We start from the raw sequence: 69,291 nt of genomic DNA on the forward strand, positions 1-69,291 counted from the left end.
AGGAATGAGCATTTAATAAGCGCCTGTGGCATACTTTGTGCAGGGCACTTTCCACGTGACCTCGCAATGCTTTGTGCGGGGCACTTTTGATGCGACCTCGCAGTATTGCAAACAATTCTAGTGGCATCCAAAGGCGCTGAGCGAATGAAGCTTTGGTGGGTCACACACAGTACAGGCTCAGCTCTGTCCCAGGGGACCCTTAGCTTAGTTAACCTAGGTCTCTCTCTCTCTCTCTCTCTCTCATGCACACACACACACACACACACACACACACACACACGCATACGCACACAGATAACCACACCAATGCTCTGTCCTCCACTTGGCTCCCCTGGAGACTGGGGATGCTTGGAAGAAGATCCAGAGCCCAGAGATGTCCAAGTCAAACCTGAGAGGAAGCTGTGCTGTGCTGTCTGGAGTCTTTGGAGGTTGAAGTGGATGAGAAGTCCCCTAATGGAGAACACTCTCTGGGGACCCTTCTGTTGTGGGAAAGAGAGCAGAATCCTGGCGCTGAAGGACCAGTGGGGCAGGGTGAGCCACTCTACCAAGCCCTTTGCCCATAGACAGCAGCTTAGAGGATGCCTGGGATTCCAGCGGCTTAGTCATCAGCATCTTATCGCCTCTGAGTACAAACTAGAACTCTCTCTGGGAAAAGGAGTCCTGAGCCCAAGAGTGTGAAGGAGCATAGGTCCTGATGCAGGACAACATGGAGGAAGATCAGGCCTAAAGTGCCCCATCATGGGGACTGAGGCCTTGGTTTGGCAACACCTGCTTTTCTCTCCTCTCTTCCCAATTCTGAATTCTTGCCCCACTTCTACAGGAATGGGCAGAGCCCGGGAATACTCTCAAGTGAACACCCTGCTCATGGAATCCATTGGAAAATCAGCTCACTGTAATAATGGAGGCATTGATGATAGTGGTGGTAATGGTGATGATTAAGGTGAGATTGTGTTGATAGCGGTAGAAGGCTAAGGTGGTGATGGTGAGGGTGGTGATGGTGAGGGTGGTGGTGGTGGTGGTGATGGTGAAGGTGGTGGTGGTGAGGGTGGTGATGGTGATGGTGAAGGTGATGATGGTGGTGATGGTGAAGGTGGTGGTGGTGGTGGTGATGGTGAAGGTGGTGGTGGTGAGGGTGGTGATGGTGATGGTGAAGGTGATGATGGTGGTGATGGTGAAGGTGGTGGTGGTGGTGGTGGTGGTGGTGGTGATGGTGAGGGTGGTGATGGTGAAGGTGGTGGTGGTGGTGGTGGTGGTGGTGGTGGTGATGGTGAGGGTGGTGATGGTGAAGGTGGTGGTGGTGGTGGTGATGATGGTGGTGATGGTGAAGGTGGTGGTGGTGATGGTGATGGTGATGGTGGTGGTGAGGGTGGTGATGGTGAGGGTGGTGATGGTGAAGGTGGTGGTGGTGGTGGTGATGGTGATGGTGATGGTGGTGATGATGGTGGTGGTGGTGGTGATGGTGAGGGTGGTGGTGGTGATGGTGGTGGTGAAGGTGATGATGGTGATGGTGATGGTGGTGGTGGTGGTGGTGATGGTGAGGGTGGTGGTGGTGATAGTGGCAATGATGGTGATGGTGGTTGTCATGGTTAGCTTTTGTTTGTTTTGCCAATTTTACACAAGCTGGAGTTATCTGAGAAGAGGGAACCACAGTAGTGAAAATGTCTCTAGAAGATTGGCCTGTGGGGTATGATGGCCCACACCTTAACCTCAGCACTCAGGAGGCAGAGGCAGAGAGGCAGAGGGATCTCTGTGAATTTGAGGCCAGCCTGATCTATAGAGCAAGTTTCAGGATAGCCAGGGCTACAGGTGCTACCCTTTCTCAAAAATCCAAAACCAAAACAAACCTAAACAAAACAACAACAAAAACCTGGTCTGTAGGCAAGCCTGTGGGGCACTTTCTTAATTGGTGATTAATATGGGAAGGTCCAGCCCGTGGTGGGTGGTTCCAGCTCTGGGCTGGTGGTCCTGGCTGAAAGCAGATTGATAGCCAGGTGTGGTAGCATACACCTTTAATCCCAGCATGGGGGAGGCAGAGTCAGGTGGATCTCTGTGAGTTCAAGGCCAGCCTGGTCTACAGAGTGAATTCCAGGACTTGCTCCAAAGCTACAGACAAACACTGTCTTGAAAAGCAAAACCAAAACCAACAAAAACAAACAAACAAACAAAAAACTCATTTCATTAGGAACAAGCCTAAGCTAAGGCCAAGATTTTATAATGACTGATAAGTCTTTGTGTTGTTAGTTTCAGACTGGTGGTCTCCATGACTATGAGATATGCATGACTATGCATACTGAGTTCCAGGAGAGAGAGAAATCAGGCTGAGCAAGTCATAGTGCACAAGCCAGTACACAGCACTCATCCATGGTCTCTGCTTCAGTTCCTGCCTCAGGTTCCTGCCTTGAGTTTCTGCCTTGACTCCCCTCAGTGATGGATGTGACCTGGAAGTATAAGCTGAAATAAACTCTTTCCTTCTCAAGTTGCTTTTGGTCGTGGTGTGTTTATCACAGCAATAGAAACCCCAGCTAAGACAGTTGATGGTGCTGGTGGTGATGATGATGATGGTGTGGTAGTATTTGGTCTGCCATAACAAAGTATCACAAATGATGTGGCTTTCACAACTGAACCTTATTTTCTCATAGCCCTAGAGGTAGGAAAGCCCACAAGCGAGGATCCCGCAGGTTCAGTTCTGATGTGGCTCTTTCCTGGAATGTAGACAGCCACGCTGTCCTCACCCAGCCTATCCTTTGAGCACGGGAGAGACCCCTTTTGAAAGGCTGCTGTTGTTCCTCTTGGACTAGGCTCACATTAGCACAGCTATCTAACCTTGAGCGCCACGCCATGCTCTCTCCAGGGACAGTTGCTTTGGAGGTTTTCAGGGAACACAATCCACTGTCCAGCATGAGGATACCAGGTGTTGGGGTGCTGATGGCTGTGCCGGCGGTGGTGGTGCCTGGCACTGGCGCTTGCTAGATGCCAAGTGTTGTGGAATTTTCTGCTTAAGTGGGAATTAACCCTCACAACAGTCTTGTAGCTTGGGAGCCAGTATTGTCCCAGTCTCCCAGTGAGGGACAAGACGCTCAGCAAGGTTAAGTATATGGCTACACTTTTGTTGTAGACAGATCATGGCATAGTTAGGATCAGAACCCAGGCCTTTGATTTCCTTTCAAAGTTGTCCCTAAAGTCCCATGGTTCCGCTTTCAGGCTGCAGGTGGCGGACTGGAGAGCATGATGCGCTGGGCAGAGTGTGGTCCAGCCCTTTTCCCCACTTGAGCTTCCTGTGACCCATTAGCCTGAGGCCCTGGGGCAGCACGGGAGGGTCCAAAAATCGCTCTGCACCATCAACTCCAGAGTATTGAGGGTTCTCCTCCCCTCAGGGACTCTTGGGAGTTAGGTGTCTGTGAAGTGAGGCCAGGGGTAGAGGTGTCGAAGATGACCTTCCAAAGATATCTGGGAGGTGGTGAGGGGCAGTGTTCAGCCCCATGGCAGGAAAACTGTGGTGAAGCAAATTTGGCTGTCAAATCACATGACAGGAGTTACTGGTTTACTGCTGCATGGCTATCACCAGGAGGATCTGTAAAGTAGTGTGTAGTAAGGAGTACCGTGCAGTGCCGTGGAGTGCCCTGGAGCACTGTGGAGTGCCGTGGAGTGCCCTGGAGCACTGTAGAGCACTGTGTAGTGCCCTGGAGCATTGTAGAGTACTGTGTAGTGCCCTGGAGCACTGTAGAGTACTGTGTAGTGCCCTGGAGCACTGTAGAGCACTGTGTGGTGCCCTGGAGCACTGTAGAGTATTGTGTAGTTCCCTGGAGCACTATGTAGTTCCAGGTAACAACACTGAAGCTGGAAACCTTGATATTATCTTATTATAAAAGAGTAATGGTTCTCATGGTAATAACACTCCTGTGAATAGCAGCAAGAATGATGATGCCAGTGTTCATGGAAACTACAATAACAGATAAGGTCTTTCTGTAAGGGTCTTTCCTGCTGTCCCTTTAAGAGACAAGCCACAAACACACTGAAACACACCCACACCCACCTGTCCGCAGAGGCAAGCTGATCTTCAGCTTCTAGTCTGAGTCCCTTCCTTTCCATCTCTCTCTCTCTCTTCCCCCCTCTGTCTCTGCCTCTCTCTCTGCTCTTCTTCCTTTTCCCCTTGCCTTCCATACATAACCCACTAAATAAATATCCAACTTCACTCTGCATGGCATGTCTATCTGTCTCGGTCTCTCACCTGCCACGTGGCTTTTTGCCTGCTCCCCCCCACCCTCCGCCTTCGTGGCCTGCCGTGATCTCGGGACCTTCTGCCCGCTGCCTGCTGCCACTCAGGGACCTGCAGCCTGAGTTCATGGCCGGCTGTCCACTGCCGTCCCTCAGGGACCTGCAGCATTTTACTTAAACCATTACACTTTCTCAGCTGACTCTTGACTGGAGGGATCTTGACCTCAGACCCCTAACTTCACTGTTTCCTTTCTTTGTCTTTTCAGTTCCTAGCACTTCAGATTTTTCTATCCTGAGCTCTTAGCTCCAGTGCCTGGTGTACAAAGGGGCTGAAGTGTCATCAGCCATTCACTGGTAATCCCCTGGATGACAGAGTCACAGTAAGTGAAGGCTAGTGCTTCGTGTGGGTGTTCCAGGTGAAGCCTCTGATGTCCCCAGAGCCACAGCTACCTGTCAGGACAGACAGGGCAAGAACTCAGCCAGGGCCAGCTAAGGATGGGTGTTTCATAGTGCAGCTCCCTGCAGCTTGCCAGGAAGAGGGGAAAAATGAAGAGGTCTCACCTTGACTTTCAAAACCAATTATGTGATCCACCCATGTGGTTCATACCTGTAAATAATCACACACTTGAGAGGCTGAGGCAGGAGGATTTTGAGGCAAACAAACAAAAAACAAAAACAAAAAAACCCCCAAACCCTCCAAAGAGCAGACATTGCACGAGAGAGTTACTCAGGGTTCAGAGATCCACATGGAGACTGTGACAAACCCCTCACTTAGGCTCAGTGAGGGGTACATGGCACCCAAAGTTGATCTGCCTGTAGAGGGGTGGACTTAGAGCAAGTTCTAGAAATTAGACATGTTGGGGTTGCACCCGCTCATATTCTCAGGGTTATGCTGTGCTGGAGGCAACTTTTGATGTGTGAATTCAGATGTCAGCTGGGACAGAAGTGCCTCATTTTAAAGTCACAAATAGAGGTGGGGCACTGTGCCACTGCCACAAGCAGGGGACTAAATGGCACAGCATGACACTCCCCGCAGGACAATTTGACACGGCCCCACCCAGGGTCTAATTTGAGATTCTGATGGACTCTGGCCTGTGGTCTCCTCCCGACTGTGGAGGGAGTGAGTGGCCTTTGAAGTTCTGGGCCCTTCCCCAGAACCCAGAGTATTTTAAAATAAAGATGATTTAAGAGTCTGCCTGCATACGCCTGCACAGAAGCCACCATCAGAAAAAGTTTGCTTTTGAAGTTCACTGTGGTAGTGTTCCAGCATCTTCACTAGAATCAGGACCTCTCAATGAGCTGTACTGAGCTCAGGGCAGGAGCGGCTGCTATCCCTGCCTGAGCAGATTGTGTGTTTGGAGACGTGGTCTTTGTAGCCCAGGCTGACCTCAAACTTTTAATCTCCCTTAACCCATGTTAAGTGCTGGGTTTACAGGCAGGTGCCACGCCTGTCTTGAGCAAACTGAGTGCCAGTGCAGTACATGTACCCTTCTGGGAAACAGGAGACGGGCACGCTCACTGGCAGAACTCACGAGTTTCTTCACTCTACCAGAGTGGTTCACTGGTCACGACACAAAGCCTGTGAGGCCACTAGCAGAACCGTCTGCCAGAATGAAGCCAGAGCCTGGGCAATAGTTGAAGCTCACCCTGAGGCTGTTCTGCTTGGCCCACAGGGTTAGGCAACACCTCAGCCAGCTTCTTGGGTTAATTTGACTTTCACAGACCAGGTTCGGAATTACTGCAGGGACCCTCAAAGCTGTTGTGAGTTGACCACACATCCCAAAGTGCAGTGAAAAGCGCAGACATCCTCTATGCCCCTTCAAAAGCACCAAGTGGCCACTGCTGTCCGGTGTGCTGTCCTCCATCTCAGCCTGGCCTTGGAGAACCCCAAGGGGCTTGGGACAGAACTGGGGGGCGAGCGACAAGAGACAGGCTCACTGGAGAAAACCATCATCTTATATTCTTTTATTATAATATATATATGCAGATCTGTTAAACATACAGTAATAAACTCTATCAAATAACTAGAACAAGGCATTCTGCTGGCATCTCCCCACACAGGGTTAGGGAAAATTTGCTGTCACTCTCCGGAGGCTGCCAAAGCTTACGACTTCAGTGCTGATTTCAGTTCCCCGGCCATAACATAAATCAGAACAGACACGTTAACTGCACTAAGGACGCAAGTGAGCTGAAAGGAGCGCAGGATTAGGCGTAATCAACAGTGTATTTGCCTGCATTAGAACCACAATGCAGATGATGCAGAGTGCCTGTTTCTCGTAGCTTCTCTGGCGTGGTGCAAGGGTGGTGGGAAGTAGCCGGTGGGAAGCAGCTGCTGTGACCAGCTGGGGCTTCTCCAGGGCTCACTGCTTCTCTGGCTCTTCCTTCTTAGATTCTTGTTTCATTTTGTAATCAGCTAGGGCGGCCTTGATGGCATCTTGCGCCAGCACTGGAAGGCATGGAAAGGTAGATAGCTTCAATTTCTAGACACTGGAGTGGTGGTCTTTATTATTTTATACACTTCTATACATACATCTTTATATATTTACATATTTTTATAAATATGCATTTAGAGTATCTATGCATTTTTTTTTTTTACACGGAAGTGAGCAGGTGCATGTGTTATGCACACATGGAGGTCAGAGGACAACTCAGGGAAGGGGGTTTTCTCCTCCACTATGTAGGTTTAGGGCTCTAACTCAGGCTTGGTGACAAGTCTTTAGCGTGGGCCATCTCCCTGGCCTGGGAGGTTTTTTTTTTTTTTTTTTTTGAATTTTCGAGACAGGGTTTCTCCATAGCTTTTTGGTTCCTGTCCTGGAACTAGCTCTTGTAGACCAGGCTGGCCTCAAACTCACAGAGATCCGCCTGCCTCTGCCTCCCTAGTGCTGGGATTAAAGGCATGTGCCACCACCGCCCGGCTGGGAGGTGGTCTTAAGAAAATAATCTTTTTAACTGAAGGGTGCTACAGCTGGGAAGGCCCAAGAGTGTCCTAGCTGGGCACACACAGACTGGGATGGTCACACCTTCCTGGCTGGGATAGTGAGGGGATCTCCAGAAAGCGCCTGTCACCTGGCAAGGACACAACAAAGATCAGGTCCCAGAGTATAGACTAGAGGTCACAGGAGCTGGCAGAGCTGTCTTAAGCCAAGGACTCTGAAGGCGTGGCCTGCACACCTCCTCCCACACTGGAAGGCTTGTACTGAGAGTCAGGCTATGGGGGAAGTAGAAGCTGGGAGTTGGAAGGGGCAGAAAGATAACAACCCACAGAGATAAGCACTTGGAAGGCTGAAGGCTGAGGCTTTCCCAGAACTGCCAAACTGTGTATAAGCTCAAGTGGAGGGTGTGATCTCAGGTGGTGTCCCACTAATGGTGGGCACCATTAAGGTGGTGTTGGAGTGCTCAGCCTAACCTCTGATGCACGTGAGCTATAACTCAGTCAGTAAATCCCGACAGCTTTCTGGGACACCTATAAGGATGGAGGGCATCAGATCTGACTGCAGGTTCTGAGGCGCACGGCCTCTCGTAGGGCAGTGAGTGCAGTAGGCGGTGTACAATGCCTCACCTGAGGAGATGAGGTGAACAGGGTGGTGGAAAGCTATCTCTTGCTCAGCCTATCCGCTATGGTGTGCTAGGAACAGCAGATTCTGAACAAAGGTCCAGGCTCACCTCTGGCCCTCCTACTGCCTCTCCCCAAGCCTCATTTCCTCATCTCTGAGGGGAGCAATGCTGTCCGGTTGGGTGTTTCTGGGTGTTCGGTGTGGCTCCAGGTCACAGCGTCTCTTAGCCTGACTTCTTAGAGGTCTGGGCTGTGAGAGCGAACTTCAACCTAATAAAGGTTACCATGGCAGCCATTTTCTGGGGCCACAGGTGGGGTCCTAATAGGGAGTTTATGACTCCCAAGAGTCTTAGATGCCTGGCAATGGAGGCAGACTCACTGGAGCAGTGCAGTTTCACGGGGGGAAGGCAGAGCTCCTTGGCGATGTCTGTGTTTTTGATGGTCGAGGCTTCCTCCACCTGAGGTATAGGGAAAGTACAGAGTTTTAGTGAATCTTGCCGAGGGTCGGCAGTGAAAAGGGAAGGCTGTCAGGGGTAACGCCTGCTTAGGATTTCAAAAACAAGTACAGGACTGCCACTGTGTACCAAGGGGTCTCCAGCAGGCCCCACCCTCCACGCACTGCCTGGTTGGGTAAGCAAGAATGAGATGCCCTGCCTAATGAAGGCAGGCATTGCCTAGGCTGCTTGTGTGACCTTTGTCTGAGGATGCCTGGAGTCTGAGAGCTCTGAGGGGTGACAGGAGGCTGTGAGGTGTGGCCTGTACATTAAGGAAAGCCAGTCTCTCCCAGGCAGACCTCAAGGTTAGAGAAAGAGACCACTGTCAAAGCTCAGAGCCCTCTAAAGGCCAGGCCCTGGGGGCACGTGCGCAGTCTCACCCCCCCCCCCCAATTCTTAACCGCCAACTTCCTTGGTGCCATTTTCTTCCAGAACAAGCTGGCTGGAGAGCTGGCTGACAACTGGATGGGGCCTGGGAGGGTGCAGAGGATGAGCATGCGATTTAAAATGAGATCTCAAGCAGGGCAGCTATCACATAGCAAGTCTCAGGAAACCTTAAGGACCTTAGGGAAAACCCTGGGTGGTTTCTTTCAGCTCTGCTCAGGTGGAAAGACTGGTGTGGTGATGACCCTCTTTTATTTAGCTGATAACCAAACAGCAGTAATTAACACAAAGCCTTGCAACAAAATGGTCCACAACTCCCAATGTGAGGAATGTAACCAGTATTAAACTTTAGAAAAATGGCTTCAAGAAATCAAGCACACTTTTTTTTAGCAAGGTCTTCTTGTTGCAAGGCCCAGGCTGACTTTGAACTCGCCGTCTTCATCTTCCTGCTTTTTGCTTTGTGATTTATAACTGGATTCTTCTAGAGCCAAGGTCACAGAGAATTCTGATTTAATTCTATAGTTATTTTGAGACAGACCTCATTATGTAGACTAGGCTGGCCTAAAACACTTGGAAATCCTTCTGAGTGATGAGGTTCAACAATTTCACACAATCTGTGAGCACTCTTACCGTCTTCCCCTTTACCCACTCCGTGGCTAGGGAGCTGGAGGCGATGGCGGAGCCGCAACCAAATGTTTTAAATCTGGCGTCCACAATCTTCCCCTTTTCATCCACCTGAATCTAGAAAAGAAACAGGAGCTAAGAGGTGACCCTGGAACCTCTGGCCCATAGTGAGTGTTCTGCACGAGCCCTGGGTTGCTGTGCACACCAGATGCTATGGCATCAATTACTATGTTTTGTTTCAAAGAGCTCAGTCACCGACCACACAGGCCCAGCTGACAGAGAGGAGCAGGGAAGTGATACCTCTCACCCCACCCTAGCCTGCTGCATATGAATCCCTGTTTGCACAAGTCTGTTCACAGCTGCTGCCATTATCAGCCGTAGGCACCAGTAGAGTTTGCAAACAAGGTCTCCATTAATACCTTTCTCTTGGACACTGATCAGTGCTCCATCCTACTGGCCATCGGGGAGACTGCAATTGAAGCTATGGCTTCCTGCTCAACACATTCCCTTTCTCACTGGGGAGTGCTAGCTCCTGTAGCTCATTTGGTCAGTGACCTTCACCAAGCCTCCCACTCCCTGAAAGCAGGGCCTACACTGATGCAGACGAGGAAAACGAAGTGATCTCTTTCAGAACAAGACAAGTCTCTACCCTCACCACCCATCTCATAGAACAGAGAAGACGAAAGGTTCTGTGAGCAAATGGTGTTCCTTTTCATCCAGCCAGTACCTGCAATTTCATGACGTCACCACATGCAGGAGCACCCACCAATCCTGTTCCGACATTTTTAGACGTTTTGTCAAGGGACCCCACATTCCTAGGATTCTCGTAATGGTCCACAACCTGAAACAACAGATTAGCAGAATTCACCTCGGCGTTACTGTCTCCCTCGGGTCAGCAATCTGAACGCGACAGAGGTGGGACAAAGTGCGACCCAAACTCTTTTCATCTCCTTCCCAACGACCTTCATCTTGGAGATACTGTCTGAGATAGTGGCAAAACGCTGAGTTAGGGTCTTAGCTTCATAGGGAATTCAACCACAACTGATCATGTGACTCACACACTGATACTAGATTTGGGCTCAACCACCACTTGCGTTTTTACCAAACAAAACACACCGTCTTAAGAGGATTATGTATTTTAAAACTCCAGGAATAAAAAACGCCCCCAATAGAAAATTTCTTCATTAAGTTTCAAGGAGACTGTTATGGAAGAGCCAAGGCCCGGGATTGGTCATTTGTGGCTGTAAACATAAACAGCGCCACTCTGGGACAGGAGCGCCCCCTGCTGCCACAAAGCTGTCAGCCCGCCCAAATAATGTCAACAAACCACCTTTCCCATGGGGGTTGAAGGCCTTGGCAAGGCACCCAAGCAAGAACAAACAGCGATTAAAGTCAGGGACTTTAATCGTATTAGGATTTAATAACCTCGAGCTTTTTTTTTTGGCTAGTTAGCAGGAGGCAACCTAATCTGCCGATTTTGAGTCTAAACTCTAAGGCCCCAGGACGCATCATCTAATCGGTACTTTGGATGTCTCGATCAGCTGTGGTAGTCTTTTGTTTTTCCGAGTGAGTCTCAAGTCAAGGAGCCTTTACGTCCTTAGTAGGTCGGGGCCCGCAAACTACCTACCCTTCTATACTTTGTGCTCCCTGAAAATACACACACAAGTCACCGAGAACCAAAGTTTTATGTTGGTTCGGTGCTTGGCTCGCCTGGAGGCCATCAGCCCCTTAGAAGAGCGACGCAGTATGTTTGCATTTGTGGGCCCGAGCGCTCCACACACACAGGAACGGCCGAAGAGCGCTTTCAGATCAGTGGGGACAGGCGAGGCGAGGGCCAGTGACTTGTCAAGGCCAACTGGCAAGGGCAGAGGCCTGGTGGGGACGCTGGGGAGAGCCAGTGAGTCCAGGCCCGCGTGTGTGCTGTCCCCTGGCTGACACACCAGGACCCTCCCTTCTGGGCTGCCAGAGTTGGGACACTCCGAGCGGCGGCCGCGGCATCCTCGGTGGCTGTTTCTGGGCACAGCTGCGGGTCGGGTCACTGTTCAGCGGGGGTAAGCGAGTCGGGAGAGGCTGGGGAGCCGACCGTTTCTCCCAAGGGTACTCGGCTGGCGCCGGCCGCCCGTCCCCTCGACGGTTCGCGCACCCCCTCGCCCGCCCATACCTTCTTGTGATAGAGCCGAGCTGGGGCTGACAGCTCCCGGGCGGGCAGGCGCGGGCTCCGGAGCAGCAGCGCGGAAACCGCCCTCCTCAGACGGCCGGCTCCAACCGCCGCCATGTTGCCGGTTTGCACCAGCGTCGACCTCGGCGACGTCAAAGAAGGGCGCACGCCGACGTCACCGAGGCTCCGCCCTCGCAGATCTTCTGGCCACGCCCCTAAGGCGTGGCGGTCCGCAGAGCGGGAAGGTCTGAAGCCGTGGGCGAGTTTGTCTGGCTGCTGCATGGGTGTTGGAGTTGCTCAGGCGTCGCGGGGGCGCTCAAGGGCGCTCGGACTCAGGCATACTAGGGATTCGAACTTGCCTAAGTTCCAGTTCTCCATGTTCTGGCTGTGTGGCTCAGGAAACGGGTTCTCTTTACTAATTCAAATACAACCCTTTCATCTGTGGAGCAAATACATATTGAGTGTACACTAGGTGTCACTACAGAATCTTGGGGGTCCCGAGGGAAGCAAAGCGGACACGATTCTTGCCTCGTTAACCTTGCTAGTGAAGGACAAAGGCAATCGGCCAAATAACAATGATTTTCTACTCAAGAGCGAGAATTATAAGAAGGAAACAAACACCATGCTTCGAGGCATGTATATGTCGAGATACACACACACATACACCCACATCCCGAGGCATGGTGTTTTATACATGTATATATACATGGACTTATATACCCATGTATAAAATATTCAATTTTATGACAGTGTATGGCATTCCTAAACAATACTTACTGTAGCTTATTAATAATATTGACTACTATGAACCCCAAAAGTCACAAAATGCCCGGGATTAACACCTCTTAGGTACTAGACTTTACAAAAAGGGGAGTGTGCATGCGACAGGAGAGGAAGCTTTATTTTTCGGGAATTTTCTCAGTGATGCATTCGATCGCACCTGCGGCTCGGCTCCTGGGAAACAAGCACGAACTAGAACGGGTTGAACATTGCAGGCGCTTAGTCCCAAGAATGACTTTGACCTTCTTAAGATGGCGTCTCGACCTTACTACAGACACTAGCTCTCACGACTTCCGCTATGGCCGCCACTTCCGGTTCAAAGACCCAACAACTGTCTAAGGTTGTAACGGAACATACGTTAAGATAATGAGCCTTTTCCCTTGACAGTAACTTCTAGAGAAATATAAAAAGATTCTCCGCGGTAGATATTTTACGGGTTTCCCGTGTCATGAGGCCCTCCGTGCCGCTTCTGGTGGGGATGAAGCGGAGTTTTGATCAGGCGGACAGCACGGACAGCCCGATGATCGCCGGGCTTCGGTGAGCGAGGGAAGACCCGAGAGTCGCGGGCTGCGCAAGATGGCGACTGCGGCCGCATCGTCTGCGTCCGAGCCGGAGGTTGAGCCCCAGGCCGGGCCTGAGGCCGAGGAAGAGGAGGAGGAGGCGAAGGCAGCCAGTGTGGAGAGGAAAGAGCTGTCCCGCGCTGTGGCCGCCGAGGCGGCCAAGACCAAGGAGCCAGGGTGGGACCTGCAGCAGGAAGGCGTGAGCGAGAGTGACGGCGATGAGGAGGACGCCATGGCTTCCTCCGCCGAGAGCTCCCCCGGGGAGGACGAGTGGGAGTACGACGAGGAGGAGGAGAAAAACCAGCTGGAGATCGAGCGGCTGGAGGAGCAGGTGGGCTGGGGTGGGCAGCGGGCTCCTCTTGGGTCCGCAGACCTGGCCCGCCCCCTGGTTCTCCGCGGCATTGAGACCTCTGAGGTCGCCAGCGCGCCGTCACCCATCGTGTCTCCTGCGTCCGCCCGGCTTTGCGTGCCCAGTGTTTTGCTTATGTCGTCCATTGAATTCTTACTCAAAAGTAGCGTTAGTCAGGTTTTCACTGCGGGAAACTGAGGCTCGGGGAAGGGGCTCTTACACAAGGTTGAAAGTGTTTCTTGTTTTAAACAGATCTCAGGATGTCTGCTTTCCTTAAAATTTCAGTTTGTGTTTGTATGCATGCACGCACAAGGTTGTCTCCTACTATGTGCGTTCCGGAGATTGAACTCTGGTCGTCAGGTTTGGCCGCAAGTGGCTTTACCTTGGCTGCCCTGGAACTGGCGTTGTAAACCAGGCTGGCTTCGAACTCACAGAGATCCGCCTGCTTTTGCCTCCCAAGTGCTGGAATTAAAGGCGTGCACCACCATGCTAGGCTGATTTTTTTTTTTTAACATCCCCTCCCCCTCTTTGCGTTAGGGTCTCTCTGAAATAGCGTTGACTGTCCTGGAACTCAAAGATCCTCTGCCTCTGTCTCCTGAGTGCTGGTGTTAAATGTGTGCGCCACCACAGTTCTGGAATCTAGGGACATGGCATATAAGCCTTATTGAGATGGCTTTAATAGCTCAGGAATGTTGCAGACATCTGTCCTGCGGTCGGTCTCGCAGTCTCTTAGGAGATGGTTGCCTTGGCACTCTACAGTTTGGGCTGTGCTGTGCCAACATACGGAGATGCTATTATTTACAGACTTTTTGGTTTGTCAGCGTGGCATCCGTCATCTGTGCAGTCTTTAGAAGGGTTTGTTTGTTTCTGGAGCCTAGTCCCCGTGCAGTAGCCCCTTCTCTCTCTCCCAGCCTGGGGCACCTTTCAGCTTCCTTTCTGTGGGTTTAACTACTTCAGAAACTTCATGTATAAAAGGCAAAGTTGATTTGTGTGAGTTACACTCTTGCTAGTCTTGTTTCTAAGGATTTGTAGATTAATCTATGCAGTCTTGGCCTGTGTATGGTTGTCACCTTTTCTTTCCCTTATATCGTTAATTTCTTTTCTTTGGCTATTTGATCTTTATACTCAACTATCTGGGCAACTGGTGTGGTTTTAAAAGGTTCTGGGTGTGTGCCCACTAGGAATCACTAGGAGCAGGCTCACAGGCTAGGCTATGTCTTCCTTCTCTTGTTTTGGTAATTAAAAATTTTAAATCATGATTCGGTGGTTATATCAGACACTTTCTACATTACTGTTTTCCCCTTTATCTGCTAAGTGGAAAATTACACTGATTAGTTTTCTGCCTCAAAACTCCCTTTCCACTTCAGATTGTGCTTGGCACAGTATGCATTGGTCCCTTCCCTTTACTGGGCAGTGCTAGGCTGGATATGGGTGTTTTGCCGTGACTTAGCCTTGTGCTGTAAGGATGGGCTAGGACGAAAGCTGCATGAGCACTCATGCTGTCTCCTGTGGGAAAAGGACAAAGGGCTGGCAGCACAGAGGTGGAGGCTGAGTGCTGGGTGTTGCCTGTGTGCAGCTAGCTATAGAAAAGCTTGCTTTCTTCCCCCCTCCGCCCCCTCTTTCCTTCCTAGATTTGTTATATATACAGGTGTATCCCTGCAGGGCAGAACAGGGCACCAGATCTCATTACAGATGGTTGTGAGCCACCATGTGGTTGTTGGGAATTGAACTCAGGACCTCTGGAAGGGCAGCCAGTGCTCTTAACCACTGAGCCATCTCTCCAGGCCCCCCACACCTTTTCTAACAAACATTTGATGGTGTGTCTCTGTCTGCCTTGCTGTGGAATGCCGCAGGTTTCAACATGCATGTCCGTGGTGGCTGATGTGTTGAACACTCTTCTTGGTTGCTGTCTGTATGTCCTGAGGAAAGTGTTTTGTCTTTGTTTTCTTTTCCTTTTTTTTTTTTTTTTTTTTTTTGGGGATAGGATATCTTATGTAGACACAGCTGACCTAGAACTCACTGTGTAGATCAGGCTGGCCTCAAACTCACAGAGACTTGCCTGCCTCTGCCTGAGTGCTGGGGTTAAAGGCGTGCACCACCACATCTGAGCAATTGTTTTCTCCTTGAAACAGTATTTCTGAAAGTAGCCATGGCTGGTCTTGAACTCAGTCTCCCCACACCTGCCCTTGCGGTGCTGGGGCTGCACTGTGCCCGACTCATAGTGCTCAGTGGCATGTCTTCCACTGAACTGACCTAACTCCAGTGGAGGCTGTTTTTCTTCCTTACATGACTTAGAACCCCAAGGAGACGGCTCCTCTGTGTGATAACCTGTGTCTCTGCTCCATTCTTTCAGGGTGGGTGTACTAAAGCTATTCTTATACGCATCCTTTGTGTAGATGTGTGAGAGTTTAAAAATATTTCCAACGTTTAGCTTGAAAAGTTTAACTTGAAAGTGTAAAAATGAGCCTTTATATACGTAGACAGAAGGCAGGCAGAGGGTCAGGACCACACCAAGTGCTGCTCATTGCCAGTCTCCGGTGGCAGCAAGGTCTGCATTCCAGGGTAGGAAGCTGGTGGCCAGGACTAACCAGAATGCACCAGCCCTTCTCAAAAACCAGTCACATGAGTCTGGAGAGAGGGCTCAATGGTGAAGAGCACTTGACAGAGGACTGGAGCTTGGTTGCCAGCACACAGGTCGGGTGGCTCACAATCACCTGTAACTTCAGCAGGAGGTGGCCTCTGCTGTCATTTACTCCCATGTATACATAATTAAAGAAAATATTAAAAATGAAAAACAACCAAAAAACTATGAACATGGTGGTGTCAGTTAAGAATCAGCACAGGCTGGAACAGTGGTGGCACACCTTTAATCCCAACCCTTGGGAGGCAGAGGCAGGTGGATGGATCTCTTTGAGTTCGAGGCCAGCCTGATCTATAGAGTGAGTTCCAGGACAGGCTCCAAAGCTACACAAAGAAACCCTGTCTTGAAAAACAGAAAACAAAAGAGACTGAGCCCAGGTGCTAGTGACTGGTCTGTTGTACTCACTGTCTTGTTTAGGAGTTGATTTGTAGGCGTGGAATGTGTGCCAGAGTTGGTAGCTACAGTCATATTTATTATGGCTCCTTGCTGTCCTTACTTGTTCAGTAAAATGAAAGAATTCATATGATAGGCATACGTGCCATTTAGAATTCCCATGTACTGTACGGCTGGAGACTAGCAGTGCCCCCACTTTATAGATGGAGAGCTGAGGCAGAGGAGACACTGGCAGCTTCCTAAGGATGGTGCTCTGTCTCATTAGAGAGGGCCCACGGGGAGGAGCGTCCTGTTAGGATGGGAATACTTCTCACCTGTCTTCTGCATGATGGGGCAGGTCCTGCTTTGTTTACTTGGTGGCCTCCCAGGTAAATACCAGTTGTTTGGGGCAGATGGTGTTTTCTTTTACTGGAAGTGACAAATGCTGACTTTCCTCTTAGCTGTCTATCAACGGCTATGACTACAACTGCCACGTGGAGCTAATCAGGCTGCTGCGGCTGGAAGGGGAGCTCAACAAAGTAAGGATGGCCCGCCAGAAGATGAGTGAGCTCTTCCCCTTGACTGAAGGTAATGGTGCCGGGAGGTGCTGTTGAACATTTCCTTTAGTGTAATTTAGCTTTACTGCGGTCTTGTTCCCATTCCACAGGTGTGTACTTAGCCTATGCTCATAGTGCCATGGAATTGTAAATTAAAATAAACATTTATTTAAATCTCTTTAAAATATCTTTATGTATATGGACACTTTTGCCTACATGTTTGTATGTGTGCACCTGGTACACACAGGCTAGAACAAGGTGCCAGATCCCCTAGAACTGGAGTCATAGACAGTTAGTTGTAAGCCACTGTGTGGGTGCTGGGAATCCAACCTGGATCCTGTGAAAGAGCATCCAGTGCTCTTAACTGCTGAGCCACCTCTCTAACCTCTAAACTTAAATGGTTTAAATGCAAATGTTTCATTTGGGTACAGCAAATGTATGTTTTGTTTGCTTCCACACATTTGCTTCTGAGAGACATACTTGCACTGAGCAACTTTGTGGCTGGGTCTTTGTTCTCATTTGCAACTGACCTTTCAACTCAGAAACCCTGGCCTCGGGTGAGTGTCTGTCCCGTCTGCCTTTCCCAAAGTACAGCTCAGAGGAAGAGACCGCCCTGCACATTTTTAGTGAGGCTTCTCACAAGCAGACAGTGGAGACTCAGTTTCGCACAGTCAGCTGAGGGTAGCAGTAGTTCTTGCCTCCTGGGGACAGGTGTGTCACGTGCCAGCTGGCTCTGAGTCATTAGATACCTGCTGTCACTCTTAGTGTCTTACAAGATTGACAAACAGATTGGGTGGGGATGTGGGCGAGTGCTCTTCAAAGGAGGGAGTGGCTGACGTGTGACACCTTCCTCAGTGCCCTGCTTGGGCTTTGAGAACTGAGTCTCTGTGGACCTGGGAGCAGGTGCAGGTGTGTGCTGAGGTGTGCTGTCATCTCTAGAACTCTGGTTGGAGTGGCTGCATGATGAGATCAGCATGGCCATGGACGGCCTGGACCGCGAGCATGTGTACGAGCTCTTCGAGAGAGCTGTGAAGGACTACATCTGTGAGTACTGGGCGTGGGCTGTGCCAGATCCTTGCTGCCTTGTGCTGCATTGTCAACTGTTACCAGGGAGTTCGGTTTTGGTTTCTTTGTGCTATCTTAGTGCTCAATAGAGATTTTTGGGCTTAAGGCAAAATTGGAGAAATATTTATAGGAAGAGAGTAGATGCCTCACTTGGCATCTGTCTGGCCAGGACGACTTACACAAGATTTCTAGGCTCTTAGAGTTTAGCTTGTATCTCTTGATTGAAATAGACTCTAACTCTGTAGCCCAGGCTAGCTTTCAGTTTGTGACCCTTCTGCTTCCACCTCCTGGTGCTGGGACTAAGGCTTGAATGTCTGTCCCTCTGTGTCCTTTTTGTTGTTATTGCTTTGAGGCAGGGACTCATCACATAGCTCAGCCTGGCTCTGCTTCAGCTTCCTGACATGGTGTACAGGTACATGTCACCACATCCTTGTCATCATGAGTCCCAAGCCAGCCTGGGTTACACAGCGAGTTCAAGGGTAGCTTAGGTTATAGAGTGAGACCTCCCCCCATCTCAAAGACTAAAAAAGATTCTGAAGTACTTGGCTTTGCACAGACTTTTTTCCCAGTTTTAGACAATGTGTTTGAGAAGAGCATTTAAACACTTTAAGCTGAATGGGGCTGTTTTCCTGTAGTCCCAGTACTCAGGAGGTGGGAGCAGGTGGATCAAGGGTAGCCTAGGGTACGTAGTGAGATGGAGACTCTCCTAGGACACAAGAACTGTTGTCTCAGAAAACAAACAAACAAAAAAACCCCATGAGATCAGTTCTTGGGTGCTAGCCTCATGATGACAGAAAAAGAATGGTTCTGCTAAAAGAGGCTGTGTAGCACAAATACTAAAACCCAGAGACAGAAATTGGGGTTCAACCTAAAAACCAGAAAAGCACAACAGCCACTAGAGAAGTCTTACCTCTACCAAGACTGGGCGACCATAAATAGCAGACAGAACCTCTCCTCCCATTTTATATTCCCTAGGACTGGAATTAAAGGTGTGGGCCACCTGGATTTGTTTCTGCTTTGATCTTGTGTCACACAGGGTGACCTTGAACTCACAGAGATCCGTCCTACTGTTCCAAATCCTGTAAAAGGTGTGTGCTGGTGCTACTGCTGCCTCACATCTAGTGACTCTAGCTTTACCTCTGGTCTTCAGGCAAGGGTTAGTTATCAAAATACAAATAACAGACCACTACAAGGCTGTCGCCATGTGCTCTCATACGTGTGGTCCTCCCACCTCTGCCTCTCCTGTCCTGGGGTTACGGGTGTCATCACTACAGCCATCAAGGTAAGCTCATTGATTGTCACAGATATACTACTCTATGGGGAGAGGTTGATATTAGAGACTCCACATGTGTGAGGGAGGGAGTCTCATAGGTGCAGGACAGGTAAGGCAGTAGGGGAAGACATGCATCAAGAACTCAAATCAAAGCTGGGTGGTGGTGGTGCACGCCTTTAATCTCTGCACTTGGGAGGAAGGCAGAGGCAGGCAGATCCCTGTGAGTTCGAGGTCAGCAACGCCTACAAGAGCTAGTTTCAGGACAGCCAGGGCTGTTACTCAGAGTGGACTTCCAATGACAGGGTCAGTGCTTTTGGTTTTGTTCTTTCCCTTTGGCCTGAAGACTATCAAGACTAGGGTCATCAAGTAAAACTCTAGGATCTGAAATTTTTGGACAAGTGACTCAGATTTATAACTACAGTCATTTAAGTATGTTAGTGGGTTTCTTCCTTCACACCCCTCCCCCATCAGTCTTTTGCTGGGATCAAACCCATGGCCTTGCATGACTCCACACTCTACCTGTTCTGATTTAACTTAGTTACATATTGTCCCTGTGTGCTGTCTGTGTAGTCAGATCTCTGTACTGTGCTTAGTGGGGGGTTCAGCCTTGTGGGAAACTGGGGCAGTTGTTGGCAATGGTCTCTTTGCACAAATGAGCACCTTTTGGTGGGTGTGTGTTTTGTTAGCCTTGGGTGACGCTGGGGCATGTTATGAGCTGAACTTATAGATTGCTTCTCCTTTTTAGGTCCAAACATTTGGCTAGAATATGGCCAGTACTCGGTTGGTGGCATTGGTCAGAAAGGTGGCCTCGAGAAGGTTCGCTCTGTGTTTGAAAGAGCCCTTTCGTCTGTTGGCTTACACATGACAAAAGGCCTGGCCATCTGGGAGGCTTACCGAGAGTTTGAAAGTGCCATTATGGAAGCTGCTCGGGTGAGTGCCAGGTCTCTGACCCAAACTTGCAGGAAGTATTATTTTGAAACAAACATCCAAGAGTTGAACAGTTAACCCATCCACCTTTGCCAGTCTGTTAAGGAATGGACTGTAACAAACAAAGTCAGCAGTCTTTGCAGAGCGAGTGATTTCCTTGACTTGGGTGTAGTTGACTTCCTTTCCTGATAGGTTAAAATAAGATTGCTTTAGTTATATGGCTGTAGGTGAGCGTACAAGATCAGTCGTGTGTGCATATTTTTGTGCATGCATATTGTGTGCGTGTATCTTTGTATCGTGTTTGGTGTGACCAAGGGGAGGTTTCAGACAGATGGACAGACAGCTGTCCTCTCTGTGAGACCCTCTGTGGTAACGATTGGAGCCTGCTCGGTCACCACAGGCCATGCATTTCTGATCTGGAAATCAGGAATCCAGAGTGCCTCACCTTCAAACTTTTTGAGCACTGACTGACACCAATGGGGAATTTAGCTTGTGAACTCATGTGACAATGTGTCACAGCTCAAGCATTGTACAAAGTGACTTTCAGGTTGGTGTACATGGCATGAGTATGCTTAGACTGGGCTCCTGCATGCCCAGGCTGGGCACCACATCTTGTTGATGCCTGTTCTAAAGTCTGGGGAAAGTATGATGGGTGAAGCATTCCTGGGTGAGTGGAGTCGCCTCGGTGACTTCTAGTCACTCCCTGTTCTCAGTTTGCAGAGGGCCAGTGACAGTGAGAGTGCAGAGTGAAGCCAGAGCCTGTGCTCTGCAGTGTCTGTTCCCTCTGCACGGAGGCCCAGGCTGGCTCCCAACACCTGCTGCCTCACCCTCACCCTGCCTGACTTTCCAAACACTCTGCATTTTGCCTCTGTTGTGACTTTACCACACTGTGCTTCCCCGGAGTCACTGAGCCTGCCCCCTGCCGCATACTACCTTCCAGATCCTTTCCCAACCTTCCGTCTTGGCTTCAGCAGGTCCCCACCGCTGATGTGCTTTGCTGTGTGATACTTAGACTCTGCACCTTGTAGTCATTTGGATTTCTTTCTTTTTGCGTTTTTATTGTGTGCATGTATGGTATATGTGGGGGTCAGAGGACAACTTGGGAGTTGGTTTTCTTCTACCTTATCAACCTAGGGATTGAACTTAGGTTGTCAGGCTTGCTGGCAAGCACCCTTCACCTGCTGAGCCATCTCACTGACCCCAACAATATGATGATACCTCCTGTATAAGACATCATAGACTCTACTTTTTTTTTTTTTTTTTTTTTGTTTCAAATGTCTTTCTGAAATAGAAGGAACCAACTCCTGTCCTTTACCACCAATTTGCTTCTTTAGCCCATAGCTGCCTTCCTTTCCCCTTCTGACTGGGAACAAACCTTTGATTCACAGCTGGAGAAAGTCCACAGCCTCTTCCGGCGACAGCTGGCGATCCCACTGTATGGTAAGAGAAGCAGACTTGTCAGTAACCCGCGCTCTGTGCTCTGCTAGTGCCATTGCCCATGTCCTTCCCCAGTGTCCTGCAGGGCAGACGTTCTTCTGACTGGAAAAGTCTGTAAGGCATTGTTAGAGCTAAGACTTACGAGAGGCAGAGGCAGGGGAGAGACACTGTTTCCTGGAGCTCAGCAGCCACATCGCCCTTTCTCCCTACTTTTAAGACATGTTGGAAAAGGGGGACACGAACACAGCCCTTTTTTGGTCACTGTTGGCCAAGAATCCCACAGCTGATCTGTCTCTGCATGTCAGGGGCTTTGTGTCACCTCCTCAGTGATTTGGTTGAGGAGTTGATTATAGGCGTTCATGTCTCAATTTCTGGAGTTTGCTTAAGTCTCCCGGGGGTGAGCTCATTTTGGCAAGGCTTCAGCAGGGGGTTTGGGCAGTGCCAGGAGGCTTTTCCTGTGTATGTGGGTTGGCATTGCCTTGTCTGTTGGCAGACCTTGCTCAGAATCTTGGGGCAACTGCTTGAGCCCCTTGATCTCCTCTTCGTTCCTGGCTCTTTGGGCTGCAGTTCTCAGCCAGGCTGCTCTGCTGTTAGAGTCCTTCACCTGCACTGAGGATTACAGTGGGACACACCATGGATGTGGGTGGGATTGCAGGAGCTGCTGTGCAGCACATGACCAGTGTGTGATCATGGTCTTGTGGACCGAGGAGCTGGTAGGGTTCCCTGGCCTGTTGTTTTGACATGTCCTGAGGCCAAGTGTGGGCTCACAGAACTGGGAATCAGAGCAGAGAGATGGATGTGGGATGGGTGGGTGGGATTGGAGTCTTCTGGCTTTTTTTTTTTTTTTTTTTTATGTTGGTAAAACTCAGTGGCATAACACATGGGCTGAATCCATCTTTCCATAGAAATGGAGGCCACCTTTGCAGAGTATGAAGAGTGGTCGGAAGACCCCATACCAGAACCTGTACTTCAGAGCTATCAGAAGGCACTCGAGCAGCTGGAAAAATACAAGCCCTATGAGGAAGCGCTGGTGAGTGCTCTGCTCCTCAGGGAGCCTTTCCGCAAGCCTGCCCCTTATCCATAGTGCCCGTTAACAGTCTCTTTAGTTTGTCTTACTGTGCATATGTAGAGCGGATAAATGTCCTAACAAAGTGAACGTCCATGTACCCACCACCCAGGTTAAGAACTAGAGCATTGCAGTGCCCTAGGAGTCTCCCATGTGCCCTTCTCCGATTGCCTCTTCCTCTCTCTCCCTTGAGGTAATCACTTTGATGACTTTTTTGATAATAATTCTTCCTCCCCTTCTGATAGCTGTTCTCCTGTGAATGTACCCATAATATATCTCTTGATCCTGCTTGTTGGACATGGTGTGATGATTAGGCTGTATTTCCTTCCCTAGTGTGTTTATGGGTTTGGCTTATGTTGTAAATGGGTTGTATGTGTGTCTGTACACACAGAGGAGTTTTTTTTTTAGCATATGTCAGAGGAGGGAACTCACTGACCACAGTGCTTTGCTACAGATATCCCCAGGTGCCTGCACCTGTGCCAGCAGTGACAGGGCCCTCAGCTGCACCAGTTGATTTTGGCATTGCTGAGTTTCGCTTGTTCCACAAGTTAGGACTGGAGTTTTGAGTTTCCCTTGATTGCTAATGGCAGCGTGTTTGCTCATGATTATTGGCCATGGAGTTCATTTTGTGAAGGTTTCAGCGTTAGAAGTTGCAAAGTTTTTGTTTTTTCCTAGTGCTTCTTGGGAGGCCTGACTTGATCCTTCCTCATGGCATCCTTTTGCTTTTGAGCTACTGTCTTTATTGGCACTGATTTCATCTTGAAGCTTTAATCTGAACTTCCTGTTTGGGTTTTCATCCAGTGGTAGCAGGTAGTAATGATCAGAGTTTGTGGAGAGCTATTTGTGGCCCTGATTATGACAAATGTGTCCCTTGCCACAGTACAGGGCCACGACGTGACTAGGAGTTTGCTGCGGCTCTGCCCGCTGCCTGCTTGTGCTGTCACAGCACTGACAGTGGGACTCCTCACTGAGCCCGTTACCCAAGGGGTCTTGGCTTCCTTCAGCTTTTGGCATGTCGGTCAGACCTACACTCAGCTTGTCAGTTCTGTTAAGTGTTTGATTGCTCTTGCATAGATGTGTCAGATGTGAACCCTGCAGATCTCCGAGGTTGTGATAGCCATGGGAGAGCACCCACTGGCTTAAAGACTGGTTTTCTAGTTGTATTTCCTGATGTATAAGAGTGCAATTGGTATTTCACATTGCCGATTTTCTTTTTCATCTCCTACATTTGCTCACATGGGAGTGTTGGTCTTTGTCTACTTTATGTTAACAGTGTTACTTGTAGGCGACATTTACCACACACGTCACTGTTCTCTCATTTTCTTGAATTATCTTGCTTTTTGGTTTGACCCTTCAGACATCATGTTTACACTGTCTCAGTCGCTGTCCACCAGCACTGGGGGCAGTGTCTCAGACGTCTGTGCATGCTGTTTTCTTTGCTCTGTGTTTCTTTTATCTTAGCTCTGTATCTGGAATCTTGCAGCTTGAAGTTGAGTGTGTGCTGTCTCTGCACCCAGGATTCACTGGCAGCAAATTTTCTCCATTTTGTATCCAACAGACTCTGTCTTTGTTTTCCCTTTTGACAGCTGTTTTTCTCGGGCTATAGCATTGCACTGATGTGATGTTCTTGGCAACAGAACACATCTCTGTCTCTTGTTTTCTGTTGTCACAGACAGCTCAGCTGTCTGTCACAGACTTGCTCTTGGAAGGTAATCATACTGTCAGATTTTAATCTCTCATTGGTTTGATTTGATGTCCTGTGATCTCATTACCTTAGGTGGGGCCGGCTGCCCTGTCTCTTTTTTGAGCTTCCTTAGGCATCTTGATTCTGTTTTCAACATCTTTCTGAGTACAGTGAGGAAGAGGCCAAACCGTGAGAGTTAGGCTGTGTCAGTTCTGAACTGAGCTCTGCTACTTACTAGCTCTGATTCTTGATAAGTGCTGAGTTTCCCTGGTATAAGATGGGGACAGTACTGAGACCTGCCTCTTACAAATGTTTTAGAGATCAGATTGCTACAGCCAGCAGAGGCTTGACCCGGAGTAGGCGTTCTGCCTTCACTGGAGTCTGTCCTCTGTGCCCATTTCTTCCATGCCAACATCTGTAGTGGTGTGTGTGCGCTTGAGTTGACAAAGCTGTCTGTCCACTGTGGCCATCAGCAGAGGGTGGCCAAAGAGAAGACGGGCTGAAAGAGGGTTAAGAGGGTTCTGTCGTGTGTTGTGTTGGTGACACTTGGCCTGACCCCCTCTGTCTTTGGCCTGCACCTTGTTCTTCTGGCCATGTTTCGAGTGTGAGCCCTTGACTACACCACTTTAGGACAGTCATTACCAGCTGTGCTGTTCTGTGTCTGTGGTCATGAGTGCTTGTGAAAGGGGGTTTGATCCTGGTGGCAGGAGCCTGGTCTACAGAGGCTCCCCGTGCTCTCAGGACACAGATCTGTCCTTTTGTGGGCAGTTGTGAGCAAGAAGATGTGACTGTCATCCTGGGTTAGCTGCTCTTGCCAACGTTGAATTATTTGAAGATGCTTTCTGAGAAGTGTCAAGCATTCAGATTTAACAAGTGTGACTTTCCTGTGCCACAGTTGCAAGCAGAGGCCCCCAGGCTGGCGGAATACCAAGCATACATCGATTTTGAGATGAAAATTGGGGATCCTGCTCGTATTCAGTTGATCTTTGAGCGTGCCCTGGTGGAGAACTGCCTGGTCCCAGACTTATGGATCCGCTACAGTCGGTACCTAGTAAGATACGTGCTCCAGTTCTGTGTCTGTCAAGGTAGAGCCTTCCTAAGGAGGTGGCCAGGAGCGGCATGCTGTCCCTCTCTGCATCGTCTCCTTCTGTCTCCCCCTTCCTTGCTTTTGATGCTATTTTAAACTTTTTGCCAGCTCTAGAATTTGTGATCTTCTAACTGAAGACTATAACAGGCTCGCATTTCATGTTATTTCATTATGGAAAAATTTTAGATGTTAAAGAGATGGTTAAAGTGAAGCCTCCCTTACACACCACACTGCTGGCCTTTGGGGGCAGTCATAACCTGTGTGGTTGGCTTTCTGGCTGACTTCATTGTATCTTTCCCTGCTGTCCCCGTCTGTATTGTTCTCCATTGCTACCTCAGCATGTACATGAAACGTCCTTCTGTGTGAACGACCCCGGTGAAGTTGACACGTCAGGGTTGTGTCTGTGGGCCGTTTGGGGCTACTGGCTCCCCTGCCCTGCCCATCTTGCACTCCCCTGGTGATTTCTTCCTTGAAGAAGCCAGACCACAGCATTCTTTTATGTTTTTGTCTTCATTTCTTTTGAGACAGGTCAATATGTAGCTCAAGCTGGCTTTAAATGTGTGACTCTCCTGCCTCAGCCTTATAGTTGTTGTGTGTGTGTGTGTGCTTCAAATGTGTGACTCTCCTGCCTCAGCCTTATAGTTGTTGTGTGTGTGTGTGTGCTTCAAATGTGTGACTCTCCTGCCTCAGCCTTATAGTTGTTGTGTGTGTGTGTGCTTCAAATGTGTGACTCTCCTGCCTCAGCCTTATAGTTGTGTGTGTGTGTGAGTGCTTCAAATGTGTGACTCTCCTGCCTCAGCCTTATAGTTGTTGTGTGTGTGTGCTTCAAATGTGTGACTCTCCTGCCTCATGCCTCAGCCTTATAGTTGTTGTGTGTGTGTGTGTTGTTTTCCTCTTGGGCCTGCTACCCAGTACCCAAATAAATACACAGAGACTTATTGTTATTTATGAATGCACAGCCTTAGCTTGGCTTGTTTCTAGCCAGCTTTTCTAACTTGAATTATCCTGTTTCTCTTTATGTTTTGCCTCTGAGAGTTTTACTTTTTCTTATTCTATATATCTTTCTTTCCTTCTTACTCTGTGGCTGGCCGTGTGGCTGGATGCTGACCCCTGGCGTCCTCCACGCCTCCTTTTCTCGATTCTCCCTCTTCTCTTGAGCCTAGATTTCTCTTCTTATTTACTCTCCCTGCATGCCAGCCCTGCCTATTTCTCTCCCCTCTGCCTTGCTGTTCATATTCAGCTCTGATCAGTCAGGTGTTTTAGGCAGGCAAACTAACACAGTTATACAGAGTTAAACATAATGCAACATAAAGGAACGCAACACATCTTTGCATCATTAAACTAACAACGCAGCTCCTGAGTGCTGAGATGACAAGCACACCTTGTACATTCCTAGCTTCACAAAAGACATTTCAAAGAAATCTCTTCCATCAGTTGGCTGTGCTGGAAGTGTCTCCCTGATGGTCACCCATGACCAACCAGCTATCTGACAGAAGCAGCTTAAGGGAAGAGGTTGATGGGATGCTGTCCTTAATGACGTGGGGCTGTGGTGGTGATGATGGCGTGGGGCTGCAGTGATGATGGCGTCGGTCTGCCGTGGTGATGGCGTGGGGCTGCCGTGGTGGATGGCGTGGGGCTGTGGTGATGATTGATGGCGTGGGGCTGTGGTGGTGATGGCGTGGGGCTGCGGTGGTGGATGGCGTGGGGCTGCGATGATGATGGCGTGGGGCTGCGGTGGTGATGGCGTGGGGCTGCGGTGGTGATGATGTTGGGCTGTGGTGATGATGGCGTGAGGCTGTGGTGATGATGGCGTGGGGCTGCAGTGATGATGATGTTGGCTGTGGTGATGATGGCGTGGGGCTGCGGTGGTGATGGCGTGGGGCTGTGGTGATGATGTTGGGCTGTGGTGGTGATGGCGTGGGGCGGTGGTGATGATGCTCTGGCAGTGACATCTGGTTGCAGGTTTCAGTTAGGGATTCAAGAGTGGGGTACAGGATGGGTGCTGGGTTAAGATATAACACTCAAGGCTCTCACCTCTCTCACTGATCCTAGCTCAGCTAGGGCCTGCCTCCCCCAAGTTTCACAGCCTCCCAAAATAGTGCGAGCACCTGGTACTGAGTTTTGGGTCATTAGCCTGTGGGGGAGTTTCCATGAGTCGCTATTACTGAGGAAGTCTTACAGTTCTGTCCTCTCACTCTGGGATTCTTTGTCACAGGATCGGCAGCTGAAAGTAAAGGATTTGGTCTTATCTGTACATAGCCGTGCTGTGAGGAACTGCCCGTGGACAGTTGCCCTGTGGAGTCGGTACCTCTTGGCCATGGAGAGACATGGAGTGGACCATCAAATTATTTCTGGTATGAACATTTATGCAGGAGAATTTCTAAGTTATCTTTTTGGAAGATTCTCTGCAGCTCGCTGTGGAGCCTAAGCTTGCTGGGATGACAGGCATGAACCACCGTGCCTGGGAGCTCTAGTCTTTTGTCCCAAATGAGGAACAGAGCTGTGGCAGTCTTGAGCCAGCGCCCCAGGGCCTGTCTTGTAGTGGCAGATGCTGTGTGGCTTCTTGGCGCTTTGGCCTCTAATACTCAGTGAATTTCTTAGAAGTCATGGTCTGTCTTGTCCGACCTGGACTCTCACTGTGGTGGAGACCCTTCTAGAGCATGGTGCTGGAGGGGACCCCTCAGACACTGCGTCTATACCTTTCTAGAGAACGGTGCTGGAGGGACCCCGCAGACACTGCGTCTATACCTTCCTAGAGCCTGGTGCTGGAGGGGACCTCGCAGACACTGCGTCTATACCTTCCTAGAGAATGGTGCTGGAGGGGAGCCCCCCACAAACGCTGCATCTGTACTTTTCCTTCTTTGATGTGTGGTGCTGGAGGGGCCCCCCCTCCGCAAACACTGTGTCTATACCTTCCTAGAGAACGGTGCTGGAGGGGAGCCCCCCTCCCCCAAACGCTGCGTGTGTACTTTTTCTTCCTTGTATGTGGTGCTGGGATAGACATCCACAGCTTATGCATTTATACGTTCATGAGTCACACATTTGTGAGTTTTGATGGCTTTATTTCTTTTTGAACTGTCTAGTGAATGTTGTGGATTTCTTCATTGCAGCAACCTTTGAGAATGCTCTGAGTGCTGGTTTTATCCAGGCCACTGACTATGTGGAGATTTGGCAAGTGTACCTAGACTACCTGAGGAGAAGGGTTGACTTCAGACAAGGTAGAGTGTGAACCTTCTCAGAACTGAACTTGGTCGTCATGTCCCCCCACCTCCCTACCATGTGTGTATGTGTGTGTGTGGTGGGGGCACAGATGAGCTTTGGGTTCTGTTTTTTAGGAGCCATCCACTGATTCTAGGATCTCATGGTTGACCCTGAGCTTAAGTTTTGCTGGTGTGACCGCGATCACAAGAGACCTACTTGTCCTGCCTCCCCAGCAGTGGCATGTGTCACCTCAGTGGCTTTTATAACTCTTTGTTTGTTAGTTTGTTTTTGAAGCAGGGTTTTTCTGTGTAGCCCTGGCTGTCCTGGAACTCACTCTGTAGGCTGGCCTCGACCTCACAGAGATCTGCCTGCCTCTGCCTCCTGAGTGCTGGGATTAAAAGCATGTACAACCTACCATTGTTGGCTTCACTGGCCTTTAACTTGGGTGCTGGGGATCAGGTCCTCATGCTGGCATGGCAAGCACATTATAATTGTGCCGTATCCATCCACCACACTCCTCCCCCTCCCCCCCAGCAGCTGCTGTACTTTTTGTTTTGTTTTGTTTTTCTATAAATTTGAAGCCTGTTCCAGGAACTAGCTCTTGTAGACCAGTCTGGCTTCAAACTTACAGAGATCTACCTGCCTTTGCCTTCTGAGTGCTGGGATTAAAGGTTTGTGTCACCACCACCTGGCTCTGTACTTTTTCTTAACACATCTTTGGAGTTACATCCCTGTTCTTCAAGCACATTGAGACTGGGAAAGGGTTGGTGAGTGACCTACCATTAGTAACATTTTTTTCTGAAGACTTTAGCAATTTCCAACTTAAGTCAGGTGTGGAGTGAGAAGGTGACAGTCCTTGTGTTTGCTTTGGTTACTGGTGGCTGTGGCAGCCTCTCATTTTTACTGGTTACTGGCCTTCGTGAGCCCTGCTGCATTTCTTTCTGTTGCTGTAGTGAATACTCTGACAAGTGCCCAGGGGAGAAGGCACAGGCCAGCACAAGGGACTCAGGGCGTTCACAGTGAGAAGAGGGGAGAGCACATAGCCCAGGACCCCAGTAGGGACGGTGCCACCCACCTTGGACAGGCCTTCCCACCTCAACAGATGTCACTGAGCTCATCCATCACAGGCATGCCCAGGGATCCATCTCCCTGCTGATTGTAGGCTCTGTGGAGTTGAAACTGACTACCACAACCCCAAATCATTTTTCCAATAAGACTACCATGTTCTTCTAGATCTGTTCACTGGATCCCTGCTCCAAACCAGAGGTCAGCTAGGAAAAACCTACACTTTGCCAGACTGTTTCACACAGCCCCTGTGCTACCTGCCTGTCCCTCTTGGGCATGCCTGTGTTTCTCTCTGCCACCATACCTTTGGTCGTTTATCACTGTGAGAGGAAATGTGACTGAGGTTCCTATGTCCATAATGGGTCTTGGTGGTTGTGGTGGCTTCATGGAGTTCCTCTACCTTCTCCAACAGACTCTAGCAAGGAGCTGGAAGAGCTGCGGGCCATGTTCACGCGTGCTCTGGAGTACCTGCAACAGGAGGTTGAGGAGCGTAAGTTGCCAGCCTGCTGTCTCTCCAGTTACCTTGGTTGTTCTTGCTTGCCAAACCTCTTCCAGCCAGGAGCGCTTGCTTTACGTCCTCCCTAATTGTTCCCATTTCATTCTGGAAGGTTTCAACGAGAGCGGAGATCCAAGTTGCATGATCATGCAGAGCTGGGCTCGAGTTGAGGTGAGCATCTTCACAGACCTGCCATGCCCTTCTTTGAAGGCTTTGGTTAGGTGCTTCGTTTGGCATTCATGGAAATGGGGGTGTGGTCTAGGTGGTGAAGGTTTTGTGTTTACCTGGCATGCTGGCCTTGATTTGTTTTCCCGTGGCTGTGTAGCAACAGTGCCTGGACACTGGCTCTAGGTCCTTCTCTAACTGCTACTTGAGGGTGTACTGAGTGCCTGCTGTTGGCCAGCACTCTGCGGGTGCAGTGAATGAGCTGGTCTCTGCGTTCTTAAGGCTTTCACTGTGTCCATCTGGACTGTTTGGGCAATAGAGGGCACAGCTGGGTATCCTGAGCTGGAAACACTGAGCTGAGTGAGGAACCCCCTCTTCACCAGCTGATAGAATTGTAAAATTCCAATCTTGTTCTGTGACGGGAGTTGGGTGAATGAAACCAACCTGTTGGGTAATTCTGTACATTTGCAAGAGCTGTCAGCAGAACTTTTGTCTTTACTTGGGGTACACAGGGCCTTTCTGTGCCGCAGGTTCTATCCGAGCCTCGGCTTTGTGCAGACCTGTGAGGCTCACTACTGCAGAGCTGGGAGGGAGCCAGGCTTCAGACCTGTTACTGCTGGAGGGAGGCCTGGGGCCTTCAGGGATCTGCGGGACACAGTCATGGGCCAGGAAGGAGTGTTTTAGGCATACCTGTGTGGATATTGCTGTGAAGAGGGTTCTGGGCTCGTCCCAGGTGATTTTGTTAATGTATTTTAGGCTCGCCTGTGCAATAACATGCAGAAAGCTCGAGAACTCTGGGACAGCATTATGACCAGAGGAAATGCCAAGTATGCCAACATGTGGCTGGAGTATTACAACCTGGAAAGGTGAGTGACCCAGGGTAGCCAACATCTGTACCCATTCTTGGCTGAGCTGACTTGTGGCTGCTCCTTGGGGTGGGTGCCCTCCTGCCTCTTCCTTTAGCAGGGCCTGTGCCTGGCAAGCCTTGAGAACCAGTGTTTAGTGTGTGAGTTGGCGGGGCTGGGAGCGGGGGCTCCTTAGCCATTAAGTCCTTCTGAGCTGTTTGTATTTTTGTTTTGAATTTTGAATGTGCCTAATTGGACTCTTGGGGGAGGTGTTTTTTTATTATTATATTTTGTATAGGAAAGCTCAAAGCACTAAAAGAGAAAAGAAACCATCAGATTAGCTAGCAGCCGCTGTCTAGACTTAGTGTCGTTCATGGTTTGGGGTGGGCTCCTTCATGATGTGTTTGTAGTGTGTCTGCACTCTGACCATTCTAGGTTATTGAATTCAGTAAACAGCCATCCACCCTGAGCTGTCAGGCTGAGCTACACTGCAGCTGTGGGATTCAGTGTGTATTGGAAATCCCCAATATTTCTTCTTTCTTTCTTCTTTTTTTTGGGGGGGGGGAGGGCGGTGGTGTTGAGATAGGGTTTCTCTGTGTAGCTTTGGAGCCTGTCCTGGAACTTGCTCTGTTAGACCAGACTGGCTTCGAACTCATTGAGATCCACCTGCCTCTGCCTCCCAAGTGCTGGGATCTCTGTGAGTTCGAGGCCAGCCTGGTCTACAGCGTTCTAGGACAACCAGAGCTACTTAGAGAAACCCTTTCTCAAATAAACAAAATAAACAATGGGTGGGCATTTGCCTGAATGTTCATCCGTGCATTACAGTTGTGCTTGGGGCCCTCAGGCCTGAGAGGGCGGCAGATCCTCGGGAGCTGGAGTTAAGTCATTGTGAGTTGGGACTCTAACCTGGGTCCTCTGATAGAGCAGCCGGCGGTACTCCTAACCATTGAGCTGTCTCTCTGAATCTGAGCCTGACATTTTGACAAATGTATTTATTATAGTTACCCTTCTGCTGTGCTGTAGTTTTTATTGCAGGGTAAAAAGAAACTGGCCTTGCAGAGATGGGTGGAAAGGGAGAGCCTCTGCTTTTCAGATGAGGTTGCTGTTCTTTCATGACAGTAAATCTCAACAGGGCCAGATGGCATGTGGTGTCTGGAACCATGCCAGCGAGCTCTCTGGTTTACAGTATCTGTCTTTCTGCCCCTTGGCTTGATAGACCTTAGGCCTGATGCTGTAATTTTGTGATGTCAATATTTTCCAGTAAGTATCATCCTTCGGTGTGCACAGGAGCTCCTGTGCATTTGCTGTGTTGTCACACAGCACTAGAGAGGCATGTGTTTGCTTTGTCCTGAATCTCCATTGCTTTTCTATCATCCATGCAGTCACCAGCGCTGTACACAGTGTTCTCACTCTGCAGACCTCCTGAGGCCTTGGGTGTGTGGATCACAGCCAAAGAGCCACTGCTCTTAAGGTTTTGAGTATGCTGATCCATCCATCCATTTATTTATTTATTCATACGTACGTACGTACATGTAACCAGAGAGGGGAATTCCTCATCACATACATACATACATACATACATACATGCCAGTGTGGTTAGCATATTTTAACATGTTAGGATAAAACCTGACTCAGAGCATGGAGTTAAACCATCTGGGTTTCGGGTGTACAGAGCCCTCTGGTGGACTGCAGAGACTTCTTGAGGAACTAGGTCAAGGTACATTCAGTTGATGCATGGTTCCCTCCCATGTGCACAGAAGGTCTGCTTAGAGGCTCTTGTGCATTTCCTGGTGCACCTTCCTGGCCAAGGGAAAGGGTGTATAGAAAAAGGTCTCTCCTTGCAGCTGCAGAAGCTTGTGGCAGGAGAGAAAGGCCCCGGTGCTCCCGAAAGCCGCTGTCTCCTCTGTAGTCAGACCTCTTCTGCCCCAGCAGCAACCTATTCACGGTCTTTACCGTGGGCCTTCATGACATCTGTCTGTTTTCTGCTCTAGGGCACATGGTGACACGCAGCACTGTCGGAAGGCTCTGCACCGAGCTGTTCAGTGCACGAGTGACTACCCTGAGCATGTCTGTGAAGTGTTGCTCACCATGGAGAGGACAGAAGGTGGGACCCTGCCTCTGCTTCTGGCTTGGAGTGTGGTCCTTTGGCCAGTAGACTTCAGTGAAATATGTGGCCTGTAAGGGCAGATTGGCCGCTTGTGTGGGAGTGGGCCTCAGTGTGCAGTCACAGTGGGCTTTGGCACACTTCTGGCTGGCCTCATTGGTTAGGACCAGTCTCAGTCCTCACCACAACCAAATGGGACAGCTGCTCCGTGGCCACGAGGATCGCGCATGAGAACTGATGCTCTACTTGAGGAGGCGGGGCTCAGCATGCTCTTTAGTCCTTTGTGGAATTTTAGATCCTTGGTGTTCGTCTTAAATCATAGTAGTAGAACTTGGGGAGACAGTGTGGATTTCTCCATGGGCATCTATCTGAATTGGGATGTGAGCCTGAAGCCCGCAGATGAGATTCAACAGAGCTGCTGGCATGGGGGAGTAGCTCCCTCGGCTCTTGAGTTCCATGTGCCCTCTGTTTTGGAATGTTTTATAATCTTTACCCTCGAGAGCCTGTAAAAGTTGGCTTTTTGTTTTTAAGTCTCTTTGGAAGGAGGAGGGATCCATAGCAACCCAGAGGATTATTGGAATTACAGAGTGGCAGCCTGGTGACGTACATTGCCGTAAAGCAAGAGCGACTGCAGTTCTGGTGACAGGAGCTCTCTGCTCTGGAGCAGTGGCATCAGGGAACACTGGCATGGCTCAGAATTGAGGGGTCAAAAAGCTCTATTCTTCTTTCTGTCCAGGAACCTTAGAAGATTGGGATGTGGCCATTCAGAAAACAGAAACTCGCTTGGCTCGCGTGAATGAGCAGAGGATGAAGGTGACAGTGATGCTTCTGAGGCTGCACCACTCCACCCCGTTTGTTTGCATGCATGTCTGTGCGCCGATTGTGGGCAGTCCCCAAAGTGGCCAGAAGAGGGTGTCAGATCCCCTGGTTCTGGACTGTCTGTTGTTAGCGCCTTAGGGTACTGGGAATTGAACCTGGGCCCTCTGGAAGAGCAGCTGCTGCTCTTAACCATAGAACCGTCATCTCTTCTGGCCCTTCCTAAGATACTGACTAAACAGCATCTGGGTCAGTATTTACACTTACCCCTTGCCATCTGTAGACTCACTTAAAACCTCCAGCTTAACAGGGTTGACTGTACTAGATCAGATAGAGGAGCCTCGGGCATGTAGGGCCTTGTGGAGCCTCGTGCTTGGGAGCTGTTGGCACTTGATGGCTACTGGAGGAGGAGCTTCAGTTTTCTTCTAGGGTACAGCCTGGGATAGATTGCCACACTCCCTCCACAGGTTAGACTCAATGGTTTAACAGAAAGAAAGAGCAAATGAAGTGGAGGGAGATTTAGTGGCCAGCATCTGAGAAGAATCAGAGGGGGACGGGGGTGTGTGAGAATTTGATCAAAAATGCATTGTATATATGGATGAAATTCTTGAAGAATAATTTTTTCTTAAGGAGCCACGATAGGCCTATGAGTGGAACATGAGCATCTCTAGCTTTATTATGACCTGTGAGGGATTTTCTAGGTTGGAGGTGGAAGACCCACCTTGAGTGTGGGTGGCATCATTTCATGGCCTGGGCTCTGAAATGAAAGGAAGGAAGCAAGCTGAGCATGGCACGCGGGCATTCCTTCTCTTGTCTGTGGATGGCACTAGCTGCTTGATGTTCCTGCCCCAACCTCTATACCACAGTAGACCTGTGAACAGCCTGCAGCTGTGAACCCAGATAAACCCATTCTCCCCTCTGTGGCTTTTGTTAGGCCACTCTGCCCCAGCAACAGGAATTGTTTTTTTGCTATGTTATGATTGAAGCTATTGAAAGTATATGAGTTATGAGTCTCCTCTTCACCATGTTCATATGATCTATGTTGTATGAAGAGGTCGGTCCCCCCCCCTCCACCCCCTTTAAGGTCCTGTCTCTGCACAAGCCAGCCTAACAAGGCATCCAGGAATGTCCTGCCCTTTTTTCTAGGCTGCAGAGAAGGAAGCAGCTCTTGTGCAGCAGGAAGAAGAAAGGGCTGAACAGCGGAAGAAGGTGCGGGCTGAGAAGAAAGCTCTGAAAAAGAAGAAAAAGACTCACGGTGCAGGCAAACGCAAGGCGGATGAGGAGGATGAGAGAGAGTGGGGCGAGGAGGAGGAGGAGGAGGAAGGTAACGCTAACCTAGCCACATGTCTTCTTAGCTGTTCAGGAATGGTCTTGATTTCCTCAGGACGCGCACACACTGATGTCCCAACTGTGCTGCCCCGGCACAGTCAGGATTCATGCTATTGAATCACCTGGTCACTGTCTACATTTCTCTCAGTGGTGGCTCTGTGGTAAAGTCCCAGTTGAAAATCAGTGTTCTGTGTTGCTTCTTAAGGAAATGGTAGAGGTTGTTCAGGCCCAGCCCATGTCTTCTGGGGGAATGCAGAAGGCACTGGCCAGTTGAAAGAGTTAGAAACATCCTTTGTACCAGTATTCAGAGTGCATTGTGGGGTGTTCGGTCACCTGTAGGCTTCTATCTTGCCTTCAGGTTCTGTTCTCCCTGGGTCACGTGGGAATTGTAAGAGAGGGACTCTGGGACTCCTGACTTTCTGTGCAGTTATGACTGGACGGTGGAGATTTATGTTCTTGCTTCCACTTGTGCCTTTGCTGGAGTGTAAATTGGGCCTGCACATTGTGGGGCCTGGTGGCCATCTCTTTTGTACCCAGTGCAGTTTGTTTGTGTTGGGACGTGCTTGATGCAGAATGAGTTAGCTGCCTCTGCTTCTCTCTTGAATGCCTGCAGAGCAGCCTTCCAAACGCAGAAGGGTGGAGAATAGCCTGGCCTCTGGAGTGGCTTCAGCCATGGGGGAAGAAGCAGACTCTTCTGGGAAATGTGTAACGATAGACGTGGCTCCTCCATCCAAGCAGAAGGAGAAGGCAGCCTCCCTCAAGCTCGACATGCCCAAGGTGGCTCATGACAGCAGTAAGGACAGTGTCACCGTCTTTGTCAGCAACCTGCCCTACAGCATGGATGAGCCAGAGGTGAAGCTCAGGCCACTCTTTGAGGTCTGCGGGGAGGTGGTCCAGATCAGGCCGGTCTTTAGCAACCGTGGGGACTTCCGGGGCTATTGCTATGTGGAGTTTAAAGAAGAGAAGTCAGCCCAGCAGGCTCTGGAGCTGGACAGGAAGACTGTGGAAGGAAGGCCAATGTTTGTCTCCCCTTGTGTGGATAAGAGCAAAAACCCTGATTTTAAGGTACGTTTTGGGGAAAAGGTGCCTTTAAGGGGGGCTGCCAGAGGGACGGTGCTCAGTGCCAGGACCGTGTGCAAGGCTTTTGGGCTCAGCTGCTCGGAGCCTCCTCTTGGTTTGGTGGTGGATGTACTTAGTATATGGAAAGATGACTGCTTTCCCTCGCTGCTCAAGAGCACGGCAAGAGCAGCTCCACCTGTGCTGTTTTTCTGGTCATTTTACAGAGATGGTGTGTCTGGTGGTTTTGTTATTTAAGTCTCTGAGACCAGATTTGGCTCAGGGCCATCTGACAGTAATGGACGCATATGCTGGGGTGTGCCTTCCTGAACCAGGAGCTTTGCCTCTCCTGCAGGTGTTCAGATACAGCACCACCCTGGAGAAACACAAGCTTTTTATCTCGGGCCTGCCCTTCTCCTGCACCAAAGAGGAACTCGAGGACATTTGTAAGGCTCATGGCACTGTGAAGGACATCAGGCTGGTCACCAACAGGGCTGGGAAGCCAAAGGTCAGTGGGGTACAGGCAGACTTTGAGTTTCTTGCTGAGGAGTGATCAGCGTGGGCTTCCCTGTCCTCTTCTCCCCTCTGCCCTGCTAGACCTTTTTGTGACACATTTGGGTTCATCTTTCAAGCCCTGACTCCACCCACGTTGGAGACTTAGTATGGTGGGAAGAAGAGGCCAAAGGATAGTGACTGTGTCGGATCTTGTTTGTGTCTAGCTCATCTCTTGCTGGGCTTACATGATTTCTTTCTTTGGGGTAAGCACAGAGAGGCTTTTCAAGCTTCCTTCCAGTCAGTGATGGCCACAGGGCAAATGGTTAGACTGGGGGCAAATCTGTAGCGTGGATGGTGGCATTAGGGAGGTCACTGCTAATGGGTGCCTGCTTACCACAGCCGCTCTCCTGAAGGAAGCCAAGTCCTTGACATCTGATCCAGCTGTGGATTTTACCTTTCAGGGCCTGGCCTATGTGGAATATGAAAACGAGTCACAGGCATCACAGGCGGTGATGAAGATGGATGGCATGACCATCAAAGAGAATGTCATTAAGGTCGCAATCAGCAATCCCCCTCAGCGGAAAGTTCCAGAGAAGCCAGAAGTGAGGACAGCACCGGGGGCCCCCATGGTACCCCGACAGATGTATGGAGCGTAAGTGTCTGCTTCTGTTGTGTGCAGATCTGTCCTGGCCAGTGCTGAAGGGGGTCGGAGTGTCATATCTGGAGGTCATGGAGTTGGGTCAGAAAAGCTAGGACCTGCTGCTCTGAGTGGTCTCTGGTGTCACCTGCCTAGCAAGTGTCACTGTCTACAAGTCTGTAAAGGAAAGCAGCCCTGGTCACACCTTTTCTTGGTGGCAGTGGGGATGGAATCCAGGGCCTTCTGACTGTTAGGCAAGTATTAGGTTCCTAGTGCTGTGATAAAGGCCATGGGAAGAAAGGGTTTATTTGCCTCCCCACCTGCAGTCAGTCTATTGTCAAGAACCCAAGACAGAGCCCTGGAGGCAGAAGCTGTGGAAGAGTACAGAAAGTTACTGCTTCCTCTCCGTACCCTGCTCAGCCTGCTTTCTTTTCTTTCCCTTTCTTTCTTTCTTTCTTCCTTCCTTCCTTTCTTTCTTTCTTTTCCTTTCTCCTGTTATAAAGTGATTTTATTAAATTGATTTTTTTTAAAAAATATTTATTTATTATGTATACAATAGTCTGTCTGCATGTATGCCTGAAGGCCAGAAGAGGGCGCCAGACCTCTTTACAGATGGTTGTGAGCCACCATGTGGTTGCTGGGAATTGAACTCAGGACCTTTGGAAGAGCAGGCAATGCTCTTAACCTCTGAGCCATCTCTCCAGCTCCTATTAAATTGATTTAAACATACTGTAGGTCAAATAATATTTTATGAAGATAACAATTATGGACTTTAAAGTTTGACATAAAAGTAGTAGCTTCAAAAGTGTTAGTTGTATTCCCCCAGCAACAGCATCTTTCAGCTGTGTAGAAAGATAGAACTCTAGGACTGGCTGGAAATGATTTAGTCCGGTGTCCTCATTCTGTGAGGAAACTAGACCTGAAGATTAAGTGATTTGCCCAAGCTTACGTACCTAATAGTAATAAAGCTAGAAATCAAACCAGTTTTTCCTAAAACTAAAAGTCTATCAGCCTGCTTTTTTGAAATTTTGTTTTGTTATTTACATTTATTTTATGTGTTATGAGTATCTTACCTGGTTGTATGTCTATGCACCACATATGTGCAATGCCCACAGAGGCCAGAAGGGGGCACCAGACCCCCAGGAACTGGAGTTACAAATGGTGATTAGCTTCCTTATGGGTGCTGGGAATTGAACTTGGGTCATCTGTTAGACATGCTCTTAACCCATGAGCTATCTCTCCAGCCCCTCACCCTGCTTGCCTGCCTGCTTTCTTTCATTTTTAATATTGATGTATTTCTTTATGTGTATGGGTGTTTTACCTGCATGAATGTCTGTCTTCTGTGTGTGTAGTACCTGTAGAGACCAGATGAGGGCCTTAGAACTGGAATTGCACAAACCCCAGTCCTGGAAGAACAGCTAGTGCTTTTACCTACTGAGTCATCTCTCTAGTCCTAGCCTGCTTTCTTCATACCCAGGACTAATGGCTGCCCGGGGATGGCACCACCCCCAGTGGAATCAAAAAAAAATGCTCCGCTGACTTGCACACAGGCCAGTCTGATGGAGGCATTCTTTCAATCAGTGTTTCCCCTTCCCGATGACTCTAGCTTGTGTGAAGTTAACAAAAATCTAGTCTGCTACATTCTTAGCTTTTGACAAAATTTTGAGACAGGGCCTTAGCCTTCTGCAGAGCTGGGGTCACAGGCACCCAGCTGAGGTGAGCTCTGAGGCATTGCATAAGCATGTTGCCTTTGTCACTGATCCATGCTCACGGCAGACTGGAGCCACATGCATAGCAGGCTGCAGTGGCAGCTGTCATCCCATAGAGACTGTGCTGTTGTCCTAGATAGGAGCTGACAATGTCAGGCTCTTCATGGTCTGAGAGATGGCATCCACTTTGTCACCTGTGACTTAGCAGAGGGTACTTCATGTCAGTGCCCTAAAGGAGGCGGCTTATTCAAGTGTTCCTGGCTTCTGGCTAGAATCAAGGTGAAGGGTGTCTCGTGGTTCCCGTGCTTTCTCTTCCTGGTGTGAGGTTAGAGGTCAGCCTCCTGCATTCCTGGTCAGTCATAGTTCCTACCGTTTCCCATCTTCTGACTTGGTCCAATAATCCCAGCTGTCTCACAGTCCAGGTGGGGCTATGAATCTGCTTCCAAAGGGTCATTGTGTTTGCTCTTTCTAGGCGCGGAAAGGGAAGGACCCAGCTTTCTCTTCTTCCTCGGGCTCTGCAGCGCCACAGTGCTGCTCCTCAGGCTGAGAATGGCCCTGTGGTGGGGCCAACAGTCGCCTCCTCCGTGGCCACTGAAGCTCCTAAGATGTCTAATGCTGACTTTGCGAAGTTGCTTCTGAGAAAGTGAAGAGGACTTTGATATATGGGAAATGCCTTACTCCTTCATGCTGGCCAGGAGGCCACCATGGGCCCTGGAGACAGAAGGGCTGGGCACGCCTGTCTCTGACGGATTCTCCTCTCATGTAGATGGAAGGAAAAGCCTACATTGAGCATGGTGGCGAGGAGTGTTCCCTCATATTGAGGGCGGAAGCCAACTGCTTTATAGGCTGTTCCCAAGGTACTTCAGTGTCCTAACAAGGTGGGGGGCTCGGCTTTTGACGCCCACTTGTCCTGATACTTCACCACCTCTGGCCCATTTTCTACGAATTCCCTTTTGCCCCCCAGCCCTGCAGAGCACGAGTACCCATCGCTCTTTAAGCCTAAAAGATAAAATGAAAGATGCTTGTCACTCATCAGATGACCTCTTTAGTAAAGTGCGGGTGGGACATTGCAGACAATACATCTGATGGGCTTTTGTCCAAAGAGGCTGTGTTGTGTTTTGTTTTTTATAATGTATCTGTAATTGACACCTCAACTGTTTAATGTTCCCTGAAGCGGGATGTCTGTGACATTTGTTCATAGAGGAGCGTGTGTTCCACCTGCTGTGGGCCATTTTCTTTGCCTGGTGACTGGGGGACCTGTGTCCTCTGTCCAGACACTTGTGTCTAAATGCTATGTCGAGCGCATAGTTGACTTCCCCCACTTAGCTTTGTTTATTAAAGTGAAGTTCTCTTATCGAAGCCGTGCACAGTGCTGCTGTGTGTGTGTTCACTTACGGTAGGTGTGTTTCACGTGGATGCACCTTCATCCTAAGTAGTGTATTAACAGAACAGCTTGTGCAAGTCAAATCTTGTGTCCCTTTGACTAAACGACTCAGCAGTGAGCAGCCCTGCCTTTGTAGCAGCATGACGCTGGTGGGAGAATTTGACCTCTCACCTTGCTCCTGTCGCTCTGCTATGAAGCCCTCCGGCGGGGCAGGGAAGACAGTAGGAAACTACTCACTGTGTAGAAGCACTTTGGAGGAAAACACTGAGGAGCCTGTGCGTGCTGGGCATTGCTCCTGTATCTGTTGTGTGTGAGTTTCTAGGCATCAGTCAGCCATCTGCCCAGCCCTAACGGTTTTTTTTTTTTCTAACTTAACATTTAAAAGAACTCCCTTAAGAAGATTTCAGAGTTTTGCCTGCATGTGTGTATGATGAGCACCATGTGTAGGCCTGGTGCCCATTATGTTTAGCAGAGGATCACGTGGAAGTGAAGTGATAGATGACTGTAGGCCATGTGAGTGCTGGGAAGAGAAAGAACCAAGGTCCCCTGCGAGAGCAACAGGCGCTCTCGTTCACAGCCGCTGAGCCATCTCTCCAGCCCCTTAGCATTTTTTAAGTGTAGCTACGACTGTGCATCTTGGAGCTCTTAGCACTCAGGTCCTGGTCACCTCCCCTTTGCAGACACCAGGGTACCTGTCAGTCAACATCTAATGTCAGGACCTAGCCCAAGTTCAGCTTCCACCTGTCAATGGTAATGTACACTTCCTGCAAATGTTTGCTTTGTTTTTTGAGACGGAGTTTCTCTGTGTAACCTGTCCTGGAACTTGCTCTTGCAGGCTGGCCTCGAACTCAGATCTGCCTGCCTCTGCCTCCTGAGTGTTGGAATTAAAGGCATGCGCTGCCACTACCACCCGGCCCTGTAAATGTCTTTTAAGATGCAGGTTCTCCTCCACCCTTATCACATAACACACAAAGACCTTTTTCTAGGCATTACCTTTCCATTAGATAACAGCTATGGATAGCAGGGGCCACACTGAGGCACTGGCTCCTGCTGGGTCTCTGTGAGGGAGCCGACTGGGCAGTTCAGAGGGAGAGTACTGGGAAGACAGTGACTGAGCTAATCCCACTGTGTCTGTGTTGCTTTCCTGATGGTCTCACAGAAGCCATCTGGTTCTCTTACTGGTGTCCAGTACTCAGGTATGACTTCATGCTCTCCACAGGGTTCATGACACAGGTAAGCCTTTCCACACGCCAGAAAAGCCCACTGAGGACATCGGAAGAGAACAACAAAAATCATTTTTAATCTGGGTAAAATACTTAGTGAATTTAGCTCAGGGCAGGCACCCTCTGAGGTCTGTTCTTAGAGCAATCTACACAGTGGCAGCTCAGTGCTCCCTCCCTGAACAAGGCAACACAATTTTATGTAACAAAATATTTTATTAGAACCAGTAATTTGTTAAAATATCTTCCACACGTAGCTAAAGTGCAGGTTCTCACTACAGGACCAAGCAAGCACCCTGTGAGACTCGGGATGCTGCAGAGAAGAGCAAGGAGCTTGGGACTTGGGGCTGTACTGCCGTGCGCTGGCGAGCTGTCGTGAGGCTCAACTGCATGCACACGCCTTTCCACTCTTCTCAGCCCCTCGGAACTACCACTGAGTATCTGTGAACATTGACACATCAATTGGCAGCGCCGAACTGGAGGTTTGACACCTGGAATGAATTTACCATCATTCAAACAAAGTGCAGTGCGCTTAGGACTCCTAGGCTGTCCCTCAGAACAAAACCCAGTGATCTCTAGCCATTCTGACTAAATAGCAGCAGTCAAATTGGCACTTAGCCATGTATGATTGGAAAATTATTTTTTCTAAGGTGACAGCGTTGAAATGCATTTATCAGGCTGAACAGTATCGCTTTACAAGGTACTGGAAAAGCAAGGCCATTCCAAGGCAACCACCTATACTAGGGGACGTTAGACCCTAGAATGGCTTTATAGGGGAAGGTGGTTTAGAAACACAGGACAAAAGGGACCAGGCTGGGCTGTGGTCACAGGTGTTTTGTTTTAATTCTTTTATCAGGAATGCTTATTTGGAGTTGGTGGGATATTTTTTCTTTTTTTTTTCTTTTTGTTAGAGGTGGTGCCTGGGGCATGGCACATGCTACTAGGTAGGTGCTACACTGAGCCTCACCTCCAGGCCCTCAGAGCCATTGTCTGGGGTCTTTGTGCAGGAGACTGAGTGGGAAGTAAAAGCAGACTTGCTTTATGGGGTGATGGTACAGCTGAAAAGCTTGTCTAACACATCTGGTCTGAGTTGATGCAAGTGAAGTTCAGAAGAAAGAAAAAGCCACGCTGGCCGTTCTGAGAGGTCTAGATAGGAAAATAACATCTCTGCCGGCAGGCTAGCAAGTTAGTGGCTCTGGGGGTCTCTGGGAATCTGCAGTCTCCCTCTGGAGATGGCAGCGTCTGCTTCCTGTCTCAGGAGTGAAAGTCCATCACAGCAGAGCAGGTTTTGCTTAGGACTGCAGCCCTCTGAAGTCACAGGACCTCAAAGGCATCTGAGTGGTCTTGGGCTTTGTCCCACAGATCTGGCACCTCTGCCCCCACCTTAGTGCAAATTCTGTCCAGAAGCCAGGCTCAGGACATAAGAGGAGGGAGCACGGCTGCCTCTGCAGGGTACTGGGATCACCACAGATGCAGTGGTCACAGCACCACTTGGCACTGCTAGGTGGCTTGGGAAAATAAATAGCTGGGCTGAAGTATAAATTATCCTAAAGACAAGGCTTGATAATTTAGTTTTCTTTCTCAACTAAAAAACATCTGGAGGTAAAGAATGTTTAGATATCTCCTTTTGCTATTAGGGAGAGCTGTTTCTAGAAAGCTGTTCTTTGGATGCCATCTCCTGGCTTCCCTTGTTGCCAAGGGGGAGGGCTAGCTAGCGGTTTAGGGCCTCACGGGGAGTGTGTCCTTGAACCCAGAATGGTTGGGCTGGGCTTCCGGCAGTGCCACGGAGTACTCAGTGGTGGCAAGGAGCAGTGTGTCCAATGTGACCTCCGTACACTTAGCAATGAAGCGGATGAAGGGCCGCACGTCACCCTCGTTGGCGACTTCTAATACGTGGTAGTACTCTGACCTCTGTTCCTTGCGTATGGTGATAGGGGGGTACCCTGCCTGCATCAGGATCAGGTTCATCAGCAGGCGGGAGGTTCTCCCATTGCCATCGATGAAAGGGTGGATGTACACAAGTTTGTAATGGGCCAAGGCTGCGAACTCAACCGGGTGCAGATTCATGGCGTCCTCTGAATTAAGCCACTGTGTGAACTCCTGCATTTGCTTCTCCACGTCCCGGGGATGGGGCGGAATGTGGTGTCCCACCAGGACCTGGGTCCTCCGAAACCTTCCCGCCTCCACTGGATCCACATACCCCAGCACCCTTCTATGGATCTCTAGCATGTCATCGATGGTGACAGACCCAATGCGGGAGACCAGGGTAGTGTTAATGTACTTCATGGCCGCATGCATGCCAATCACCTCGTTCTGCTCCTCCAAGCTCTTTCCTGGCACAGCGTAGCGGGTCTCCAGGATGTGCCTGATCTCTGAGAGGGTGAGGGTGTTGCCCTCGATTGCCACCGTGTGGTAGATGTGGTGGTAGTAGGTCTCCTCCATGACCCTGCGCAGCGCTGAGCTCCCCTTGGGTATGGACATGACCTTCTTCACTTTGCTGTCGATGATGCTAAAGTACCTCTGGTCAATCTCCTCCACAAGCGGCAGCGTCCGATCCCGGTTGACCAGCGCTTTCTCGTGGAAGGGTGAAATGGTCAGTGCCCTGGTGTATAAGTAATCTGCCTGAATGATGTCCTTTTCCTCTTCTGAGAAGATGCCAAACTCATTGAGTGCATCTACGAAGCCAGGGTCCATCTTGAGGGCGTGCAGAAAGAGCTTGTGGGCTTTCTCTCTCTTGCCCTGACGCTTCATCTCCAGGGCTTGGTTCAGTGCAGCCTTGGCTTCCAGCTTCCCTGCTGGAAGAGAGCCAGAGTGGCTTAATGAGGAGGGTGGCCTGCTGGGGACACTCAGGAGATATCCCTGTATGGGTCTGTCTTGTAGCTGTGGGGTGGGATGCTGGTCAATGGGCTGTGTCCTGAACCACTCTGTACCCTTGGAGGCACCAGCTGGGCTCCCCTGCCGCCTGCCTGGACATAGAAACAGGGTATTAACTATCCCTGTGCCCTCCCTACAGTGTGGCAGCCTCCCCTGTGGTTGGGTGGCCCTATCTCTCGAGCCTAGGAATGCCAACAGCTCCTACTCAGCTAACCCCCAGGGACTTCCCATGCCTGGACTGTTTTGGTTTTCCAGCAGTTGTGGGGCTGTGACCCAGGCCCATGTGCACACAGGCAAGTGTTCTATCAGGGCTATGCCTCCCGCCGCACTGCTTTTAATCATTCCAGTTCGTGGTAATGTCTAGTCGTCACCACTGGGGGCAGTGTGCTGCTGGCATCCAGTGGGTAGCAACAGGCTGCTGCAACACGTCACTGTGGGCACGGGACAGTAATGGAGGGACCCACTTTGGACACAGTCCTCTTCCCAGCCGTGGGTTGCCTCTGAGGGTCGGCACTTACTCAGCTTCCATCCCCTGGTTTCTAGCTGGAGCGCTGTTCTCAGGCTCTTTTCCTTGAGCCACTCCCACTTAGCTGAGCTGCTGCCCAGGCCTCACACTTTGTTAGTCCCCTCCACACACAGGGACACCCGTTCTCAGTCACTCACCAAATTGGAGTTCCCGGCGTGCCTCATTCACCATAACACGCTCACGCCTGCACACAGGACTCTCGGGCATTCTAAACATCAGTCTTAACTAACATGGGCGAGACAGCCAGCGTGCTCACCTGGAGACGTCTTAGTCTTGACAGTCAGCAGCCCCACATCCCCAGAGGTGACACTGAGCTCTGTGGATGGACTGGTGCACTTGGTGACCACATGCTGGCCCCTGTCCAGTTTGCTCCTGAGCAGGTGGAAACCTCTGAGCACAGCCAGACACTGCTCTTCCACAGCTCCCAGGGGCAGCAGCAGGGCCAGCAGCGACCCCAGGGCCATGCTCAGCAGTGTCAGCCACAGGAAACGGCCCCAGACCGAGACCCATCTGGGTTCAGCCACTGCCATCACTGAAGCCATCGGCATGTCATCTGGACTAACGGCTGGGCCTGGAGCACTTGTCCCACCACAGAGGGAGAGCAGAATCTGTGAGGAACCAAGCATTGTAGAGAATGAGGCAGGGAGATGGACCTGTTCCCAAGAACGTGATTACTGATGGAAACAGGTGTGAAGAATCAGTACACTTTCTGATGCTGAGGGACCAGCGAGATGGGGGAGGGGCAGCCGGGAAAGCCTCCTGCTGATTCCTACCTCCTGGGTGCTGTGGTGGACATCTCACACATTTACCGAGCACTTATTAAATATATTAGTAACAGGCCATAACCACAGGAGGTGATGTTTCCACGCCGCCCCCTCCAGGTGGGGAAATCCGCTCAGAGAGGTGAAGCCGGGAACTTCTCGGCCATGAGGTCCACCATTTCACTAGGACCAGTGTGTGTTGCCACTGGACACCCAGTGTTTAGACCACCACTCCTGCACACGCGCGTGTACACACACCACATTCTTGGACAAAAACAAATATCTGGTGTCTTGATGTGTTACCACACGAACGCCGCCTCAGTGCCTTCTGGCCTTCCTTTCCTGACTTATCCATCATGGACCGGGAGCCCAGGACCTGAGCCACACCAGTGGGTGATGCCACACCTCAGTAAGGGCGGACAGGAGCTCGGGGCTGACCGGGGAGCGAGGTGCCAGGTATGCACACGCCATCTTGCCAACAATAAGCATTTATTGGGCAACTATGGTGTGCCGCGCACCGCTGGCCGCTAGCCTTGCATCCTGTCAGCCCCTGTGGACAGAGCAAGCTACCTGTAGCTCCGGCTTACAGAAGAGGGACGCCGCGGTTCTGACAGGCGGCGCCGGGGCTCGAGGGCCTTACCCGCCACGTCATCACTGCGCGCGGCTTGTGCAGCTGCTCCAGCCCAGCATGCTGGGCTTACTCCTGAAGGGGGAAACTGAGGCAGGGAGAGGCGCAAGGCCTGCCGCAAGGGCCCAGAGATCGTGCCCGCCGCACCATCCAAGCCGCCGCGCGGGCTTGGTTCCCTGCTGCCTCGGTCGTCGGCCCCGCCCCCGCACCTCGCCATTGGACGGCTTGCCACCCTCGCAGCGGTGGATTGGCTTTTTCCACCTGTCCATCCGTCGTGCTTCCGGGTTCTCGAGTTGGCCTCGGCCTCCCTGGGAAAGGCGCGCCGTGTGCCGCTCCTATTGGCTGTCGCTTGTGCGTCGCGTTCCGGGAGCGACCAATAAGCGACGGGGGGGAAGAGTCGAGGTCCCTGATCGGTGGGAGAGCTCGCGTCCGGTCGACCCGGCGCAGCTACTGCTGCTGCTAACATTTCCTGCCCTCGGACTGGACTTCGTGTGCCTCAGTTTCTCTTGTGTGCAATGGCGTTAGCCACGCCACCCAAAGTTTTCCACTTCTTAGCCCCGGTTTCGGGTTTGTCCCTTTTCTTTCCTCTCTCTTGTCCCCTCTAGCCGTTTTCTTGTTTTTGTCTTTGGGACAGGGTCTCTCTGTGCCACCCAGGCTGTCTTGAAATTCACTGCGTAGCCGGGCGGTGGTGGCGCACGCCTTTAATCCCAGCACTCGGGAGGCAGAGGCAGGCAGATCTCTGTGGGTTCGAGGCCAGCCTGGTCTACAAGAGCTAGTTCCAGGACAGGAACCAAAAGCTACGGAGAAACCCTGTCTCGAAAAATCAAAAAAAAGAAAAAAAAAAAAAGAAATTCACTGCGTAGCGCAAGCTGGCTTAGATATTCACAGAGATCCTTCTGATGCACCATGCCCTCCCTGATCTTTTTAGTTTGCATTCTGTGGAGCAGCCTGCTATGGCCTTTCGGCTAGCAGATAGGTTTCCGTGGTGCAGAGCTGACGCCTCCGTGTTAACCCACAAACAGTGAAACGGAGCATCCAGCGCGTGGGCGCTCAGATTCAGATTTGTCCTCAGCCTCCTGTGACCTTGGGCCAAGGCACTCCCTTCTGCAGTTTTCCCAGCTGCGGAATGGGATAACAGCCCACCTTTCTTAATTAAAAAAGCAAAAACCAAAAACGTTTTGCCTTAATGCTTGTGTGTGTGTGTGTGTGTGTGTGTGAGAGAGAGAGAGAGAGAGAGAGAAAGAGAGAGAAAGCGAGAGAGAGTGTGTGTGTGTGTGCGCGCGCGCGCGCACACACACACACACACACACACACACACACACACACACAGAGGTCTACTAGGATTCGAGGTCTCGAGGATTGCACTCAGGTCACCAAAGCTTGGTAGCAAGAGTTCGTTTACACCTACTGGCTCCTACTGTGCTTTAGCCCTCAGATTTGTGGATTCTTCTGTGGAGTCACACTGCCCTGGATTCAAATCCCAGCTCTGTCACTTGTAAACTGAGCTGAACTTATTTGATAGTGACAGTCTAATTTGCCAATCTGTCACCTGCAGGTAACGAACATGCTTATGGAATCTTTACATTTTTCATTTCATTTGATTTTATTGAGATGGTAGCACAAATTGGTCTGGAACTCACTGTGTAGCCCAGGCTGGCCTCACAGCAGTCCTCTTGCCCTACCCTCCCAAGTGGTGATCATGTTTCTTTTTCTGGGGTTTTGAGTCTAAATCTATACATCTGACAGATAGGACATTTAATGAGTAATGTCTATTCAGTAGAGTTACTTTCTTTTCCTGCTATTGTTTTGTGAGACAGGATTTCTGTGTAGCTCGGGTTGGCCACAAACTCACTCTGTAGACAAGGTTAATCTCAAACTCACAGAGCTCCTCTTGCCTCTGCCCCACCGGTGATGAGGTTAATGGTGTGGCCACCACACCCAACCATCAGAGTTGCTTTGAGAAAAACACCAAGGGGTTATTACTTTATTTTTTCTCCACAGAAGAAAGCTTCTGAGCTGCAGACTGCCCCAGCCCTGAGGAGAGCCCCCATTGGACCTTCGAGCCTCCTCCTGAGTCTGGTTGAGGAGAACTGTTGACCCCCAGCCCAGACTACAGTGCCTAGGAGCAGGCCAGAGTTGGGGCTTACGACCAGAGTCACTTGTTTTGACAGGCACCAGAGGAACGTTGTGAAGTGAGGGACCAGCTTTCGTCCTTGTCTGTTGAGCCCTCAGTTTCCCACCTCCCATCCGTACAGTGTGGCTCATAGCAGGTGCTCGAGAAATCTTGCCACTTGAATTGGAAATACCAGCAGCAGGACAAACCATAGAGTTCTCAGGATGCAGAATTAGTGTGGTGATTGTCTTGGTTGTCTCAGTTAGGGTTTCTGCTGTTGCAATGAAACACCATGACCAAAAAGCATGTTGGGGAGGAAAGGGTTTATTTGGGTTGCAGTGACACTGTTCATTGAAGGAGCAGAACAAACTCCATTTTGAGAAAGAACTCCGTTTTAGATAGGACCTAGCCAGGGGACGAATTAAACTCCAGCGAAGTCATAAACAGTTCCAAGAAGGGCTCCTAACTGCCAGGGCCCAGATCAGGGCAACCACCTGGGTGAGCCAGCCACTGAGAAACTTGGGTAAACACATTTGCAGGTTCCAGATGCCCTTGTGGGTTTTCATAACCATTGCTTGAAAATTCCCCTAGAGGCCGGGCGATGGTGGCGCACACCTTTAATCCCAGCACTCGGGAGGCAGAGGCGGGCGGATCTCTGTGAGTTCGAGGTCAGCCTGGTCTACAGAGCTAGTTCCAGGACAGGCTCCAAAGCCACAGAGAAACCCTGTCTCGAAAAACCAAAAAAAAAGAAAAGAAAAGAAAAGAAAAAAGAAAAGAAAAGAATATTCCCCTAGACCCCAGCCATAACCTTAAGGTTGCATAACCTTACCCAGTCCCGAAACGCCAAGGCTGTACCACCCTGCCCTGCTGTGGTTTTTCCCTTAAGAACTCCCAAGCCCAGAGGTGCAGGACTGCTCTCCTCCACCCGCTGTATAGCAGTGCTGGATGACAGTTTGGGCTGAGCTCGTATTGAATAAGTTCCTGTGTATTTGCATCAGATACCAGCTCTGTGGTGCTCTTGTGTGTGTGGGGGGTGTCTCACAGCACAGGCACAACTTCATCAATGATGGAAGTCAGGGCAGGAGCCTGGAGGCAGGAGCTGATGCAGAGGCCTTGGAGGGTGCTGCTTACTGGCTTGCTCCTCATGGCTTGCTCAGCCTTTCTTCTTTCTTTCTTTCTTTCCTTCCTTCCTTCCTTCCTTCCTTCCTTCCTCCCCCCCCCCTCTCTTTTTCGAAACAGGGTTTTACTGTAGTTTTAGAGCCTGTCCTGGAACTAGCTCTTGTAGACCAGGCTGGCCTCGAACTCACAGAGATCCACCTGGCTCCCGAGTGCTGGGATTAAAGGCATGCGCCACCACACCCCACTTTCAAACTGCCAAATTTAAAGTCTTCCTCTCTCCAGGAATTCTTGGAAGGCCAGTATAAATAATCTCTAATGAATTTAGGCGGGGCAAATCCAGACATTCGGAGGGGTCTGCTGGCAAGTGAGAGACACTGAGGGAGAGGTGGGCATGACAGGGAACCCGAGTTCAGCTCTCATGCTGGGTACAGCCTGACAGTTGACAGGACCCCTGGTTTTTCAAAAGACTCATCAGGGCTGGATAGTTAAGTGAAATTTGCAGAATGTTAAATAGTAGGCGTGTCTGTGGGCCGGGCTGAAATCTGAGAGAAGCTGATCTTGGAGGACTTGCAGGGAAAGGGAAGGAACATGATTGAAATATACTGAAAAGAAAATCTAAACTATAACAGCAGAACCACAGAGCATGCAGGGGAATGTGATGGGGCGTCAGAGCAGTGCTGGCTGTGTGGTCACCAGGGGGCTGTACTCCCCTGGAATGGCTTTGCTCCTCTAACCCCTCTCAGGAGAGGCTGCTCTGCTTTCTCTCTGCTCTCTGAACTCAACTGCGTTGAGTGCATAATATATGATTCCCTGAAGCAATATTAAAAAGCTGACTTTCTCCATCCTTAGCCTTCTGTTTTAGGTAGAGTTCTTCTTTTTTTAATGTTTATCTTGACGCGTGACAAAACCCCTAGAAAATGGTTACATGGAAAATATGTCCATTATGAACACACCAGACCAAACACAAGCCTTCATGTCTCTGCGTGTTGGCCATGTCTTGCTAGAGGAGGCAGATGCCCAGCTGAGGCCTCCCACAAACATCACTGTACCGCTGGCAATGGAGGTATCTCTTTTTTTTTTTTTAAAACCTCTCCCAAGAGAAGTTTTTTTTTTAATATTTATTTATTTATTATGGATACAATATTCTGTTTGCATATATGCCTGCTAGAAGAGGGCACCAGACCTCATTACAGATGGTTGTGAGCCACCATGTGGTTGCTGGGAATCGAACTCGGGTCCTTTGGAAGAACACGCAATGCTCTTAACCTCTGAGCCATCTCTCCAGCCCCCTGGAGGTATCTCTTGAGATCAGTGAAGATTCGTTGTGCCCTGCAGTGTCTGAAGGCTTGTCTGGAGCTTGGGCATCCCAGTATGAATGGCTTGAGAGCACAATGCCAGCTGGGCATGGCAAATGCCTTTAGCTCCAATGCTTGGGAGGCAGAGACAGGCAGATCTCTAAGTCTGAGACTGGTCTGGTCTACAGAGGGGATTCCAGGGCTATACAGAGAAAAATAAAAATAAAAACAAACAACCAAAAATGAGTCCAATGATGTTTGAGAAAGGCTGTGTAGCTCTGACTAGCCTCAAAGTAGATCTGCCTGCCTCTGCCTCCCAAGTGTGTTTTGGGCAATGTCATTTATGATCCAGCTGTGGAAGCCACATGCTGTCACCTTCCTGTGGGTACGATGCGGAAGGCTTCCTTGGGAGACTTGTCATGAGAAAAGGGCTGCCAGGGCCATCTTGATGCCTCTTCCCTCTTCAGGCCTAGCAACAGTTTCTGCCTAGTGGTCAAGTCTCTTTGATTCTAGGTCAGGTTGCTGTAGGGGTGGGATTTATCTGCGCACACAGGAAACTCCCCAAGCTGTGCTCAGGTGGTCAGGGTACTCTCAGCCTCACCAAGAAGTGACTAGCACTTTCTTCCCCTCCTGCTGGGGTTCAATCAGGATGCAATGAGGCCCTAGAGGAGCCACCACTCCCATAATCCCCTGCTTCTCTAGACCCTCTGCTTCATCTGTTTGAGGTGGCATGGGGGCTACTGGGCAGAGGGGCTGCAGACCTCCATGTCCCTTAGATTCACCCAGAATCCCAAAAGCTCTGTGGGTGGAAGCTGTGTTGTCATAGTAACAGGAACTGTGGAAATGAAGGTGGGCACCTGCTGACCAAGGAAAACCAAGCTTTTAACGCCTCTGCCTCTCTTGCACAGTTCACCTGGGAGGGCTTTGGGTAGACATCAAAGGGTTTAATTTCGGGAGCTGAGAAAACTCTCTTTAATTACTGGGGAATGAGCTCGGCCTTAATCAGAGAGGGTGGTGGCATTGGGGAGTTCTTCGGGGGAACCAGGTGTGAGTTGAGTTCCTAGACAACCTTTGCTTCTTAAACTAGCAGCTTTGGGCTGGGAAGATGGATCCGGAGTGAAGTAAAGCACTTGCCGTGAAAGCAAGGACACCCATTCCGAATGCGTGTTGACCCAGGCGTCTGCAGCCTCAGCGCACCTGCGCTGAGATAGGAACATCTCCGAAGCTCACGAACCACTTAGAGTGCCACAGAGTGCGCCACAGCAAGCAAGAGACTCTGCCTCAAACAGATGGGAGCTGAGGACTGACACCCAGGCTAATCTGCTGATCTTGGTGAGTGCTCCCTCCCTAAGCTGGCTTGCTCCACACAAGCTAGAGCCATCTGAGACGATGAAACCTCCATTGAGTAAATGCCTCCATAAGATCCAGCTGTATGACATTTTCTTAGTCAGTGATTGATGTGGGAGGGTTCAGCCCATTGTGTGTGTGTGGGGCCATCCCTGGGCTGCTAGTCCTGGGTTCTATAAGAAAGCAGGCTGAGCAAGCCATGGGGAGCAAGCAAGTGAGCAACACCCCTCCATGACCTCTTCATGAGCTCCTGCTTCGAGATTCTCACCCTACGTGAGTTCTGAATGAACCCTAATAAGATGCCAATCTTCGCTCAGGGTCTGTTTCTAGAGAACTCAACCCAAGACAGCTTCAGGACCATAGGACCCCAGTGATGACCTCAGACTATGTGATTCCACTGTTTTCTTCTTCTTCCTCCTCCTCTTCTTCCTCCTCCTCCTCTTCTTCTTCCTCCTCCTCTTCCTCCTTCCTCCTCCTCTTCCTCCCTCCTCTTCTTCTTTTTAAATCTGATAGATCTGTGGTTCTGAGCTGGGGGTCATGTCAATTTTACATGTTAATTTGAATGGGCTGGCCGTGCCCAGATAACCTTGAACGCATTCTATATAGCTGGGGATGACTTTGAACTTCTTGTTCTTCTACTAACACCTCCTGGGTGTTGGGCTGTATATAAATGCCACTGTGCCCAGTTTATGCAGTTTATGCTCTGAAAATGCTGCACCTTCTCTATCCCCCGCGACTCTGACTCTGTCTCTCTCTGTTCTATTCCTTTAGGGTGATCAAGACACTGAACACACAATATGATGGTGACACAGATCTGCCCTGTGGTGCTAGGCTGGCTTGGTAAGTGGGTGAGATGGTGATGATCCTATGAGAGAAACATCCAGGGCACCAAGACACAATCAAAGTGACCGTGGACTTTCTACTGGCTTTGGGGTAGAAGGTCTCTGAAGAAGGGCATTTATACCAGCACTTACCGCAGGCAGAGGAGCTGAGGAAGCTGGGTGGGGAGTAAGGAGGTCTTGCAAGGCTGAGTGAGCAACACGGGCAAAGGCTCAGAGGAGAGCAGAGACTGACCCAGGGAGGCCCGGTTTAGGGCAGGGCTTGGAATCAGGCTCTAAGTGGGAGAAAGGCAGGAGATGAGGAAGGGAGCAGGCTGGGGTCAGATCTTCTGCAGCCCTGTGGGCTGTGGTGAAGAACTCAGGTCAGATTCTAAGACTGATGGGAAGTCTCGGGTTTTTAAAGTAAGGAAAGCTGGTTTAATGTGCAGCAGAGAAGCTTACTGTGGTTGTGGGCTAGAGGATGCCCGGGAGAGGGTGGCGAGGGTCTGGCCAGGAGCACAGTGCAGGGAGTTGGCAACTCAGAGTGGGAACAGCCGAGGATCCAAACAGGACAACAAGGTGACCCACAAAGGACCAATAGCAGATTACCCTGGTAACCATGGCCAGATGGACACTGTGGAGGTGACGCCACCAGATCTCTAGACCCAGAACCACCTGGCAGGAAGAACCAGGTTGCTTCTGAGTAGCGTGAGCATGTGGCAGACCAGATTTCAGCCTTGGGACACCAAGGGCAATACTCAGTACTCCCTGAGACAATTGGAGATTATTAAGGATTCTTGATTGGGTCGGGCAGTGATGGCACACACCTTTAATCCCAGTACTTGGGAGGCAGAGGCAGGTGGATCTCTATGAGTTTGAGGCCAGCCTGGTCTACAGAACAAGTTCCAGGACAGGCTCCAAAGCCACGGAGACACTCTGTCTCGAAAAACCAAAATCCCAAAATAAAACAAAACAAAAGAAAAAAAATTCCAGATTGGTCTTGGTTAAGTCACATGACAACTCCAGAACCAGCCTGGTTCAGGAGTTAGACTTTCTCTGTTAGACCACACCCATTGCTATGGAAGCTGTGACAGACAGCTTCAGTAGGTACCCACAGAGTAGTGGGGGGCACTTTTGAAGGGAAGTCTGAGACCAGAGTACACACTGCAGCACCCCTCAGTCCCTGTCCCCAGAATATTGGCAAGCACAGAGGGTTCGTGAATGCTAGAAGGCATTGGTCTTTGTTTTATGAGAACAGAAGACAAATACATCTTATTCTGTAGTCGTAGGAAATGAGAAAATTATATGGAAGGGCAAAGGTGTCAGTCAAAGCAAGAAAAGGATGACGACATGGCCAAGGTAAGTTCCAGCCAGGAGGTGAGCACTGGATCCCACCCGGGGAAGGGTGAACTAGCCACAGGTGATGTGTTTTGAGCTGAGTGGATGGACCCACAGTCCCTCCTGGACGAGGCCTTGTTCCTGGGGGGTGAGTTCTTTACTGTCCTCACTGCACAGCCAGCCTGCGCTCCAGAGGCAGCCAACGCGGAGGGAGCATCTCATGCTAGTGCTGATGCTCTAGCCATGGTCAAAGTGACCAGCCAACACAGAGTGGCCGTCCCCTGCATCCTGCTTCTCTGAAAAAGCTATCCGAGACTCCACCTTCTCAGAAGACCTGTGAGCGCTGTCTTGCAGCTCACAGAAACTTGAAAGACAGCAGTTGGAGGGTCATTGGCGATGGTTCTGAGACTTTAAAAGTTTCGAGTGTCAGTTACGAGTGTCAGTTAGGTGTGCAGACAGATGCCCATTACTTCAGCACCCAAGAGGTGGGAGGGTTGCTTCCAGTTCAAGACAAATCGGAGAATTTGGAGGAGGGGGGGGGGTTTCATCTGATCGATGTACAATGTATACATTTGTGAAATCATCTTTTTTTTTTGTTTTTTTGTTTTTTTGAGACAGGGTTTCTCTGTAGCTTTGAAGCCTGTCCTCGAACTAGCTCTTGTAGACCAGGCTGGCCTCGAACTCACAGAGATCTACCTGCCTCTGCCTCTGGAGTGCTAGGATTAAAGGTGTGCACCACCACTGCCCAGCTGTGAAATCATTAAAGAATAAATAAAAAGATTTGTGTGTGCCCTCCAAACAAGTGTGTCTCTCACTAAAGAGCTGTGTGGTCACCAGTTTCCCATATGAGAAGCTGGTGTTTCTTGATTTCTGTTTTTCCTCCTCCATGGGTTTAGGTAACCGGATGTGGCATGGGCTAGGAATGGAAGCATGGGAATTGGGTATTGCTCTGTGGTAGACCAGCATTTGATGTCATTTGCCACTTAGTCCCTTCTTGAATCTGGCATGACACCTGACATGTTTTGTCCAATGACACTAGCAAGCATCATGGCAGCAAAGGTACGTGTATTCCTTGCTCTTTTGGTACCAAAATGTCCTGATGGGAACATGCCAATGGTAGCTGAAAAAATATCCCAGGGCAGCCTTCCAGGGGAATATGAAAGACACATACAGGGAGATAAGAGGAAGAGAGGCTGGCTATCCCACCTGAGGTCATGAGACACCAGCCAGAATGACTGGAAAACATGGGGGTGAATTCAGCTAGGGTCAGAAGAATTACAGTCAGTCTTAAGACTCATGGAGGCAACTATAAAAAGAACAGTTTGTAGCTATTGCAATACTTGTTAGGCAGCAGAATTGTGGCCAGAAGTAACTGATACATTTGCACAGTTATTGCAGTACTTGTTACACAGCAGGATCATGGCCAGAGGTAACTGAAACATTTGCATCTTGCAGGGACCACCTTCCTCCTCACAACTGGTATTTACTGAGCAGTTACTATGTACCTGGGCTATTACAGTGCATCAATTATAGTTTATAGAGCTATAGCTCCTGCTCTTAGATTTTTCTAGTATTGTCCTTGGTTCTATCAGGTACCTTGAAAGACAGAAGTTCCATAAGAAACTAATTTTGGGCTTAACTCACGGTGGGCAGATCTGGGTGAGTTTCCACAGACTGCTTTATGGGGATTTCTCTGTTTCTCATGTTAATGGTTCCCTCTGAAACTGTGGAAGTGACCACCAGTAGAAACAGACTCTTCCCTGTGATGGGAATCCTTTCATGGCGATTTGTGAACTTGGGATGGTCTTGAGTCATTTGTGGAGAATGAGCTTTATTGGTGTGTTTTTATAAGGCTGGGGGAATTTATTTGCTGCTAAGTTTGATGTATTGTTATAAATCATGCTTTGGTTTCAGGCCTGTGCAAAAAAAAAAAAATCAGTGTTTCTCTCAGTTCTGGGAAATACACTGTAAGTAATTTGCTGCTTCTCGGCCAGCAGTTTTGATGGAGGAAGGTCATTGGCTAATAAATAAACTGCCTTGGCCCATTTGATAGGCCAGCCTTTAGAAGGGTGGAGTAGACAGAATAGAATGCTGGGAAGTGAGGTCAGAGACGCCATGCTCCCCTCTCCTGGGCAGATGCGATGAAGCTCCGACCCAGGATGGACATAGGTTAAGATCTTCCCTGGTAGGCACCTTGTGGGCTACACAGATTATTAGAAATGGGCTAGTCCAGGTGTGAGAGTTAGCTGAGAAGAGGCTAGATATAATGGGCCAAGCAGTGTTTAAAAGAATACAATTTGTGTGTTGTTATTTCGGGGCATAAGCTAGCCAGGCGGCCAGGAGCCGTGTGGCAGGAATGCAGCCCTCAGCTCCTTCTACACAGTTTCTCTCTTAATATAAAGTGGTGTCAGCATCTATATCTTAGGGGTGAAGAGGTATGCTCCCCTCCTTTCTCGCTGCAGGGAAGAGGTGAGGTTCCTGGGTTCTCCGGAGTCTTGAAGGAATCGGCCAGTGTCCTCCAGGTTTTGTGTCTTTCTGCTCTCAACTGTCTACGTCACTCAGGTGACCTGTGCCGTCAGCATTTGGCCCCATGTGCTCCCACCTCCCTTTTCCCCTTTAGAGTCAGACACATGTTTGAGCCCAGCCTGCTCTGCAGAGTGAGTTCTAGGACAGCCAGAGCTGTAGTGATATTTCATTTGTATTTTAATAAATAAAGCTTACCTGAAGATCAGAGAGTAAAGCAGCCACCCTGGTCGTCTTTACAGACCAGGCAGTGGTGACACACACCTTTAATCCAGTAGCCACACTAGTTTGCCATAGAAACCAGGTAGTAGTGGTGCACACCTTTAATTCCAGCACTAGAGAGGGATATAAGACAGGAGGAAACAGCTCTCAGACACAGTGTCATTCTGAGATGCCTGGAAGCAGGATTACCATTTCAGACTGAGCTCAAGGTGAGAGCCAGTGGCTGACTGTTTTGCTTTTCTGAGCTTCAGTTGAACCCCAATATCTGTCTCTGAGTTTTTATTATTTGTGCTACACAGAGAATCCCTGTCTCAAAATAAAAATAAAAATAAAACAAACAAACAAAAAACCAAACCCCAAACGAGAAAGGCTTGTTTGAGCACAGTTGCTGTGTCAGGATGTCACAGCAGAGAGAGACGGGTGAGTAACCCTGCTTCAGAGGTGACAGGCAGCTCATCCTCTGGCAAATGCTTTCCATTGAGTCACCTCACCCCCTACCCTCAGTCCTTATCTTTAAAAAATAAACTTTGCTATGTAATTCAAAATAATTCCATCATTTCCCCCCTCCAAACCCTCCCACGTACCCACCTCTTGCTTTCAAATTCATGACCTTTTTCTTTAATTGTTGTATATTCCTAAATACATGAATACAACTTGCCCGGTCCATGTCATGTTACTTGTATGTATGTTTGCAGGGTTGACCATTTGGTACTGGATGCCCAGCTGTTTGCTCTTCCCGGGGGTAGACTATTTCTCCCGTCCTCAGTGTTCCTTAGCTGCTGACAGTTCTCTGGTTAAGGCCGAGACCTTGTGAGTTTTCCATTGTCTGCCTTAGCATGTCTGTTGGTCTTTCTTGTTCAGGTCATGCTAGACAGCCATGTTGATGATACTTCGTGTGTGTAGCTTCTGACATTCCCAGGAGGCACAGTTTTATGACAAGTTCCAGATCCTCTGGCCCCTTTTCTGAAATGTTCGCTTAGTCTTGGAGTGGGAGTTGTATGGTAGGTGTAGCCATTGGAACTGGGCTCCACAATTCTCATTTTGATTGGTTGTGGTTTTCTCTAGCGGTCTCTGTCTGTTACAAAGAAAGGTTTTCTTGTTGGGAGCTGAGGACTGCACTTACCTGTGGGTGTAAGGACAGATATTGAGAGTGTAGTAGGGATTATGTTGGGTTAGTACAGTGGCGTCAGAGATTCTCCTCCAAGATCCATGCCCAGTAGCCCTGTGTAGCCGGCTAGGTTTCCAGTACCAGACAGTATTTCCCTCTTGCTCAGCAAGGCTTAAGTCCAGTCAGAGAGCTGTGGTTACACCGAGTGCGCCTGCCACCCCTGCTCCTGTGCTATCATGCTGTGCTGCTTACTGTCACATTCAGTCCAGGTGCATCAAGCTGGGTAGGACTGTCCGCTGTTGCCCTCACTCACTTGGAAGCCTGTGTGGCTCCTTCTCTACCATGAAAGCTAGTCCTTGGAATGGAGGCATCCAGGTCAGTTCCAACTCAGGTCCTCTGGGTTCCATCCAAAGTGCACGGTGTCTTCAGCAATAGGGATGTATCTCTGAAGGCAGCCAAGGGCAATAGCAATAGTCTACAGTGCTTTGGGAGTCTCTCGGACAACCCCGACCAATAACCCAAAAGTGGCTTCTCGTGACTGCTGTTAGGGTTCTTGTTAGATGTTCTATTGTGTTTGTTAGTACAGATAAGAGAAGTTCATTAAAATTCTATTTATATATTTATACTGGGAGTTACATACATTATATGTTTTCTTTTTAGGTAGACACTTAACAGTGTGATTTCTTTTGACTTTTTCAGACATTCTGACTCATATTATCCTCCTGCCTCCTCCTGTATTTATCACCCCCTTTCCTAATTAAAGCCTCTGTGTTTCTCATTTCCCCAGTCAGATCATTTGGACCCTACTATTTCCCCCTCTCTATTGCTCCCCAAGCCCTTATCCCCTAAATGGCCCTTTTAACTTTCCTGGCTTTTGTGTTTACTCCATGACATGTATTCGTATGATGTGGGATTCCCCTCTGTATGTTGTCAATATGTTTTATTACCATTGGTTAATAAGGAAGCTGCTTTGGTCTATGGCAGGGCAGAATATAGGTAGGCGGAAAAAAGAAACTGAATGCAGGGAGAAAGAAGGTGGAGTCAGACAGACTCCATGTAGCCGCCCAAGAGCAAGAGGCAACAAACCACGAACCTTGTGGTAAAATATAAAATAATAGAAATGGGTTAATTTAAGATGTAAGAGTTAGTTAATAAGAAGCCTGAGCTAACAGACCAAGCAGTGTTATAATTAATACAATTTCCGTGTGATTATTCAGGTCTGGGAGGCCAAGAAACAAAGACACAGTCTTTGCTTACACTCATATCTGAAGATTTGCAGCTAGGAGCCTCTGGTGAAAGAGAACATGCAACATTTGTCTTTCTGGGTCTGGGTTACCTCAGTCATTATGATCTTTACTAGTTCCATTTGTCCACCTGCACAATTCATGATTTCATTTTTCTTTACAGCTGGATCAATCCTCTCTTTTAAGCATTTATCTTATGCACGTGGCTTCACTTCCTAATGTCCCTCTGAACTTAGACTCCAGACCCCTGTTCAGGCCGTACCCACCTGCAGCAGTTCCTTCTGTGCACAGGACAAACTTAGGCTTGGCCCTTGTCCTCACTTCCTGGGGAGATAGGCATGCCAAGAATCTCATATAGAAAGTGAACCTGCACAGCTAGGGGAGGTGGAAAGGCACAGTGGGCTGAGAGAGCTCACTTCCCTTCAGTGCCTGCCTGCAATCCCAGCACCCAGAGGCGGAGCTCTAAGACATCAAGGTCAGCCTTGGCTACAAGGTCAGCCTTGGCTACTAGGTGAGTTTGGGACTATCCTGGACTATTTGACACCCTGTCTCAAATAAACAACAAACCAAACCAAACAATGACAACCAGCATGTCCACACCTAATCTTGGGCCTGGGTTCTACAGCTGCAATTAAGAATCTTATGCTGACTCTTCCTGCCTTCTGTGGTTTCGCCCCAAACTCGATGACAAGCGTTCTTGACCAGAGACAGCCATGTGAAGGTGGAGGTAGCTTGGAGCAACACTGGGAAAGCAGAAGTTTGATTGGTCAGAGGGACCAGGTTGGAGGTGAGAGGACAGCCAGTCAGCAAAGGCATGGAGGTGGGAGGACTGTCTTCATGCCAGCTGGGCACCTCAGCTCAACGCCACCTCAGGACCTCTGCGGTTCCCATGGCCCAGGCTGTTTTCACCTCCAGCTCTTCCACATATCTGACTCCTTCACATCCTTCAGGCTTCAATAAAGATGGAACTTCTTGGTGAAGCTTGTGTGTGTATGTCAGCCTAGAGGAATATTCTGTCTCCTGCGTTTGTTTCTCCAGCAGTTCCCTTCACAGCACTTACAATAAAAATGGCAGCCGCTGCCACTTGAGCTCTCACTGTGTCTGGGCACAGCGACAATCGCTTTTCCTTTGTAACATTTATTTAAGATGAGGAAGGTGATTGTTACAGTGCTTGTGGAGGTCAGGACAACCTGTGGGAGTCGGGTCTCTCCTTCCAACCTGTAGGTCCCAGGGATCGAACTCAGGCCTCAGGGGTTGGTGGCAAGTGGCCTCACCTGCTGAGTTCTCTCCTTTCATTTATTCAGGGAATGGGCCCCTGGGATCCAGTCTGGGGCAGTCACTGCACAGACTCCTGAGGCTGCATCCTATGGTGCAGTTCTAGAGAGCAGAGGATTCAATGCACAGGGCTTTGGAGGTGTTTCCTGGGGGCCTTCTGTGCTTGGAGCGTGGGGCTGCATGGCTGACTTGTTCCTCCAGCAGGAAGCTGCTCTTCCTAAGGGCGCCTTTGGTGACAGTCAGCAAGCTTCTTTAAAAGCTCTTGGGTCCGCAATATGGCTTTGTGGCCACACAAACCTGGGGGCTGAGTTTGGGCCCTGGAACCCACGTTTTAGAAAGGTGAGGGAATTGACTCCACAGATTGTCAACAGACCTCCAGACATGTGTCCATGGTATATGTGTACATGTGTGTGCACACACCACACACTCAACTTTAAAAGCCCTTAAAAAATTCTTTATGACTGTCACTGTTTGGCCATAAAAAGTCCCACAGGCTCATGTCCTGATCGCTTGGTGTTCAGCTGGTGGCCCTGTTAGGGGGAAGTTGTAGAACCATTGGGACCTGGTTTTTAGATTTGGGCATCAGGGTTGAGACTCATAGCCCTGCCACTCCCAGTCTGCTCTCTGCTTCCTGGTTAGGCATCTGTACCTCAAGCTCCAGCCAACATGGGCTTCCTCACCATGGTAGACCACTCCCTCTGAATCCCTAAGCCAAACAGACCCTCCCTCGTCCCACTGCTCTGTCAGCTCTTGTGCCACAGCGAAGACAGAGGCAGATAATTCAGTGGTCGTGGACAGAAGAGGCTAACACAGTGATCATGGACAGAAGCAATTAACACAGTGGTCGTGGACAGAAGCAGCTGACACAGTGGTCATGGACAGAAGAGGCTAACACAGTGGTCATAGACAGAAGCTGCTAGCGCTGTGGTCGTGGACGGAGTGGCTAACACAGTGGTCATGGACAGAAGAGGCTAACACAGTGGTCGTGGGCAGAAGTGGCTAACATAGTGATCATGGACAGAAGCAATTAACACAGTGGTCGTGGACAGAAGAGGCTAACACAGTGATCATGGACAGAAGCAATTAACACAGTGGTCGTGGACAGAAGCAGCTGACACAGTGGTCATGGACAGAAGAGGCTAACACAGTGGTCATAGACAGAAGCTGCTAGCGCTGTGGTCGTGGACGGAGTGGCTAACACAGTGGTCATGGACAGAAGCAGCTGACACAGTGGTCGTGGACAGAAGAGGCTAACACAGTGGTTGTGGACAGAAGCGGCTAACCCAGTGGTCATGGACAGAAGCGGCTAACCCAGTGGTCATGGACAGAAGTGGTTAACATAGTGGTTGTGGACAGAAGAAGCTGGTATGGAGTTGACTCCCAATTTCCTAGATGGGAAAACTGAGGAGTGGGCAACTTGGGAACACAGTTGTAAGAGGTGGGGAGTGGAGCCCAGCTCTAGACCACACTCTCAATAACGATGCTTTGGGAGCAAATGGGGATGGTGAATTGAGATGGGGGTAGCTGATAGGTTTGTGCCTCAAACCCACACCCCACAGACAGTATGAGTTTTATCTCACAGAAGGTGACAGGGTAGGATATATAGTAGTTCTCCAAGTGTTTCAACATGTTCCAGCCTATCTGACAGCACCTACTAACCATCAAAGATAAACAAAGATTGGAGCCAGGCAGTGGTCGTGCACACCTTTAATCCCAGCACTCGGGAGACAGAAGCAGGCAGGTCTCTGAGTTTGAGGTCAACCTGGTCTACAGAGTGAGTTCCAGGACAGCTAGGACTGTTACACAGAGGGACCTTGAAAGCACCGAAGTTCATTAGACCCTAAAATCTCATCTTTCCCTGCAGTTCTGCTTTTATTCACTCAGCAAGTGTTTTACTGAGTGCCGGCATCTCCTCTGCCAGCAATCAGAGGTCATCAGTGGACTGCTGTGCCTGTCCCCACAACATCCACTCTAAGGGGTGAGCGACTCATTAAAATTACCATGATAGCACAGTACCCACGAGGACACTGGATCCACAGTACCCACATTCCATGCCCCCTGCCAGGATGATGGGCTGTTCACAGGAACCTATTTATGAGTGACCCTGTTTAAACCTGTGGAATTTCTCCTTGATCCTGAAGGGCCATTGAGAAAATTGTGTAGTGTTCTGACGCCTCGTCTAGGGTGCTTGCCATTCAGGCTGTAACTGCCAGTTGCCGTGGTTGCTTCCTGGTTAGGCAGTGGGTGAGCAGCCCTCAAGTCCTTCTCCTCAATTCCCAGCCGCTGTCTGCAGTAAGTGGTACTTCTGGATCAGCAGGTGGCGCTGTTGAGAGGCAATTGGCTCAGGAGCTCACTAGGTCTATCCTTGGTTGGGTTTATTGCGGACCTGCTGATGAGATGACTTGGTTGAGGAAGCCAGGTTCTGTCCTTTTGGCCACCCGCACCGCCTCTGCACCTCGATGCTCTTGACTTCACAAGTGACAGAGTCAAGGGCATGGGCTGACCCCAGCTCCCAAAGTCTGTGAGCAGAAATGAACCTTCCCTCCTCTGAGCTGTTTTTTCATGTGCTCTTTTTCATGAGCAAAGGGTTGACAGCACCTTGCTAAATCAACTCCGCTTCTGCCCTCAGTTTCCCCATCTGGGGAAGGGTCAGAGCCTGTCCCAGGGCTAACTTTCTCTCTGCATCCAGAGCCCACAGGACTCAGACCTACTGCTGAAGGATGTTGTAGAACATGTCCCCTCACGGGTCACAGCAGCTGCTCGTGGGGGTGACAGCTGAACCCTGTGAGTGGGGACACAGAACAGATTTCCTGGTTGACTGCGTGCATGAGCTTTGGTTGTTCCAAGTCTCTGGCTTTGGGGGACTGATTGCTATATTACACTAACCTGACCTGGCCTATTCAAGACAGGGTGGTGTGTGAGTGCTGGCGTTTGGGGTGATAATAGAATCCAGGATTTCTCAGTTCACTACTGTGAGAAAGGACAGGATTGGGCTAGGGAGCAGGGTGGGCAAAAGACGAATTAACTCGTGCCGGGGAGCTTGGTGGCAGATCTGAAGGTGAAGGGAGAACAATCTAGGCTACATAAGGGTTGCTGGTCTCACTGTTTAAAGATTATCACAGTCTGATGTTAGAGAATGAATTCTATTCAACGCTCACAAAGCGGGTCTCCTCACTTTTCAGGGTACAGGACAGCGGGCCCTCCCCATCCCGAGGCTCTTTCTGCTGGTGGCTGATTGTAACAGATCTGCCACATGTCACTCAAAGGCCCCACAGCAGGCCTGTCCTCCGTCCACTCCAGAGCTCAGCTCAGCTCTGCATCTCAGCAGGGGGCAGATTATTAACTGTCTCCAGACTGGCAAGAAGCAGATCTGAATCCCTCCTCCCAGTCTTGTGGAGTAGTCTGGGCTCAGGAGAAAGGGGATCATTAGAAGGCTGAGAGATGGGCCAACTAGGGGAAGCCTTCTCAGAGAGCTGTGTCAGGAAGAGGAGGTAGCCACGCAGGTTAGTACTGGTTCTTTCTCAGAAGAGCTAAGCCTTGCAGGTAGACCCAGAGAACAGGAGCACCAAGGACACGAGACAGAGGCCGGCTTGGCTTTCTTTAGAGAACTTAGTGTCAGTGCAATTCTTAGGATTTTGTCCCCAGCGTCCAATACAGTACCCATCAACCCCACGGGGTCATTTCCATTTCACTTCATTAAAATTAAATATAATGAAAAATTAAATACAATGAAAAAATTAAATTGCTCAGTCACACGGATCACATTTCCAGCGTTCAGTTGCTCTGTGTAGCCTGTGGTCACCCTGTGGGGCAGCGCACATAGCACCACTACAATTATTGGAAATTATGTTAGACACACTGGGGGCGGGGAGCTTTCTTTCCCTGCCTGGGTGCATGCCACCTCTGTCTTCAGCTGAGATGAGGGGCTGGACCTCCTCTAGTCCCTCACCTTCCCACTCACACAGAATTCTCCAGAGACTGTAAAATAGAGCACTGGCTAAAAGTCTCCTGAGCAGGAGAGGGTGTCCTGGCAGCACTAGGGATTTATCCACCGATGCTTTCCAGTGACCAGGGCAACACTGGGTATTGCCAACCTGTCTTGTGGGGAGTGTGGAAGGGTGGAGGATACCCACAGAACCTTCTAAAAAGGTGTCCATAGAGGGGTTGTCAAGAGCTTGTGGTTAAGCACACTGGCTACTCTCGCTGAGGACCTGGGTTTGGTTCTTAGCACCCATATGGTCGGTCACAACTGTCTGGTACTCCAGTTTTCAATACCCTCTTCTAACCTCTGAGGGTGGAGGCACACACATAGTGCCCACACATACATGTAAGCAAAGCACCCATAAACATAATATAAAAATAATGTCTTTCTGAAAATAGTGACCAGACAGATGTGGGGTGGGACACTGATTGTGATAACACCCTGGTTCCATTTATTGTTTCCTGTTTCCTCTTCTTTCACCCCACATTCCTCTACGCTGATAGGGAGTTTCTTTGCAATACAAATCATACTTGGGAGACTGAGGTCAGAGGATTGTCATGATTTTGGTACTAGTCTGGGATTGAGAGTGACTTCCAGGTCAGCTTGGGTCAGAGTGAGATCATGTCAAAAGCAAATAGATATCACACACAAAATCTCCATTCCCTCCAAATAAAAGCATAACTTGGGTCTTATCATGCTATGCCAACTCTTAGTAAGAAGCTAAAATCTGAGAACCCCACACGTTCATACAACCCTCTCCTCCTTCCCAGTGTTAGCTTCCTTCCCAGCCCCTGATGTGGGATTCTTCTTTGTATGCTGTGAATACCATTGGTTAATAAAGAATCTGTCTTGGGCCTGGCAGGGCAGAATGGAGGTAGGTGGGGGCTGGGGGAGCTAAACTGAATGCTGGGAGAAGAAGGCCGAGTCAGAAAGATGCCATCTAGCCACCAGAGAAAGACACAAGCTGCCAGTTGGAACCTTGCTGGTAGGCCAAGAACCTCATTGTAAAATATAAAATAATAAAAATGGGTTAATTCTAGATGTAAGAGATAGCTAGAAATACGCTTATGTGATCGGTCAATCAGTGGTTTAATTATTATAGTTTCTGTGTGGTTATTTTGGGAATCTGGGTGACTTCCTACAACAAATCCCAAGCTGTACCTTCCTGGCCTTCATCACTGTTGGGGACTGTCTCCCTGTTTGACTGTGTCCTGTCACCCCTCTTGCACTGTCCGATTTGTGGGAAGGCCAGGTTTATTCATTCTGTGGCCAGGGCTTGGCACAGTCCTCAGATGTACAATAAACACCAGAAAGAAGGAACAGTCTGGTGTGGGGGGCTTACCCTCCTTCAACCACAGTTTTCTTACCTGTAAAACAGGGTCCATCACATGATGCACAGCATGTAATAGGCACAAAGCAGTTACTATGGTTATGGAAAGCAGAGGGCTGGTGAGGTAGCTCAGCAGCAGAAGACATGCCTAGCACGTGGGAGACCCTCTGCTTAGTCCCCAGCACAGGAAACAATAGGTGGAGAGTTCAATTCTGGTGTCCCCCTGACTCATCCCTGAGGAAACTGAGAAGGAAGCTGCTGAAGTGACATCCTGTTACCTATGAGCATAGCAGTCTTCTTCTCAGACAAAGGTCATGTTCACGACTATCAGTCCAACATTCAGGGTCAGGACACTAATCCCAGGGCACACAGCCACCAGGAACCGAGAGTCTGTTTGTCCTGGTGACCAAGTTCGTCATCACCACTTTGTAGCTGCCCTGTCTTTTGAGTCTCTTCCAATCTAGAGCACCCTGTGACCTGGACTAGACACTGTTTGGTTTTTGAGACTGAGTCTCATATTTCCTAGGCTGGCCTTGAACTCACTGTAACTGAGGATGACCTGAGGTTGAGTGCTGGGATTACGGGGATGTATCACTGTACTGTTTGACCTGAACAATTTTAAAGGGGACAGGCTGTCACTCTGTGGAATACCCCCAGTGTGTGTGTGTCTGGTGTCTCCTTGTGGTTCAGTCCCGGTTGCACGTCTCTGCAGGAAAGAGATGTCCTCTTGTTCTGATGGGTGGCCTGGGATTTTGATATGCCAGTTTGATTTCTTAAGAGCTGTGCGCACACAGAGGGCATCATGGTGAGGATTTCTTTCTCTTTGCAATAGGAAGTGGTTTTAAAATTTATGCCCTCATTTCATGTTTGTGCACATGCAATACCCACAGTGACCAGAAGAGGGCATATGCATTCCACACTTTCTCTTCTCCACCCCTGCTCTCCTTTTGTCTCCCTCTTACAGCTCCTTTCCTATTTGTATGTCCTTTGCACAGGCTCACACATATACAAACACAAACACACTCATGAGCATACATACACACAAACATATATACATGCACACATATACACATCCACACACACGCACACATACATACTCATGCACACACATGAGTACTCATACATACTCATATACAAACATGCACACACATACATGCACACATACATATGATATGTACATACATGTACATATCATACATATGAACATTTGCATTCATACACATATGCACACATGCATGCACACACAAATCTTGGTTGCATATATGAGAGGAAATTTGCACTATTGTCTTTTTGAAGACTGCTGAGGTGAACTCCAGATCCACCTGCTTCGCCTTGGCTTTATTCCTCTTCAGAACTGAGTAGAATCACTCCCGATCTGTTAGGAGCCAATTTCCTCCTAAAATCATTACAGGAACCATCACCCTGGGGAGTTTGCAGAGAACCCCACACCCATAATTGTGTTAGGAATCGTTCTATTGACAGAGCCTACCCCACACCCAAATTGGCTGTTTATGGAAAGCTATATGTTAGCGGAACCCATCCCACATTCCAAACTATCTAAAGATCTAGGTGTGTCAACTCGTGACTTCTTGGCCTACAGTGACCTGACCGAAAATAACCTCCTGCCTACGTGACCAACTCGGACCATGTGACCAACGTGAACCACGCGGCAAGAGCCCAGGCCCCTGTGCCCATCCCCCAACTCTTTACCCTATATAAGTTGTACCCTGTCTCTAATAAACTGAGGCTTTGACAAGAACCCCCGCTTAGCCTCCTTCCTCTTTCCTAGCTCATATCTTCCAGGTAGTGCCTCTCCGTGAACCTGGAATAACTGAACTGCTAGGTGGGTTACTAACCCTAGACTAAGTAACCCGCCAAGGCAATCAACACCGATCCCTTCCCAGTCTCGATGACTGGATATAGAGCAGCACAGACCACTCATGTGGAATGCTGACTTGGATTTGTTGTAAGGTGGCTGGTCCAGCCACATTTTCACCAGCAGTGCACAAAGACCTTTTATTAGAAAACAGTTTTGGGGACTGGAGCCACGATTCAGCAGTTAAGGGCACTGGCTGCTCCTGCAGAGGACTTGGACTTCGTGACTCCAGTTCTAGGGGATCTTCTCTGCAGGCACCAGACAGTAATGTGGTGCACAAACATACACGTGGAAACTCATACACATTAAAACAAAGAAACAAGCAAAAACAAAACAAAATTTAAAAAAAGAAGTGTTTTTGTGAAAAGTATCTTTGAGGCTACATCTTTCTTTCTTTCTTTCTTTCTTTCTTTCTTTCTTTCTTTTTTGAGACAGTGTCTCAATGTAACTCTGGTTCTTCTGGAACTCACTGTTTAGGCCAGGCTGACATTGAACTCACAGAGATCTGTCTGCCTGCCTCTGCTCCTAAGTGTTGGGATTAAAGGCATGCGCCACCATGGCCTGGCTTAGTAAGCATTTTCTTGTTTCAGGTTCCCATTGACCACCTCAGTCTCCCATCTCTCGAGGATGCTCATGGTGTACACCCCATCCCATCCCAAATTTGGATTTGCAGTTGTGGTTACAGTTTTGGTTCTGACAGTCCCCTTGGGAGTTGGGGGACAATAGAGTGGACATGATTTGTCTCTCCTTCAGGTGACCTGCCTTGATCTATCCTGGGGGCAGTCGTAGAGGCCTGTGGGTGCATTCTTTTAAATATTCATAGGCTCCTTCTACCCAGCCCCTTCTAAGAGGTCAAAGCCATTAAGAGGTCCTTGACAATCATGCAAGAGCATTCAGAAATGGATGACTGATTCCAGGGGCCGAGTCATTTATTCTCCTCCTCCTCCCCTGCAGAAATCCAAGGGAGGGAAAATGTTGCAGCTGAAACAAGCCCCCATTTGCTTTCTATAAAGAGGCAAATTAGCTGCTCTAATAATCATGAATATTAATGTGCAGCCAATTTCACTCAATTAAACTGATGACTATAATTTTGCTTTAGCACTTTTTACTGAGCACGTCACAAGGGCCATCTCAGTGATGCCCAGTGTGGGGGTGCTTTCATCC

General features: G+C 49.5%; 3 protein-coding genes and 1 long non-coding RNA gene across 5 annotated transcripts in view; 2 read left to right on the forward strand and 2 right to left on the reverse strand.

Annotated features, from left to right (window-relative positions):
• LOC121445179 overlaps nt 1-2,414 on the forward strand; it is a 2,874-nt gene extending 460 nt beyond the window's left edge. The window contains exons 2-3 of the long non-coding RNA XR_005973897.1: nt 821-940; nt 2,242-2,414. This is a non-coding gene — a long non-coding RNA (uncharacterized LOC121445179). The remainder of the gene's footprint in view (nt 1-820; nt 941-2,241) is intronic.
• Nucleotides 2,415-6,165: 3,751 nt separating this feature from the next.
• Nucleotides 6,166-11,588, reverse strand: Iscu (iron-sulfur cluster assembly enzyme). Its single transcript, XM_041648498.1, has 5 exons — nt 11,432-11,588; nt 9,998-10,111; nt 9,277-9,387; nt 8,148-8,226; nt 6,166-6,661 (listed from the first exon to the last, which is right to left on the reverse strand). The coding sequence occupies exons 1-5, from the start codon at nt 11,543-11,545 to the stop codon at nt 6,576-6,578; spliced, it is 504 nt and encodes a 167-aa protein (XP_041504432.1). The 5' UTR covers nt 11,546-11,588; the 3' UTR covers nt 6,166-6,575.
• Nucleotides 11,589-12,580: 992 nt separating this feature from the next.
• On the forward strand, nt 12,581-40,503 carry Sart3 (spliceosome associated factor 3, U4/U6 recycling protein). The gene is made up of 19 exons (XM_041648906.1): nt 12,581-13,099; nt 16,592-16,718; nt 17,627-17,731; nt 19,771-19,955; nt 21,341-21,392; nt 22,295-22,419; nt 25,035-25,190; nt 27,442-27,580; nt 28,337-28,444; nt 29,905-29,982; nt 30,101-30,159; nt 30,910-31,019; nt 32,990-33,102; nt 33,839-33,915; nt 35,065-35,242; nt 35,861-36,312; nt 36,659-36,811; nt 37,260-37,450; nt 39,617-40,503. The coding sequence occupies exons 1-19, from the start codon at nt 12,785-12,787 to the stop codon at nt 39,789-39,791; spliced, it is 2,898 nt and encodes a 965-aa protein (XP_041504840.1). The 5' UTR covers nt 12,581-12,784; the 3' UTR covers nt 39,792-40,503.
• Nucleotides 40,504-41,944: 1,441 nt separating this feature from the next.
• On the reverse strand, nt 41,945-46,725 carry Ficd (FIC domain protein adenylyltransferase). 2 transcript variants are annotated; one of them, XM_041649287.1, is made up of 3 exons: nt 46,550-46,725; nt 45,405-45,756; nt 41,945-44,543 (listed from the first exon to the last, which is right to left on the reverse strand). In XM_041649287.1, exons 1-3 carry the CDS (start codon nt 46,559-46,561, stop codon nt 43,468-43,470), a joined length of 1,440 nt encoding a protein of 479 aa, XP_041505221.1. In that variant the 5' UTR covers nt 46,562-46,725; the 3' UTR covers nt 41,945-43,467. The 2 variants fall into 2 exon arrangements, with proteins under 2 accessions (XP_041505221.1, XP_041505222.1); XM_041649288.1 differs by lacking the exon at nt 46,550-46,725 and adding an exon at nt 45,922-46,212.
• Nucleotides 46,726-69,291: the final 22,566 nt, after the last annotated feature.

The sequence above is a fragment of the Microtus oregoni genome, unplaced genomic scaffold (assembly GCF_018167655.1).
Source record: "Microtus oregoni isolate MIOR12 unplaced genomic scaffold, Mior012 000003F_ref0000135, whole genome shotgun sequence".
Lineage (NCBI taxonomy): Eukaryota > Metazoa > Chordata > Mammalia > Rodentia > Cricetidae > Microtus > Microtus oregoni.

Coding starts and splice junctions, on each gene's coding strand:
- Sart3 (XM_041648906.1), top strand. CDS start 12,785: ATGGCGACTGCGGCCGCATCGTCTGCGTCCGAGCCGGAGGTTGAGCCC. Junction 16,719..17,626: donor GCTCTTCCCCTTGACTGAAG/GTAATGGTGCCG, acceptor TGTCATCTCTAG/AACTCTGGTTGGAGTGGCTG. Junction 35,243..35,860: donor GGAGGAGGAGGAGGAGGAAG/GTAACGCTAACC, acceptor GAATGCCTGCAG/AGCAGCCTTCCAAACGCAGA.
- Iscu (XM_041648498.1), bottom strand. CDS start 11,545: ATGGCGGCGGTTGGAGCCGGCCGTCTGAGGAGGGCGGTTTCCGCGCTG. Junction 9,388..9,997: donor GTGACGTCATGAAATTGCAG/GTACTGGCTGGA, acceptor TTTCTTTTCTAG/ATTCAGGTGGATGAAAAGGG. Junction 8,227..9,276: donor AGTGGGTAAAGGGGAAGACG/GTAAGAGTGCTC, acceptor CCTATACCTCAG/GTGGAGGAAGCCTCGACCAT.
- Ficd (XM_041649287.1), bottom strand. Junction 44,544..45,404: donor CAAGACTAAGACGTCTCCAG/GTGAGCACGCTG, acceptor GCTCTCTTCCAG/CAGGGAAGCTGGAAGCCAAG.